At 40.2% G+C, this 72,089-nt stretch overlaps 1 protein-coding gene across 1 annotated transcript; it reads left to right on the top strand.

Moving 5' to 3' along the window:
- Positions 1 to 30,273: 30,273 nt before the first annotated feature.
- NDNF (neuron derived neurotrophic factor) lies at positions 30,274 to 68,508 on the top strand. Its single transcript, XM_058549764.1, has 4 exons — positions 30,274 to 30,700; positions 58,394 to 58,582; positions 64,795 to 64,919; positions 66,623 to 68,508. The coding sequence occupies exons 2-4, from the start codon at positions 58,395 to 58,397 to the stop codon at positions 68,014 to 68,016; spliced, it is 1,707 nt and encodes a 568-aa protein (XP_058405747.1). The 5' UTR covers positions 30,274 to 30,700; position 58,394; the 3' UTR covers positions 68,017 to 68,508.
- Positions 68,509 to 72,089: the final 3,581 nt, after the last annotated feature.

The following is a 72,089-nucleotide window of genomic DNA, read 5'->3' as shown; positions in this document are numbered from 1 at the left end:
ACCACTATGGCTTTGTAATGAATTGGCATCAGATCACTGAACTTCTGGCACTGATTGAAGACAAGGAGAAAAGTTACTTTACAGATGCCAAACATATGGCAAGAATTCTTGCTTGGCAAACTGAAGAGCCAGTGTTAGTGTAGATAATAGATATTCTGAAAAGTAAGCTGTTTTGCGTTGATACAATAAACAAATCTCTTTAGAGAATCCCTTCAAAGCAACAAAAATTATGAAGCCAGCCAGGTGGACTCTGCAAATCTCCCTCACTGTGTCATTTCCAGCCTCCAGGACCCTCATCCTGCAGCTTTTTTCAGGGTTCTATCCCATTGGCTCCACAGCACTTTTCAAAACATTATTTGGTCTAAAAGAGAGAAAAATATTCATGAATGATTTTCTCAGACTCTCCTTGTGAAAACAGTACCACAATAACGACTATCCAGTTTTGTTTTGTTTTTTTGAGGAAGATCGGCCCTGCGCTAGCATCTGTTGCCCATCTTCCTCTTTTTCTTTTTTTCCCTACAGCCCCAGTACATAGTTGTGTATCATAGTTGTAGAGTTGTAGCTCTATGTGGGACACCGCCTCAGCATAGCTTGATGAGTGGTGACTAGGTTCACACCCAGGACCTGAACCGGCAAACCCCCGGCCACTGCCCAAGCGGAGCACACAAATGTAACCACTAAGCCACCGGCCAGCCCTATGACTATCCAGTTTTGAATCTGATCTTTTCCTTGGACTCACTTATGATGAGCACACTTTCTGAAGGCCAAGAAGTAGGGGATAAACGATAGGAACCAGGTCATCTTCCATAGTGGAGAAGACCAAATGCTGACAAGCGATGAGACCATAAGGGTGCTGAGCACACCAAGTGCTTAAAAGAACACAAGCTGCTTGACCAACATGGGCTAGGGTTAGTTGTTCCCTATTGGTCCATCTGGGATTCGTGGTTACCTGGCTGTACCCCCTATGCAGAGCAGAGAATGGCAACCATGAAAATACTGACACCATGTGAAGAGGGCTAATTGAGGTGCTTTGTGTGTACAGTTAAATCACACTCTACATTGGTTTTGGCATTTTGCATTTATATGGGCGCATTCAAGACACTCACACCACACAAGCACAGCATGTAACAAGAAGGGGAACAAACATGTTTTTTTCCAGTATGACAGAGCCATAACTAAAGGGTGCTGCACAGGCTGTGTCACATTGATCTCAGCTAGTCTTTATTTCACCATCTGGCTCCTTTTCTAGGGCTCCCTCAAAAGGGATATCCCTAACTAACCCATCAGGGCCCTCTCTCCCATACATCAGTCCACGTAGAAACAACAAAGGACGTCAATTGTGCCGATTTTCTGTGTAAGGCCCCATACCAGGCTTGTTAGCAGAAGCCTCCTCCTTCACCCAGCCTGGCTGGCCTCCCCTTCGCAGTCAGGAGTCTTCATTTAAGTCTCTTTTAATGAGAGGACTGAACGCGAACTCAATAGTTTCAACCTTCCTCTTAAAGGAACTGGGCTCCACCCTCCACCACAGCAACTTCCAAGAGCATTCCTAATAAGACTCGGTAATGCTTGCCTATGATACTTATTCAGTGCCCACACGTTTTTATTTTCAGAACCAACAGTGCCACTCTTCAGAATAACAGTGTTATGTTAAACTTATCCCACTTGACATAGGACCCCATCACCTACAGCTTTCCCAAATTAGCTTGTAGATTGAAGGTTACATATTAACAGACTAATTTATATGGGAAATATATACTAATGAGAAGCTTGGTCACTCACAGATAATTGTTGGAAACCCCTTCACCAATTTGAGCTTATTCCATAGTAGTTCTGAACCACTTATCATTTCATTGGGTGAAACCTGTTTACTAAGGAGATGTGTTCAGCAGTCAAAGAAAGAAGGACAAAATACAAAAGCTGTCTCTGCTTCCAATTATTTCAGCGATTTATTTGGGGCCAAATGAGCCACTTAATCTAGGAGTACTTAAATAATGCACTGTATTATGGGTGAGCTGTAGCTTGCTGAATCTCAGTGGTGGCTCTTTTGATTTAAGATCTGCACGAGCTCCCAGACACACTTGTGGACATCACTAGGAATCTATTCGATGACACTCTCTTTGTGTCTGTTTCTAACCGACGGTGTTCTTCAAATAGGCAGTGGCATGTTCAAAGATATACGGAGCACAAATTTTGCTCTGATTCATGATTGGAGCAAATATGTGCCCTCAAATTTACCTTTAGGGAATCTTTTTATTATTTAACAGAACATTCAAAATTTTGTCTATATTATTCACATCCTCCACTTACTTGGCATGACTCTGTCAGCCTTACCTAATATTATAATCAACTCTCTTCCACAGAGGTAAAATCTGTGAAGTGCTCCTATGCTGCACATGTCACTTGGTGTATGAAATCTTTGGTAAGCAGGCTGGGCAAGATTGGCGCTCTCTCTTTGTGGCAGAGCGAGAGGTGCACACATTTACTCAAGTGTTGTCTTAACTCAGCAGCTTTATCACAATCCTTTGTGAACTGTCCCAGAGATGTGACTTTTGCCATCTACACCCTGATTTCCTCATTGTAAGAAATGACATTATTAATGTTTATGAACAGTGGTTCTCAAAGTGTGGTCCGCAGGCCAGCATCATGGGAGTCAGAAGGGAACTTGTTAGAAACGCAAATTCTCAGGTCACATCACAACAGCTGCATCAGAAACTCCAGGAGTGAGAGCCTGCGATCTGTTTTAACCATCCCTCCGGGGGCCTTGGTGCGTGCTGAGCTCTCACGTGCGAGAAGCATAGCAGACAGCAGATTAATTGTATAACACAGAGAAGAATCTCTCTTACGCTGCTGAACATCTTAACACGGCAGTGTATGGAAGATCTTAAATCAACTCTTGTAAGCCTTTTGTCTTTACTACAGAAATGTTGAAATTTCAACATTTTCTTGTTCATACCCAATCCATTTTAACACATTAATCATATTCTCTGAAACTGAAGGCCCTGTTGAAAAGAAGGGGATGAACAATCCTAGGCAGTGGAAACACCACAGATGTGTGCAGCGAGCACAGTTCCCACGAAATCTGTGTGCCTCCTTTAAATTTCTTTAGAATAAGAATCTTCATCTGTAGGATTTTCCTTTTCTTCATTACTGAAGCTTACTCAGAATGTTCTTATTTTGCCCTAGGACTCTAGCCTTCGAATAGGCTTTCTTCTCAAGCAAAGGTTTTTTTTAATCCTCTCAGGTCAACTCTAAATACAGCCACTCTAATCATCTTTTCTGGTGGTATTTATTGATTTGACATGTCAGTAATTTCCTTTAATCTTTTCACATTAATCCCCAAGTTCACATCCTGAGCCCTCACGTCCTCCAGTCGTCTTCACCAGGCTTTTTGGTCCTGGGTGGTCTTCTCTTTCTTCGTTCATTGTCTTCCACCCAAGTCCTTATTTTATTAGTGTCCTTCCATCGGTCCTTCGAGTCCCTTATCTTTGCCTTTTTCTGGCATCTATTTACTATCCGATGGTATCACCTGGCCTGTAAGTAGATAAGCTGAGGTGCTGTCCACAGTGACAGGATGGATCCAAGGCAGGATGAGATGAGGACAGTCCCCTTTGGGCAAAACATTTTAATAAAGAATCTATCTATGGAGGAGGGTCAAGGTTGCTGAGTGTAAGAGACCCCAGTCAAAGCCAGGTTGGCCAGCATGGAGCCATATCTTCATCATCACTTGTGTGTTCTGGGCATTGTGAGCCATCTCCAATTCCATCTCACACACCCTGCTTTCTCTGTCTCTTCCAGTCTCTGGCATACCCCACGTCTTTGTGCAAGTTTCAAAAAAGTGATCCCTCTGGACAGATCAATGATAAAAAGACACACTCACAGGGACAGACATTTTATAAAGGGGCCCCTCAGGGTGGACAAAACACAGACAGGTGGCCCTTCCGTTTGGCTGATGTAGAGCTCAGGGCTTAACAAGTGCAGTAGGGGCTGGATTTCAAGGCCATTCCCAGTCACAGCCCATCTCAGCGCCTTCACTTCATTCTAAAGCGACACAACCTGACCCATGGCGCTGCTTGTCTTTTCCATTTCGTACTGCTCTGTCTAAAGCATTGGTTCTCAAAGAATGATTCTTGGACCAGTAGGACCATCACCTAGAAACATGTTAGAAACACAAATTCTTGAACCCTACAGCAGACCTCCTGCCTCAGCAAGCAGCAGTCTGTGTTTAAACAAGCCCTCCAGATGATTCTGATGCACACTAAGGTTTGGAAACACTAGAACGCCTGACACATAATATAGGTACTTAGTAAATGTTTTTTGGTTGAATGAATAAATTAGTTTCTCCATCAAAATTAAGCTCAAGCCTCCTCCCCTTGAGAACAGCCTCCCCCAGCCTCCACCTCGTTGGCTCTGCCCCTCTGTGTTCTCACAGGCTCTGCATCACTGTGCAATGGGATTGAATGCACTGCAGGAAATCACTGACCTACTGGGTTCTTTCCATGACTTAAACTGGTGCTCCTTGAGGGCAGGAACTGTGTTTACCAGACTTCATTTTTGTATCCCTCAGCACAGCACTTGGTCCAAAGCAGGGACTCAATTCACATGGAAGGAAGCAAAGGAGGAAGATGCACACAAGCAAATAGGCCAAGAATAAAGTAGTCACCAGGCCGGGAATTGGTATCTCCCCATGGGGCCTTGGGCTAGAAGTCTTCTTTGTGTAGAATTTCAGTCAATTCAAAAACCCTTGCTCAAAAGATCTTTCCTTATTGTGCCTGAAATAATGTGCCATATCCTCTTGACTGTTTTGCTTACTCATAGTTGAGTAGTAAAATGTATTTATTAAAATATTTAAGCCACTTGTGATTTGTCAAGAGTAGCATTTGTTTCCATTTCTAGGTCTACATGGAAACAGGATCAGGGAATGAATACGGCTGGCCCCTCAAGATGCTGATCCAGTCAGCAGCAAGAGGCTAAGGATATGAGAAGTTGGCCTTATGTGGGTGAAGCTCCAGGTGAGAGAAGGTATGACAACTGTAGAAGATGGTCCCAGCACCTTCCTGTCTAGGCAACTGCTTCTCCAGTCCCCCAAAGGCCATTTGTATCAGGGTTATACTCCTTGAGTGTCCTTTGGCACAGCATAGGAAAGACTAGCTCTTACATCTATAAAACTACTCTACCATAGAACAAGAATATCTCAGTAAATAAGTTTCATATGATATTTCAGTCTGCTAGGGCTGCCATAACAAAACACCACAGACTGGGTGGCTTAAACATCAGAAATTAATTTTTTCATAGTTCTAGAGGTTGGAAGTCCAAGATCAATGTATCGGCAGGGTTGGTTTCTCCCCCCTGGCTTGCAGATTGCCACCTTCTCACTGTGTCCTCACATGATCTTTCCTCTGAACATGAGCATCCCTGATGTTTCTTTGTGTATCTGAATTTTCTCTTCTTATAATATTGGATAGGGGCCCACCATAACAGCTTCATTTTATTTATTTATTTATTTTTGTGAGGAAGATCAGCCTGGAGCTAACATCTGATACCAATCCTCCTCTTTTTTTCTTTTTTTTCACTGAGGAAGACTGGCCCTGGGCTAACATCCGTGCCCATCTTCCTCTACTTTATATGGGACGCTGCCACAGCATGGCTCAACAAGCAGTGTGTCGGTGTGTGACCGGGGTCTGAACCTGCGAACCCCGGGCCGCCGAAGCGGAGCACACGCACTTAACCGCTGGCGCCACTGGGCCGGCCCCCACCTTCATTTTAAAGTAATCAGCTCTTTAAAGGTTTTATCTCCAAATACAGTCATATTTGGAGGCACTGGAGGTTAGGGCTTCAACATATGAATTTGGAAGGGACATAATTCAGCTCACAACATATGGGAAAGCAAAGGAACATGTCTCCTGTTCCCAGGATGAGTTGGGAGCAGGTTCAGCCTTTAAAGAGGATCTTAACAGGCAAGTAAATGCACTTTCTCAGGTGGGCTGAGGCGCTGTTTGTCTACTCTTACTTCCTTGATTATCTGTACCCAGACTTGGCTGAATCCCTGGATCCCAACTCAGTTCCAGAAATGTTCAGGATCTCTCCTCCGACGTTTCTGGATGTGCAAGCCCACAGTTAACTCCCCTCCACTGCTCCTGATTTTATCCAGAATCTTTGACCATTCCTCAAATCTCTCTCATGTTTGGAAAGGCCTTCTTTTTATTTTTCTTTCTTTTTTTTTTTATGGTAAAATATACATCACATAAAATTTACCACTTGAACCATTTTTAAGTGTTCATTTCAGTGTCATTAAGTACAATCACAATGTTTTGTAAACATCATCACTATCTATTTCCAGAATTTTTCATCATCCCAAACTGTACTCATTAAACAATAACTTCCTATTTGTCCCCCAAACCCCAGTCCCTGATAAGCTTCATTCTAGTTTTAGTATTTCTGAATTGTACCCCATATAAGTGGAGTAATAAAATATTTGTCCTTTTGTGTCTGGCTTACTTCACTTAATGTTTTCAAGGTTCATCCCTTTTGTAACAAGTTTCGGAACTTCACTCCTTTTAAAGGCTGAATAATATCCATTGTGTGTATAGACCACGTTTTGTTTATCCACTCACCTGTTGACGGACACTTGGATTGCTTCTACCTTTTGGCTATTGTGAATAATGCTGCTGTGAACAGTAAAGCTTTCACTGTATAGGGCAATGCAGTGGTTTCAAACTGCTTTCCATGATGGTTCATTTGCTTTATATACCAGCATTTCATTTGAGGGTTAAAATAATAGGTTTACTGGTAAAGCAGAACAAGCCAAGGCTTTGGAGTCAGATAGTAAATGGCATTTCTGCCTTCTATGGGCAAGTCATTTAACTCTTGTGGGCCTCAATTTCTTCATCTGTTAAATGGGTCAAAGTAATAATTTCTGTTGCACAGATTGTTGTAAGGATGAACGAGACAACACATGTAAAGCACTAGAATAACGTTCGGCACAGAGTTAGACAACAGTAACTGGTAGCCTTTAGTATTATTTCCAAATGGCCACCTGATCCAGCCCCTACACTTTTAATCTCACCAAGCCGCTTTCTCCATCCTCTTGTCACGTGTCTGGGCTTTGTTCTACTTTTTCCTCTAATCACTCTTAAGAGTTTTATTTCAATCACTTGCATAGATCACAACACCACTCCCCAATTTTCCAACCTGTTTAACATTTTATTATCAAAAGGTCTATTCTATCAACTTTACCTTCAGGTCTCATTTATAACTTCTACTATGGAGAAAGATCATTAGAGAATATAGTTTTAGAGATTCAAGATCATTCACACTTGAATTATTTTGCAGCCCATATATAAAAAACTATTTAAGTCAACTTCCACCTCAGTGACAGGGCAAGGATGATTAACCTTGTAGGTCTAGATAGAAGACCTTCAAGGATCGTATCACTGAGCTACTGTTTTATAACTGCAAAGTGGCATTTTGTCACCCCACAAATATATAGGAATCCCTGAGGGATACTAGCTCGTACACCTAAATCCAAGAACAACATGGGGAAGCCCTAGGATTGGTTCTGATGTATGCAAAAGAGGTACAGAGACTCTACTTAACCACGATGGCCCGGTGGTCGCTTTGTCTGCTCTGGGTCGAGCCAGGCACAGTGGAGTAACATAAGGGGTGAAAGAGACCCAGAAACGTCCTACCTCAACCCAAAGACCCTTGCGCCTGGAAACACAATCTGCACATTTTAAAAGATTTACTCAGAGCTTAACTATTTTAATTTTAAACCAAACTAAAAGTAAATGATAATACAAGAAACCATTTTGGTCTTTTTCATTTTTTTAATTTTTTTTTTAAGCACTTCTCGTCTGCTTTTTTTTTTTTTTTTTGGGGGGAAGCTTGCCCCTGCACTAACATCTGTGGCCAACCTTCCTCTTTTTCTTTCTTTTTTTCTCCCCAAAGCCCCAGTACATAGTTGTGTATCATAGTTGCAGAGTTGTAGGTAGCTCTCCTATGTGGGACACCGCCTCAGCATGGCTTGATGAGTGGTGACTAGGTCCCGCCCAGGATCCGAACTGGCAAACCCGGGCCACCGGGGAAGCGGAGGGCGAGAACTTAAGCACTATGCCACCCGACTGGCCCTATTTTGGTCTTCTGAAATAAAATTAGTTATAGGTCTACTTGACCCAGAGCCATTCATAGAAGACTTGGTTCATGAACAGCAGGATGTCAGTGGCAAGAGCTGTGACTTCAGGCTTTGTATTCCAAGTTTAGAAGTTTACTCTGGAGGCCTCAGTCGGCTTTTAGAGATAATGTAATTAGAATTAAGGCTCTGCCAAATCAACTAAAAAATCCAGCCATGCTAATATTTTGAAATCATCCAGATGATTAATATTTGAATGAAACATGGAATAGATTGGCTATTTCGCTGTTGGGTTAGAACTTAGAGCCGTCGTCTGAGGTCAAGTTTCCCCATCTCCAATAGCTCACTGCAGAGGACCCCTGATGCTGACAGGCGCCCCTCTTGTGCTGCATGACTAAAGCGACTGCCAGTGTCACAGTCGCTAGAATGTAGTTGTTCAAGTCCAACAAACACGGTTGCTTAAATGAATAAATGGATGAATGAACAATCTCTATTACTCTATATTTTTGGAAACATTTGTACCAGATCTTTTTTTTTTTAAATCAAGTTGTACTTTGTTTCTCCTCACAGTCGCTCCAATGTTATCTAGCTTGATTCTCTATGTTGATTAAATTAGCCAAATTTTTACTAAATTTTAGTGTGTTCTTAAACATAGAAAAGTGTTTTATTTAGGGGTAGATATTTTTGTTTGTTTTCCAACTTAATCATTTGGTTTCTAGCTTGTTAGTTGTGAATTTAATATTTTAAACAAATTATCTCTGCTATTATCCTTGTTATTTTCCTTTAATGCTAATTTCATTAAGAGAAAAACATTTTCTCTGACATTTGGAATTAAAGGTTTGTTTCTAAGTAAAATGTCCACTAGATGGAACTATTGTTTCAAAAGAACAAGGGCGATGTCTTGGAAAGGACCCATTTCTAAAACCTTCCCACTGAAAGTTACATTATGAAAACTGATAGATAATGCCTTTACTTTCTTTTTTTTATTAACCTTTTTCTTTTAACAAAAATGCCATTGGCATTTTAAATGAATGCCATTTGATAGTTTATATTCTGAAAACCTTTGTATCTCTAAGATTTTATTTAGTTAAGATGCCTCAATGCTGAGTTCTCTTTTTAAAACTTTTTTCCCATATACTTCACAGGTTTAATGACAATCAATGAAATTATCTTAGTTATAAAATGTGCCTTAAAATCAGAGTCCTGGGAACTTGTTTAATGAGTCAGAAATAAAAAACACAATTCATAGAGGTTAAATAAAGACCCTGAAGCTAACGTACTTAACAAAAAGATAAAACCTCAAATGTGGAAACACACACACAAAGATGAAATGTGAGTACCATTAGGCATGTCTGTCAAGTTCTCAAAGAAACAATATCATTGTGTATTCACACATTCTTGTCCAATACACACAACTGTATTTAAAGTGCATATTTTACTATTTGCTAATGCAAATAGCATAGTAAAGCTGCAAATTACATTCCATTCCTGTTGCAGTTGCTGACATGAATGTAAAAATTCTCTTTATCAACTGAAATTTGTCATGGTTTGCCATTAGTTTGGCATACTATAAGGCAGCTTCTAAAGCAATTTTTTCTTCTTACTATAATGTTTATGACTAATATTTTTAAAGTATTTAGTTACTATCTTGTGGCATATTATGTTTTATAATTAAACAGGCTTTGGAATCAAGTATCAATTTATTGTCTTTAGAAAGTACAGTTCTGAGGAAGCAAAGGTATAATGCAATATAAAAGCATTTTCATTGGTGGCTTCAAACCTCCAGTTGAATGACAAGCTTCCTCCACATGTCATCCCACAGTGTATGCTTTCAACAATTGATAAAGAGAAATCAATCAGCCCCTCGGCAAACTCTTTGAGGTAATAATTGGAAATGTACAAGAGTACATATTTAAGAAAGCAAGTCTGAGTCACCATGCTGTCATTGAACACAATACGGTTCCTTTTTTCTCTATAAAAGTTGAGGAGAGGTTTTTTTTCAAATTAAATTGAAATAGTTATAATACTTTCTTAAAGGTTTTTTTCAAAGCCCTCACAATTGAAAAACATTTTTTAAAGCTTTGAGAGGTAAATGTTCTTCTCTACATCATTTGCTTAACAGTAAAATTTAGCAAATAAATTAAGGTTCTCAAAAACTAACATAGTAACTTTATATTCTTCCTTTAAATCATTTGTCAAAATGAAGTTTCAAACATTAGGTTTTGATTTAATATTATGTCGTACATACAAATACAAAAGGAGTTCGCACTCTGTAAATTTTACTTATAAAATCTTAGTACTTTGAAACATCTAGAAGCTCACGTTCCGGTCCTGAAGCTGGACAACTAAACCAGTCTCCTACGGGATTGCAGGCCAGTTTGTTACGTAAATGACTGCACGCTGTTGATGTTTGGCATCAGAGGTAGAGGTGGAGCCGAAGTGAGCCTCCTTGTCTTATTTCAGGGGTAAACGCAAAACAGTGGAAGCCCTCCAGCCCAGTGTTAGGATGATGGCGTTTTCCTTTGCTCATCCATCCAATTACCCCTTCATTCATTAATCAAGATTTATCAAATTCCTAACATATCTTCTTTAGTATTCAATGTTTCCCATGTCTTTATTTTTAGTACGCTGTCATACCTTTCTAATTTGATTCCCGAATGTTCTGCTTTTTAAACACTAAAAAAAAATTCTTCTGTAACTTCCCACTACTTACTGAAAACAAGTGGGGCTCCAAACTCCTTGGTCTGAAATGCGTGGCTTTCCTCAATACAGCTGCAACTTATATTTTGAGATTTATCGCCTATTATTCCACATAGCCTACATTTCATCCAGATCTTATCTACTCACCATTCCCTAAACACCACCTTCACTTTATTGACATTTTCCCTTTGCTTAAACTATTCTCTTGCTATATAATGGTCTACACCTCTGAGTTCCTCACATACTTCAAGACACAACTCCTTTATGAGATCTGACTCCATCCCAAAACAGAAACAAGCTTTCCAGTCGCTAAGCTACCATTCATTGCCTTTTATTTCTAAGTCTCTTACGTCATGTATCCCTTTCTACGTAATAACAGAATTATTTGCGTATGTTTTATCTCCCCCTTCCAAACTGAGAAAGGATTGGGATCCTGACATATTCATCTTTGCATCTTGAAAGGTCTTATCACACTATCTCCCATTATTCAACCTGTGACCATCTGGACCATCACCACTCCTTCCTCCTGTTACTTGGAGGGATTGCCTCTTCCTGGTAAAGTCTAAGGCTTCCACCAGTACACTGCATGGATCTCCTGCCACTGGCTCTTCTCTTCTCCTTCTTTATTGGCTTTTTCCCATCAGCATGTAAACATGTTTAAGTCTCTCCTAAAGCCTTCTTTTCAACCTGATACACTCTTTCAACTAGCAGTCTCTCTCTCTTCTCCTGTTAACAGCCAGACTTCTTGAAAGGGTTTTCTACATATGCTGTCACCACTTCCACAGCTCTCACTCACTTCTGAACCCTATGTGATCTGGCTTCCATCCCCATCACTCAAGAGAAACTGTTCCCACAAGGGACATCAATGACCTTCTGATTGCTAAATCCAATGGGGACCTCTTAAACTTTTCTTTGGCCTCTGTTTATCACCTAACACTGATAACCTTTCTTTCCTCTTTCAAGCGCCCTCTTCCCTTGAACTTTTGTGACACTTTATGTTCCTGGATTTCCTCCTGTGTCTCAACCCATCTCTTAAAATATGGACTCTGGTCAGGGTTCTGTCCATGACCTCCTTCCCTTCTAAGTCTATGCACTTTCTCTGAATGGTCATCTAATCCACAGCCTCAGATGCCATTAGACTGGCGACTTTTGTACCTTTGTTTTATCTCTAGCCTAGACTTCTCTTCTGAACTTTATATCTACATACTAGTGCCTGCTAGACTTTTCTGTTTGGATAGTCCATATGCACTCAAAGACATGTCCCAAGACAAACTCATCACATTTTCTCCCTTCACTCAAATCTGTTGCTTATTTTTTTGTTCCTCATCACATTGAAATGCAGTACCATTCATCAAGTGTCCCCAGTCAGAAACCAGAGTTTCTTCCCTGCATTGTCCCAATCTCTTATTCCATATATTCAGTCAAACACAGTCCTCCTAATTCTACCAACTACAAAGCTCTTGAATAGCTCTTCTCCACTCTCTCTCTCAATACTGTGGTTAAGACCACTATAATTTCTCATCTGGAGTTCTGCCATGGCTTTCTAACTTGTCAGTCCACCTCCAGTCTTGGTTTCTGGCAATCCATTTTCCACAATGAAGGTTGAGTAAACTTGACAAATACAAATCTGATAAACCCCTGGTTAAACACATCAATCACTCTAATGACTCATAGGACAAAGTCTGACTTCCTTAAGATAGTTTATAATAGTGTGCATAATCTGATTGCTGCTCACTACTCTGGCCTCATCCATGGCCTTGCCCTCTTTGAACCTGACATTCTGGCTCTTCTAACGACTTTGAGTTCCTTCGACATACCATGCTCTCTCACCTTGAACTCTTTACACATGCTATTCCCTGTGTCTCAGTCACCCTTATTGTCAGCTCTCATTCTTTTTGCGAGATTAACTCCTTCTCATGTACCATGTCTCTCAGCTTACATATATCTCTTCTTCCAGAAAATCCCCACTAACCTACCACACCTGGGTCATGTATTTGTCCTATGTAACCCCAGTGGCATCTTACACTATAGATCATGTATTAATGAATTGTTCTTGCATGTTTATGTGCCTGTCTGCTCATGAATTGGTGTAGAGGGACTGTGTCTATTTTGTGCACAGCCATACCCACAGTGCCTAATACAGTGCCTGGCACATAGCAGTGATCAATACATGTTGAAGAGATCATAGGTGCTCAATAATGTATGTAATATGTGATGAACTTTAAAAAGTAATCAAACCTACCACATTGGGGAGAAAAAAGCCTTCTGTGATTGGTTAGATAAGTTTGTTTTGTTTTTGCCATGTGACTAACTAGAAGATAACAATGACTTCATCTAAGCAAGTCAATTACATGGTCATACACATAAGCCATATCATGAAATAGTAGGACAATTCTACCAAATTGTATTTTCACAGCTACATAGATGGGCAAGTCTACACAGATTGCCACATCATGGCATTCGGTCATCCTGTGGTAATCAACACTGACCTTTAAGAGGATGAGAATAAAGGACTTGGCCAGGGGAAAATCTGTACATTCCATGAGTTTAAACCCAGCCTGTGTATATACTTGCACATTGTAAAATTTATATTGAGGAAGCAGTTTATCACAGATTATACTGAACTACTGGAGAAATCACTACTTTGTGATGAACAATTCTAGTCATTCACAAATTGCAGTGAATTCTTCAGCTAAGTTTATAGATTCACATCAACTGTAGCATTTTTAACTGTCTCAATGGTTAACTGCATAGAAGAAATAAATAAATAAGCAGTATGCTTTAATCCTAGAAAATGTTCAGTACCTAACTGGTAATAGCTGGACAAGGAGGGTTTTTCAGTTCCCTCATCATATAGATGAGGAAAAAGGAGTCCTGAGAGGTTGGATTTCATTGTTGAGGTCACCCCACCACCTGGAGGCACATCTCCCATCTTGTTAGTAGGACACAGTAGAACCCATTTGTCATGCCGTCCTGCCCAGCGCTCTTTCCATCACACTGTCGTCGCTGACCACCCTCAGCTCCCTTCATTCACAGCCCGTGTGAACACCCTCAGCCTGGCTCAGAATTTCTAAGCCTTGCAATATTGAGAACATATTTCAATGAAATACGTTGTGTAGCTAGGATTGTAAAACGTTTTTAATGAGATCTTATCTGGAACCACAACATAAAAAACAGATGAAATTAATGGATGGGCTTTTCAGGCAATTTAAATCTTCATTGTTTGTGGAACCCTGAAGCTTTTCACAGGTCCAAAATATCTGGGGGCAGAGTTGGAAAACAACTCTGGACGGAAGGGAGTGAATATTTGGCAGCAGGAGTTCTGGATTCCTCCACTTCCCTTGGATTGGGAGAGAGCTGGCTGACACGGCAAAGCATGACTTGGGCCTTCCTGTATCTTAATGGTATTGAGGTTTTCTTTTTACCATAATCAAGCACCAAATAATTACTACAATAAGATAATAATATAACTCAGAGCTCAGCCAAGACAAAATGATAGAAAATTGCGGGAGAGGGCTCTCATGCTCTCTTTCCTTCTTTGTCACCTTACATGCCTTCAATCAACAATTTTTTAAATTTTTATTTATTTATTTTTTGTACTATTTTCTCCTGAGGGTCTTTGGTCACCAGCACCTCTGTTAGTGCTCCTGCATCTTGGAGACCTGGCCCGGAGGAGCCAATAGACAAATTTTTTTTTAATTAATATAGTTTATGTTAACAAACAGACACTGGCCAATCATTAAAACATTCACACGTTCCATCTGCAGTGTTTTACTTTCCTCCCATTCGTGAATCCAAGTCTACTCCATATGTTGAGTTCCTAGTAATTCTTCAATGCCGATTTCACATCCTAGCTCTTTCGTGGAGCCAGTTCTAGCTCATCCAAAGGAGGCCGACATTGCTTCCTTCTTTAAACCCTTATGGTATTTTGCTCAGACTTCTTTTATAACACTTGGGTTCACTGGTTTTACAGTTTTCATAGTACTTTTCTCCTCTCTGCCTCACCATTCGCTCCTCTCCACACCCCACAATGCACACTTCTATTTTTGAGACAGTTGCTTTCTCACTTACCTATGTGCCCACCAGAGCAAACAGTCCAGTGCCTTGAGAAAAGAATGGGCTTTGGGAAAGACGAATTGAAGACAAATTCTAGCCTTATGATTTTTTTTAACCTAACGTGTTGCTTATGTAACCTTTCTGCATTTCAATTTCCCTGTCCACAGGGGAGAATACCTGTTTATAATATTTCGGTTAAGATTGCAAATAATACATATAAGGTCCTCAGTAAAGGAGGGCTATCATTACTTAATGAATTGTTTGTTTAATTCATATAGCAGAGAGCTTTGGTCTGCTTTTGGGCTGCAGGTTACTGTGGCTGCAGTAACAGTCTTTCCACCAGGCATAGATACTACAGGCGTAGGTACACAGCCCAGAGCTTGGCTGTAAACTCCATCTTGTACAGGCAGATTTTTCTTTCTACCCAATCTCTTTTGTGGTCCTCAGCACAGCTACGGCAGTGCGACACGACGGAAAGAACAATTTGGAGCAAGAAAACCTTGTTTTTAACGTAAGTTTTCATTGATTGTATGATACTGAGGAAGTCAGACATTTGTATCCTCAGGTATTTCACGCAAAAATGAGAAGACTCCTGCCATATTTGCTTCACAGGCTTTTTGCAAGAAACAGAGAGAATTATGGAAGAGAGAGTCACCTGGAAACTGTAAAGGGCAATACAACGATGAATTAAACATTTAGTTGTTTTATTTTTATTCTGAATAGGTAATATATAAAATTTGTACATAATTCAAAAAATATAAATGGCTATACAGGAAAGGCAAGCCCTTCTCCCACTCCTGTCCCCCAGCCACTCAGATGTCCTCACTACAGACAACAGATGTTATCATTTTTTTGTTTATCCTTCCATAGATGTTATATTTATATGCAATTTACTATGTAACTTTTAATAAAACTTTCCAGCTGTCCCCCACACCTTCCTCCAGCCTAAGGTTCCACTTAACACCTCTGAAGCCAGCAATACCCGGGGCTGACACCCACAGTTGGCCTACTTGCACTGTTAATGTATTTAGTATTAAGAGTCACTCAGGTGCTGAGAAAGATTCTGTCATAAGTCTGAAAAAGCCATCATTCTCAGCAAACAATCCCCCCAGGGAGCAGAGGGCCCAGCGAAGCCCAAAGTTGCTACATCTTCTGCTCAGAACCATAAGAACTAAATGGTCCCTATTCTCACACATTCCAACTGAAGCTGCAATCCATGGAAAATCAATGTTTTACTTTTTTCTTTGACATGACCTTGCTTAACTTAGATGTGTATAACATGATTTATTTGGATTTTCCCCTGTATTTCTTTGAAACAACTCTACCTGAAGCAACCCTAAATTTTGGCTGAGTTATTTGTGTGATATTTACATCCTATCATATTCACAAGACTATTGTACCGATTAACCAAAAGTGTCAATATTATCCAAAGCAATGAAGCTCTTCCAAAGCAAGAAAGCTCTTCCAAATCTTTAAGTGAAAAGTCTACATTATGTTAAGTATGTGGTTTTAATATTAGAGAGATTCTAATCTTAAATGACTTCAAATGAGTGTTGTAAACCTTGAAACTTCTTAAAGATTATATTCTTTAAAGACTTCCGGTAGGTACATCCTGAACCTCTGAGATTGCACTTAAGTTGATCAAGATTAACATTATGCTGTTATTTGACCATCTATGTTACTCTTTAGTCACTTTATTAAGGAAATTTCTTCAATAAGAATGGAGCCCACGTCAAATTTGAATTTCCTTTCATACAGGAAACAATATGTGCCCGTCAGGGTCCAGTCAGAAGACAGAAACGCTATCTGTTCTTCAAAGAGAGAGAAGTCAATTTAACCAGGTGTGGAAGAATTCACAAGGGCTCATTAAGGGCAAAAAGGGAACACCAAGGTCTCACAGAAACAGCAAGCGAGAAAGCCGTGGGTTCCCCAGGCACAGAGAAGAGGTGGGATTGTTGAAACCCAGGCGCCCGGGGTTGGAAGCATGGAGGAGCCCGGCGGGCCCGACACTCCAGTCTCTGAGGATGAGGCACGATTAGGCTCACGTGGCTGAGCTGTGAAAGAGGGCCTCTTGGCCTGCGACTCGGACCTCTAAAGACAGGATGCTGGTGTCCCCAAGGAGGAGTGAGGAGGCTGGCTCTGCAGGCTGGGAAAGCTGTGAACTGGAGCCAACCGCCGCCCCTGCACAATACTGCCACTGCCAACGAAGAAGCAGTGCGGGGTGAGGCAGGAACAGATGGGGAAAGAGCATCGGGAATAGAACAGGAAGCTCTGAGGAAGGAAGTGCTCCCTCTCCCTCCTCTAGCCTTGCATTCTCCCCCCATCACATCACTGGCAGAGCCTAACCTGGAGCAGCTGGCAAAGCAGAAATGGGTTTCTCTGGGTCCCAGGCTCAACATCACAATGCAGGAGAGGGAGAAAGAAGTGGGTACAAAACGGAGTGAAAAGAGCTTAACACCAGGCACAAAACGATATAGATATATATATATATAATATATATAACACATTTATATATTCAAAGGGGAACCTCATACACGTTTAGACTTCAAAAAAAAGGAATCATTCCCAATGAGGTAAAAAATAAAAGTCCTCATCGTTTTAGGAAGACCTGTGAAACACTGGCCACTAGAATTTATAAATTATTCTCTTCTATACTTTTGAGGTAACAATAATATACTAGAAGTGTTCAATAAAACTCTATAATATTACTCTTAGTTAAGAATTAAGTAGAATATAAATCCTTTCTCCATCTTCACTCTGAAGTAGAACTATTCCTCCACCTTAAATGAATATTTGTCTCTTGAGATGTTTGAATTAGGCGTTTCATCCACTGAGAGATGTCGTATAAAAACGAGACAATTTGTGTTTACTTCAGGTTAAAATAAAGTTGGCCTTTAATTTGGTTCTTCCCACTCATATTATAAAAACGATTTTCTAGTTCACTTGAACAAAGATAATACAAGAAACCGAAAACAGACCTGGCGGTGTGAGTGTTAATGCGAGTATGTGTACTTATGTCAAGAAGAATCTACGAGAATCAGCATCCCAAAATAAAAGTGCCCATTAGAATAAAACTGTCCATAGATTACTCTTCTACCTGACCTACTTTAGTAAATCTCAGCCCCAAAGATGCTGTATCTTCAAAAGAACATGAAAATGACATTGCAAATTAATATCACCTCTTTTGAATTATGTTGATGACTCTTTGTCGAGTTTTTGAGCCTATGATTACACGAGTTGAGGTGGACTAAAAATGGCCACAAATTCTTTACAGTTCATCTCATCAAGATGTGGAATCTACTTTCTCAATTCTTGAATCTGGGCTGGCTTTGTGAGCTGCTTTGATCAATAGAAAGAGGCAGAAGTGACAGGGTGCAACCTCCATGTCACGCCTCAAGGGGCCATTTCCTCATCTCTGCCCCCTTTGTCCAGGCTTGCCCTAGTCCAGGTCTCGGGGTTCACTGCCCAGTGCTCTCCTGTATTTCCTACCTTTCCAGGATCTTTCAGGAGCTTCTCACCACTGTGGATCAGACAAGATCCCTCCTCCCTTCCTCATAGCCTTAGGACTATCTCACTTCCCATGCATGCAAAGCAGCAATGGCATGAAATATTATTTTACGTGGTTCCATAGCAAATGTTTTATTTATTTTAATGCACGTGAGAAAAAAAACACAAAACCAGCACACGAAACAGATATTACTGTTTAGGTTGTTAATTTCCCTTTTTTTTTTTTTTGGTGAGGAAGATCAGCCCTGAGCTAACATCTGCCAATCCTCCTCTTTTTTTGCTGAGGAAGACTGGCCCTGGGCTAACATCCATGCCCATCTTCCTCTACTTTATATGGGATGCCGCCACAACATGGCTTGCCAAGCAGTGCATCGGTGCGTGCCCGGGATCCGAACCGGCAAACCCCGGGCCGCTGCAGTGAGCGTGAGCACTTAACCGCTTGCGCCACAGGGCTGGCCCCAATTAATTTCCTTTTTAAATAAGCTATTTAGTTAAAAAGAAGGTCTACAGTTTAAACAAATCAACTAAGCAATAGTAGAGGCAGTGTTTAAATATGGAAAACTTTTGGGAAATTCTGCTTTAAGGCATATTGACTCAAATTCCACTTGGTGCAAATACACAATCCAATTTACTTTCTCTCGTTTTAGCAAGAGGACCACTCTGACCTCAAGATCCTCCCTGCTTCAGCTTTCTATTGTCTCTCCTTTCACTCAAATTGCTCATGAAAATCAAGCAACTCTTTGAAGCTTTTCTAACTGGTAGTGAGATGGAAATTCTTGAAATATTACTCTGCCTTCCTATTAATGTCATTGTCCCCACTCCATTTCGTTTTCTCTCACACAAATATTGGCTTTATGGCGTTACCTCCAGATTTGGCACTTAAGTCATATATCATTCCTTTTCTCCTGGACTTCGTGACTCCTCTAATGTACTTGCTCCTCTTTATTTTCCTGACTTCTTCACTTCTCAGACCCTCTGCCTCCTCCACGCCCTCTACTGACTATCCTCAACCCTGCCTTTATTTTCTCATCGTTCTCTATTTTAAGTTCTGAACCACCATCTCTTCTTCTCCTCACTCTTTTCTCACCTCTTTATCTCCTATCTCCCATGGCCCTTATTCTTCATTTTATTGTTTCTTCCCCTACTTGTGTCTTGCTGGACTTGCCTGGAAATACAGAGGAAGAGCAAAGAGGAGGTTTGTAAATGCGTTTGCTCATGTAAAGGTGAAGACTGTCAAAGATCTTAGCACTTTTCAAGTCCTTTCTGCTCTGGATTCTGCTTGATATGTATCACTTATTCCCTTAAGAACATTCTCACTCAAAATAAGTTAGAAAAATTCTGGTCTAGAGTTGATTGGATATAAGATTATGTTTAGCTCTTGAATGAGACTCTGTGTTGAACACAAATTACGTATTCTTCATAGGCCAGTGTGCAATTTCCCACATAGATAAGGCTTTGACAAGTTTTTTAAAAATCAGAATGATTTTCCTAGGTTTTGACAGATGTACAAACGAGTTCTTTGGAGTTTGGTGTTTCCAATGACCTCTGAGTGTCCAGCCTATCTGAATTTTCATGATGCTGTTCTCTTCCAATTGCAGAAAAATGTGCAACCGCTAAATTTGCAGTTTCTTCACAATAGGAATTCCCTCAGATTTTGACTGAGTAGTTTAAGGTTTGAGCTTGGAAGTGACAGAATACCACTATGATTATCACACTAGTAGAAATTTATGGACTTAGAAATACAGAAATAAAAGTCTAGGAAGACAAAAGAGAAAAATTCAAGGTTCTATATTGGTTATAGGTTATGGAGAGAAAATGACATATAAGGATTAATCTGAAGGAATGGAGAGGATTTAGACTAGATAGTCTAAGCTGACACTGGCAAAAATCAAATTTTTCCTTTATAACCTGAAAACCAAGAGTTTTCAGAGTCACAGCAGACTGTATTAGAACGGAAGCTGTTTTTCCAAAATAACTTCAGTGATTCAATTACAATTTGTTATCCAGAAAAAATGGCTTTACCCCTTTTAAATGACCAAAATAATGCAATTCTTTTCTTCAACAGAGCATAATGAGAGTTGAGAAGTTATGCTCAGAAAATGAGAATAACCTCTGTTTCTCATTACTTTGCACATACAGATTGTGAATTTTATAGGATGGTGATTTATATTTGATCTAGTAGAATCTGATTTGGCACAATGAAGTAAATATTAATACATTTCTTTCCTAGATGTGGTGTTTAAAAGTAGAAATGTGACAAAATCCAGTGTTAACTTCTCTAATCCAATAAGGAATTTAATATATTTGAGTCTGAGAACACACATTGAGAAGCTTAACAGAATTTTAAAATAATGCTATTCTATTCAAGAAAAGTTTTATTTTATCAAAGGGAAATTTTTTATATGCCAAACTACTGGGAAATAGTTAAAAACGGATGTTGATAAGACTGTACTTGGCTTATTCTTTAATTCTTTAGTTCATTCTTCGCATTTTGAGGGACTGCCTTGAATCCATTCCAAAAGGGGAGGAGAGAATGTCATAGCAAAAAGCACCACCTGGGTTCAAATTTCTTCTTGGCAAGAAATACGACAAGTTCTGACGGCCTCAGTCACCACATCTCTAAAATGGGAATCATAACAATATCTATTGAAGGTGGCTCTTGTGGGACTAGTGAGCAGTAACAGTAGCAGGCACATAGAAACCACTGAATTAATAACAGGGATAAACAGTCAAAATGTTAGTGTAGCGATGCCTTTTTTTTTAAATAATTAAGCTCTAAGGTTAACAAGTTCCTTATAATGGAAACTGGTTGAATCAAAGGCATATATAATCATATGTCTACTTTTTATGATCTGCACATGTTAAGATTTTTAAATTATGTTAGCCTCCTTATCCACCCTTTTTTCATACACAATCTAGTTTGTCAAGTACCATTACCGTGACCCACACTGTGTCAACAGGATGAAATTTAAATAGTTTTCCAGTAAAAGACTCAGGCAGCTAAGTCAATTTGAACTACCCCACCTCCCTCTGGTTTAATCTTCCAGACTTGTGACCTGAGAGGTTTGTGACTAGAATTAATGAATTGGTACACTTTTGTGTGGTTACATTTGCTCTTATAGAGTGCCAACGAGCCACCACAAAATCAAATTTTGTGGTAAAATCTTCTTTTTAATATTGTTCTTTACCATGACAGCACCAAAAAGAGAAAAATGAATCTTTGAAAACAGTTGATAGAGAGGCTCCAAGTAATACATCCGACAGCCTGGCGAGTTGACTAAGAGCAGAAGCTTTAGAGTCAGACAGAGTGAGTCTCGGACCAGCCTGGCCACTCGTGTCCCTAAACCTCAGCTTCCTCGTCTGTGAAATGTGGGAGATTATGTGGTTTTCACTGTATATTTTAAGGCATAAACTATATCAGATTTGTAAAAGGAAGAGTATTAGATACAGGACATTTTGTAAACATGAAATTACTCCTTTTGTTCACCCTAATGAACAGGTTCTGAGTGATTCCATGCATTTCATTTTTTCACTTTACAAATGACTTTCTGATTAGGTAGGGGCAAATGTTTTGTGCATTTTAAGGCAAATTGAATCCAGGGAATAAGAACTGGCAATTATTTAGTCCCTATTGATCTATCAGGCACTATATTATTCCAAACAGTTTAATTCTGACAATTACCCTATCAGGGAAATTTTTATTATTCCCATTTTACAGATGAGAAAACAGAGCTTCAGAGGGATTAAATAACTTTCCAAGTTTGCACTGTCCCAAAGTTATTAAGTGGCAATGCAGGAAGCTGTATACAAGACCTCTGATTCAGAAGCCTGTGTTCTTTCCACTCAATCTGATGCCATTCAGCTTCACAACATCTGAAAAATAACCAGCCTTGTGTCTGTGTGGCCTTAAGGCAGTATGATATCACTGGCACATAACTACCAGGAACTTGGGCCAAATTACCGTCATGAAAGAGTTTTCCTTTTAGTAGTGCCTAAACCAGCCATGGGATGTAGAAAATAAAGCAATTTTTAAATGATCCTAAATTATAGGAACATATTAATCACATAATCTGAGACTCCCTGTTATATTTAAGAATACGTCACCATCCCTGTTTCTTTCAGCCCTTTTTATTCTCTAGACTGGCCCAATGTTTTTCTCATCTCTTTGTGCGCACATAGCATCAATACTCTCATAACATCACTGCTAGCTTAGGCTTGCATTGTCTGTCATTGTCACATATGGTGCAGGGTACAGAAAACAGCAATGCCATCAGTGGATTCTTTCTTCCAGAACACTGGAGGCTCTCAGGAAATGTTTTCTGGATTCACATTAAAAAATACTTTAGTTTTTCCATCATGTAACTGATAAAGTATAATATAGTCATTAGTTAAAATGTCCACAGGAAATGCAATGAATGAGCAGATATATACTTTGAAGTGAAATAGGGGATTTTATGTAAGAGGAACTCACTTATTATAATCAAGAGAATGCCTCTTCCTCAAACCAGAAGCGTCCTTCTTAAGTGTGGCAAATGGTGCTTGCTTTAATGTTTTATTTATTTAGGTTTGCCCATTGCAAAGAGGATGAAACCCAGACTTCTTCTTCTAACACGGTCGCTCCAATCTGTCCAACCTATACATCCAATTTCTTTTTCTATGTTAATTCCGTTAGCAAAATCCACCCAAGCCAAACTATTCTACTCACTGTCTCTTAATGCAACTTGGTATTTCCTTCCTCTGAACCTTTCCCAATGGCATTTCTGTGGCTTTGATGTTCTCATCCTCTTCTCTATCAATTCAAACCCTTCCCAATGGTGAATACGTTATATCCTATAATTTTCACTACTCCCGTGGCAGTCATCACTTGGTGTCTGATGTTGTGACCAGTATTTGAAAGCCAACCAACTTGTCACTGTTGTGCTGTATGCTCTCTGAGGGCAGAGCAACATCTGTCTTTTTAATAACACATCCTCAGGATCTGGCAGGTAAATATTTATTGAATGTCTGAAGGAAGGAAAGAAAATATGTCTGAACTCTTCTTGCACAGTTTTCCTGGGCAAATACTATGCTTTAAATTTGTTTGTATCTCTTTTAGCACTGAGCTCAGTGCCTTACACTTTCCCAATGGCATTTCTGTGGCTTTGATGTTCTCATCCTTTCCCTCATGGGAAAGTAAGAATAAAAAAATGTTTTTCAACGTACTAAACTAATCTTTGGAAATCTATGCATTTTGTGTTTGAGGTTTTTTTTTTTTTTTTTGTGAGGAGATCAGCCCTGAGCTAACATCCGCCAATCCTCCTCCTTTTTTGCTGAGGAAGACGGCCCTGGGCTAACATCGGTGCCTATCTTCCTCCACTTTATATGGGACGCCGCCACAGCATGGCTTACCAAGCAGTGCATCGGTGCGCGCCCGGGATCCGAACCAGCGAACCCCGGGCCGCCGCAGCGGAGCGCGCACACTTAACCGCTTGCGCCACCGGGCCGGCCCCCTGTGTTTGAGGTTTTTAATAAGGTTTTTAATCTTTTTTTAATCCAATGATACTTTTGTAAGATAATAGTAATTCTGATCTAGATTAAATGTATTTAAAGGTACTATAATGATTTTAAAATATCTCATTCTATTATTCTATTTCTCAAATAAACTAAACTCAAAGAAAATATGTTTATCTTGTCTACACCTTTAAAATTAGGCAATTTTCTATAGCAATGGTTTCCTTGTTACATTCCCTAAATATGTCATAGTCTATGCTGTTCCTTCTTCCTTCAAACCCTCATGGACTCCACATCCTCATCCTTCAACCCAAGATGAATGATCCATCCTTTAGGTCTCTATTTAGATGTTACTTTCTCCAAGAATCCTTCCGTGATGCCCCACTCCCTCCCTTCTCAGGGATGTGCACACTACTCCATTATTCCCTTATTATATCACATGGTAATTACCTAATTCTCCACTAGACTACAGCTTCCTAAGAGCAAAGATCCTGTTTATTCTTTTACTCCCAGCAGCTGGCATAGTGCCTGATATAGTAGGTGGTCAACAAATATTTATTAAGTGAAAAAATGCCCTCAAGAAAGATGAAAGGTGAGCAAGGGTTAATGTCTCACTTCACACTGGTTCAAGGTATAAGAGTCATCAGATAGAGGTAATCATTAATTTCGAAGGCACTTCAGAGAACTACTTCAAGAATTGTGCAACAACCCTTGCCATGGAAAGGGTGAGGTGGGGAAGAGATTGAAACCGAGCTAACAGATGAAAGAATGCCCAGTACTGATTCAACGGTATGGCCAGGAGTATGATGCTGTTTTATCCAAGCTTCAGGATTTGTCTGATGGTTTCCACCAGGTCTTTGTCCCAGCACCCAGAGGACAGATGTCAACTACAACAGAATTAAGTATATATAGGTATAGGAGGGTCTATTTACATTCGTGTAAAATGAGAAATATATTGTACAAATACAAGTAACATGGCAGACGATCTGGAGGCAGAATACTATGATAAGTTGGACGATCTTTTAATGTATTTTCATGATTGGGCCTATTCCATACGACAGTGGTTCTCAGGAACCCTTTACAATCTTAAAATTATTGAGGATCCCAAAGAGGTTTTGTTTATGCGGGTCATTTCTATCAATCAATATTCATTATATCAGGAATTAAAACAGAAATTTTAAAAATATTTATTAATTCATTTAAAAATAACTATGGTATATCTACTATGTATTAACATAACATCGTTTTTCTGAAAATAACTATATTTTCCAAAGAAAATAATTTAGTGAGAAAAGTGGCATTGTTTTGCATTTTTGCAAGTCTCCTTAATGTCTGGTTTAGTAAAACATAGCTGGATTCTCATATCACCTCTGTATTCAATCTGTTGCAATATGTTGTTTTGTTTGAAGGAAATGAGTAACAACCAGTTTCATGCAGATATGTAATTAGAAAATGAGGCAGCATTTTAATAACCTTTTCAAATAATTCTGGATATTTTTCTTTGATGCTACACCAAAACTCAACAAATGGTAGTTTCCTAAACTTTATTATTGCAATATGGAATATGAAACCATATCAGTGAACTTTTCATACTTTATTATATTAAAATTCATTGGTCTATCTTGTACTTTGAAAGGATCTATATAACTAATGTATGATTTCATAACATTATGCATTATTGGTCATTTGGAAAATACTGGTTCACTGAGTTATATAGATCTTTCAAATGTCAAAACATTTCATTGCACAATATCAAAAAACCACATAATTAAAAAGATCACAATCTTATTAGAAAAGACTTCATGTATTCAGACGCTGTCAAGCTCATAGTGGCAGATACAAGTTTTCTAAATTCTCTATTTTTTACTTGAAAGCTCCAATTTTTCATTGAGAATAAATACTGCCAGTTATTTACCTTGAAGTGACAGGTTCATTTCATTTGTCTTAAAAAATGTCTGCCAAATATCCAAGTGTGAATAGCCATAGTTTGTCAGTTGTTCTTTCAAGTAAAAATAAGTTTCATAAAAAACCAGCTACTTTAGCTCACAACTCAGTTACAAAAGTGCTGTGATTCAGGACAAACACTTTGGAAGGCAGCAGAAGAGTTGTGTGTATGCTTCCCGTTTCGCCACACAGATTATTAAAAAGACAGGGGCAAGCAGGGGCCAGCCCCGTGGCATAGCGGTTAAGTTTGCACACTCCGCTTCGGCGGATCCTGGGCGTGGACCTATGCACTGCTTATCAAGCCATGCTGACAGGCAGTGTCCCACAGAGAGCAACCAGAAGGATGTACAACTATGACATACAACTATCTGCTGGGGCTTTGCGGACGAAAAAAGGGGGCAGACTGGCAACAGATGTTAGCTCAGGGCCGATCTTCCACACACACACAAAAAACGCCATGGAGCTTTAAAAAAAAAAGGCACACAAATTCAGCATGAGCAAAAGAACTCAAGCTTAAAAAATAAAAAGACAAGGGCAAGGGTTGAAATTTAATAAAGTGAATAATTTTTACTGTTTCATCAAAGACGTCCTTAAGTGAAACTGACATTGGTGGCAGTGGAGATTACAATACCTACTAGCACAGTGGTAACACTGCCTTGATTCATGCTAATGTGCTAAGTTTTACCCACCATTGCTTTTGTACTATTAGTGCAGACGTCAACACAGTAAACAAGGCAAATTACCAACTCAGAATTAATATGATAGTAGCTTTGGCCTTGCAGACCTCTCCTGAAAGGGACTCCTGAACCAGCTAAGGGTCTAGGGGTCTACGGACCACACTTTCAGGACTGCTGCCTTAAGACACAGGCTTGAACTCGGACTTCTCTTAAACAGACTCAAATTACACTCTTAATTTTATAATCTTTTTGGAATTCTCTTTTTATTTTTCCCCAATTGGCTGAATAGTTATGAACTTCATAGTTTAAAAGTACATTGAGATATAAATAATTAAATATCTGCCAGACACTTGAACATGGTATACTACCTAATCCTCACAAAACATCTGTAAAGCAGCAATAATTTGTTCCATTTTTACATTGGAAAAAAATATATTAAAAAACTCCGTGAGACTAACCTATTTGTCCCATAGCAAATAATTATCAGAGTCTAGAATTAAACACAAGTCTGGCTGACTAAATAATGCGTGTTCTCTCTAATATGGCACATCACCCAAGTCTCTCAAAACACAGTGAAGATATTTACATATATAAATATAAATATACACAATGCCATTGGTTTGACCAATGGCATATTTTTTGAGAAGACAGGTATATTGGTATATGCCAATCTTGATGTTCAAAACAGGAATATTTTGGGGAACTTTCATAAAAATATTCTTCTCAAAGTTCTCATGGAACTTTTTGCATGGCCTCAGTCTGTCATTAATTGGCTGAATTAATGACAAGTCACTTTAATGTCTTTTGGGCTCAGTTTCTACCCAAGGGTAACTTTAAAGCACTCTCTTAATCCCCGGTTTATTGGAACTCCCACCAACTCTGTAAGACTCCCGGCGGAGACACTGTTGCCATCATGTACGAGCAGGGAACTGACCCCCAGAGAACTTCATAGGCTTCTCAGCCTCTCCCTCTCTACCTGCTTTTCCCTCAGCAGTTAAGACCAGGTGTCTCGACAAGAAAACCAACACAAGTACAACTACCACAAAAACACTTAACTCATAACTCTCTCTCCTTCCCCTCAGGGCCAAAGTGCTAGGTAAACAAGGTTACGTTCTCTGTCTCTGTGATCCCACCTTCTCTACCTGCTATTATCTGGATCCTTTGGGCACACACAACGTAAACCACAGGTGCTTCGGTCAAGATCACTGAGATATTTTGTAAAGAGAAGCAGTTTTCCAGTGTGGTGGTCTTGATATCTCTGGCACCTTCTACCATTGTCACCTGTCCCTTCCTCCTGGGCTTCATCAACCCTGCTCTCTCCTTAGTCTCCTCCTCCCTCTCTGGTCTCCATCTCTTTCCCTTGCAGGCTCCTCTTCCTCCATCCACCCCTAGAACGTTGGTGTTCTGCCATGTTCCATCCTGAGTCTTCCCTTCCTGCCTGCCTTCCTCCTCTCCCCGTTTTCAAGACATGTCTGAATGCTGAGAACTCCTGATGGATCTTCTCCTAGGAACTCTCCTTCCGACTGCCTACACCATGCTGCACTCAGATATCCCGTATGCACCCCGACTCAACAAGTTGAAAACAGAACTCATTACATTCCTCCTACAACTGCTCTCCTCTACAAGCGATTTCTCTTGGCAATGGCACCATCACCTGCCTTCTTGACCCAGCCAGAAACCTGGGAGTCAGTCTAGACTGCTCGTCCTCTCCATTACCTCCACATCCAATCAATCACTAGGCCCTGTCTATTCTATTTCCTCAATATCTCTAGAGCTGTCCCGACCTCCCAGCTGGCACTTTCACTGCCTTAGTTCAGACCTAATTTTTGCCTCTGGAAATAAGCTCCTCACTGTTATGTCTCTCTGATTTGTCTTCCACAATGATACCAGAGGTAACTTTCTAAAACTTATATCTGATGACATTTAAAAACCTTAAAATCTGTCCTTCCTTAAAACCCTTAATAGTTCCCCAACCATGTACCACCTTCAGCAAAGTTCTGGCTCTTTGGCCCGTAGAGCCTGGTGTGGCCTGGCCTTGCTTACTTCAGTTGCAATCCAGCCACAACTAACTTCTCTCCTTTCCCAGGACATGCCAAAGTGTACTTGGACACTTTCCTAACCTTTTCCCTTGCTTCTCTCTGGTTGTGGAATGCCCTTCCCTCCTCATCCTTGTTTGCCTGGCATTCTCTTCCTCATCCTTCAGAACTCTACACTAAAATCTCTACCAAGATTACCTTCTAAAGGGGAGTTAGCTGTTTCCTTTCCATGCTCCTACAGGAACAGGTACAAACATTTATTACAGCGCTAATGACATTTTCATTTATGCCTCTGTCTCCTCACCAGGCTGTGAGCTCCTTAAAGGCCAGCACTGTTTTACCTTGAAATTTCAGCACCCCGACGTACATGGTACACAGTAGGCACTTAATAAATGTTTGTTAACGAAAGCCAGCATGACCTCCTCTGGGTCATATCCCATAAGTACAAACTTCTCCACATCTTATGGGTGGGGATCCAGAGATCCCCTTTTCTCACCCCATTGTCTCATCTGCAAAATATAAGTTTGCACAGTGTCTCAAAGTCTCTGTCAGCATTTAAAAATTCTGGGGCTTTCACAAAACGATTTCGTGGAGTATAAACAGTTTCATAAACCCACCTACTGCAATATTCTCCTCTAGGAGCCACGAAACTTCAGGAGCCGCATCGGTCCGCCCTCTGCGACCAGGTATTTAACAAAAAGACCACAGTTTTTAATATGACCTCGGTAAGGTTGATTTTCATCTTATTTATCTTCATTTCTCTGTGGCGACGAGAAGCATTTTTCGTGCTTTCAATATTGACACTATATCTTAATTAACTATGTTCTGAGAACATAAAATTTGAGAGTCTAAAAACCAGGTTTGCTGGAAACTAGGCTCTCGGTTGTGAAAATGAGATCACTAGATTACTCAGTGTGTTTTTTCCCCTCGTTTTCCCGTGCCCAGGCCAGGTTGCTAATTAGGTAACTTCTTATCATAATTACCTAGTCAGCCTTAATGGCTTCACACTCTGCTCCGTCTCTCACTGGTCCTGTAGGGCCGCTTTTCAATTGTTAAAACAGCTGCTGAGTTTCAAACCCGAGGAGCCTCGGTGTGCGCCGAGGGGGACGCGCTCCCGAGCGAGGCTGCGGTAGGCAGGCGGTCGGGTGAAAAGTGGGACATGAATGCACAGTTTGCACGCTCTGCTTTCCGCCTCCAATCTTCTTGATTTAGCTCGTCTCCCCACCCCGCCCCCAAACCAACCCCAGAGTTCCCCCTCACTGTGCACCCGGGTCTCCCTGACGGTGCGATGGTCCCGCGTACGCGTCTCCCTGGGTTTTGTGGCTTTGAGGGGTTTTAAGAGGTCTCCCTCTCCTTCCCCGCGTCTGGCGGGGAGGTGAGGACCGCAGTATGGCCCCCGCGATGCCGCCCTGTTTGGGGAGCGCTGGGTCGCCGGGTATGTGGAGTGTGTGTGTGTGTGTGTGTGTGTGTCTGTGTGTCTGTGTGTATGCGCGCGCGCGGTGGCGCGCAGCGGGAGTGAGGGAGGGAGGAACCGAGGGGGAGGCAGCGGGCAGAGGAGGGAGGGGGCGGGCGGGCAGCGGTGGGGCGGGCGGGGGAGCGGCTCCGGGCTTCAGCAGTGACACTCGGGAGCGAACACACACTCCCCGCTCGGAGCCGCGAGAGAGCGGAGCGAAGCGACCGCGCGCCCGCCGCCGCCGCCCCGTGCGCCCGGCTGTCCCCCGCCGCGCTCCAGCCCGGCGCCCGTGCCCCGAGCGGCCGCCCGCCGAGCCGCGCCGGCCCCGCTCGGCGCTGCAGCATCCTCCCGCCGCCCGGCCCCCGCGCGCTCGCCGCCTTTTAAAGGACCTCCCGCCGCTGCCCCGCGCCGCCCCGGGATCCCCCAGCCCCGCGCTTCTCTCCGCGCCACTTCGCAGCAACTTCGGCGCCCTGGCGCCGCCAGCCCTCGCTCGCCTTTGAAGTTTGCAGCGCCGACCACAAAGTTGGGACACTTCGGCCGATTTAGTTTTCTCTTTTATCTGCCTCCTCCTCCGCCCAACGGTCCCTTCGGTTCCTGAGTAGTGGTGCTTAGCATCTTGGCCGGAGCCGGGGACTTAGACCGTTTCGCACGCCACATCTCGGGGAGGGAGGTTTCCTCTTCCCCCCAGGAGAAACAAACATTTTTTTTTAAGGTAAGTAGCGAAAGGAAAGCAACCTCCCGACGCCTTCGTCCGCCACCCCGAGACCTGGCACAGGGAGCCTTCTCACCCGAGGGCTCCTCTGCGATGGGGGTGGAGGCGCGCGTCCTCTAACTTGAAGGGGCCCAGCGAGGTTCTCGGTCACGGTTGGGCGAGGGCGCCCTGTCCCGAGGAGCTGAGGGCGCAAGGGGCGTGCAGCAAGTCTCCCTTGGTTTTCCAGGCTGGCTTCGTGGCTGGGCGGCCCGAGCGGAGTTAGGAGGAGGGGTGAGACAGTGCCCAGGCCGGGCATACTGGGGTCCGGGGAGCCGCAGAGCCTCTATCCCCGGCTTGGCCTGGACACTTACTTTGCTCGCCTGCCGGGAGGTCTGCTGCCTCTCTCCCCGTGTTCATGCCCTCAGCCCGCCGCTGGAGAAAGTCTGCGGGGCTGGGGGCTTGCAGGGCGCGTCTGCGAGTGGGGCGAAGAGCGGGGGTCTAGGCAGCGCGCGGGGCTCGCTCGCGGGCAGGGCGGGCGCAGGTTCTGGACGGGCGCCCCGGGCGCTGGGATGTCGGTCCGCCTCGCCCGGCCGACCTCCCACAGCTCTGGCTCTTCATTTGTCCTCCTGCGCGACAGGCGAGCATCGTTAGAGAAACTTCCTCGAGCAGAGCAGGGTGGCCTGGGACCGGATCCTACTTTTGCCGGGAAGGCAGAGTAGCCATCAAGGGGACACTTCCTCTCGCCCCAGACGGAGCGACCGTGCCCTAGCCCCGTGTGTGCGCGAGTCGGGGTTCGCTCTGGTCCGCGCTGCCTTCAGTACTGAGCTCAGAGCCGGGGCGGCCCCGGGAATCCGAACGAGTGGTTCCGAGTCCCAGTTGCTCTCTTGGGACGCTTCGCAAACTGCTGAACTTGGGGTGCGGTTTCGTTTCATTGTGCGCCCTTCGTGCCCTCTCCTCTCTGCACCTCTGCCCGAGGCCGAGACGGGAGGATTCCACGCAGCTCTCCGCACGGGCTCCGCGCGGGTCGCCGAGGCCCTCGGAGTTTCCCGCGGGCACCTCTGCGCTGGCGCTGAGCTGTCCTTCAGACCAGGTCCCCTTCGGGGCGCTGTCCATCTCCTGCTCTGGGCACAAGTAGCTCCCTGAAACCAAGCCCTTGAGCGGGAAATGAACCTGAGCAAATGTTTCTGGGTTTGATTTTTTTTTTTTTTCTTTTTATAGACAGAGTTCTTTTTAGCAACTTAGTTGGGTTGGTAAATTTGTTTACTTCTCATCTTTCGATCCCGCTAAATCACAAAAAAGAATTTATGTTTTCATTTAGTTGCTGATCTCTGCAAACACTCTACCCCCCCAAACCACCACCGCCCCCGCCCCCCCCCGGCTTTCTGCCCCCCCCCCCCCGCCTCGTTTTCTGAACTCTTTTTCTTTTCTGAAGGAGGGAATCTCCGCACCTCCTCCTCTCCTCCTCCCACCCGGTCCCTGAGCGCCTGTGAGAACCAGGGGAGTCGTCAATGGAAATAAATAGGACCCCGCTCCATTCTCCGCCCCCTTCAAACAAGTAAAATCCTCCCTGGGCTCACAGAAGTAGAGATAAAACATCCCTCCGGAGGGAGCGGTGGTGAGGGTTTGGTGGGATTGAATTGTTTTATTATCCTGAAAGATGTGATGGATGGATGAGAGAGCAAATATGCGTACAGAGCAAAGGGTACTGAGGGCGATCGGTATTTATTATTATTCATTATTGTTTATTAAGAGTGATAATAAGGCCGTAACCCTAGCTGCAGATTGTGTTGAAATTTGGTTTTGATTTTATGTCAGTCTCTTATTACAGTGGTTTCGGAAAGTGAAAACACCAAAAGGGTATTAATTCTTCACACTCATTCTGCATATGGGATTAATCACATGTCAAAACGATACTGTCATTTTACCCAAGTTTTAACCCATGAACTTGTAGAAGGTTGCAGTCTTATGAAATGTCCTCATTTGCCTCAATCTGTCTTAAAGTTCAAAAAACTTGGCAACATAATTAATTATGGTCCCAATTCCCATTTTCAATCTAAACCTATATTCAGGATTATATTAAAATATCCCGTCACTTATCCTTTAAAAGTGACTCTGATGAGTTTAAATTCTGAGGGGGAGGGGTCAGCTGGGAATGAGGGGCTCAGAAGTTAGAGAAATTAGTACTATTTCAGATTCTTCTTAAAAATCCTTTACTTCTTCCTTTAAAGAAAGAAATCACAAGTGCTTTCTCTGCACAATTCTTAACTTTAGTGAATGTCCTTAATCTTTACCATACTCTCAAACATAACAGCTTAGAGCTTTGTCTATATTGTTGTTTTCATTTCTATGTCAGAACGTTTTATCCATTAAACCTGTATGGCAAAGTTGCAGGCTCGGAGTGGCAGTAACACTCTGTTTTAATTAGTAACTATCACAAAAAAGAAGCTAGAACTCTGTAATGGACCTAAATTGCTATGGATTATGTGTGGTTTAAATTACGCATTTATTTCAGCCGAATTGAAACCATAAATATAAAACATCTTTTAATCGCTTGCAGATCAGCTTTTATCTCTCAAGATGTAACAAAATGTATAATTGAAGAATATCCTTCTAAGAATGAGGGAAGCCCCCACCCTGAGTTGATTTGTCCCGGGTCTACTGAACATTCATGTGGTGAAGTAGGTGTGTTAGAGAGGAAAAAGTACCGTCATAACCTTAGCGATGCTGCGTTCCAAGTAGCCTCGGCGCGTCAGTCTTCAGATAACTGCATGCAGCGACGTTTTCAATTGGCTTCATGAACCTGGCAATTCAGATTTTCATTTTCTCACTTCTGACCAGTCTCCGTGTGTTAGGGGAAAAAATGTGTTGTGAAACTCTAACAAATTATTTGAAATGAAGAGGGAAAGGTGGAAATAAAATGTATCTGTCTGTTGTTAGATTCTTATGTTCATTTCTATAGTAGTTCTATTCAGTCTCTCTAGAGGTCAGAATTTTTTGTTTTAAAACTGACGGTGTTTTTTTTGTCATTATTGTTAGGACAGAACTTATTTTTCATTTTACTATGATGGATGAGTAGATATTGGAAATGGAAAAATTATGCCTGAATTAACAGCATAGGAGTAGGGTGAGTTCCACATAATTTGCACTGATTAAAATTATTTTAATCTCTCTTCCTTAGTTTTCCCAGTGACAAGGTGGTGGTTTCTAGTGACCAGGCAGTGCGCTCTCACACTCTTTTTTTGCTCGGTGTCGTCTTGTCAGGTCTTGCTTTGGAGAGCCAGGCACCCAGAGCAGCAGCCTGGTAATGAATGAACCTTCCCAGGGTCAGTTGCCATCAGCCGGTCACCAGGAAGAAAGCATATCCCATAATCATCTGTATTGGGTCCAAGGCAAGCATAATCTACAAATATCATTCAGTTTATTCATTTGACTTTGAAACAGTTTCTAAAACCTCTAAATATATATTTTGGACCAATTATTCTGAAGAACATAATGTATTCTTCCCCTGTTGGTTCACAATCATTTAGCAGAAGTAACAGCTAAACAAAGTTATAGTTGAAGAGTAAATCACACCAAATCTTTGCTTTGAAAACTGATTTCAAAGTTCACGTCCTCCAGTATTTAAATACTCCTTTTAAAAATACTCTTCAATTTATACCCTGAAGTTAGGCTAAATTCTGTTTCATTTTTCCACTATGTTACAAATGCAAATTGACATCCATAATGCATGCAGTCATGCTTCCACATGTTAATTTCCACCTAGGAAGAAAAGTGAATACTTTGCTATTGTTGTTGTTAAAAAAGAATCACATAGTATGATATGGAAAAACAAAACTGCTAATATTTTATTGCATCATATAGTGCTTGTTGACTATAAATTCAGCTATGTTTCTGGGAAAAACCACACCATATTAGTGTGAGTCTGTGTTTGTTTGGGTGTGAGTATAGATTCCTGTGTCTCTTACACTTCTGAGATGACACTGGCATTTGCTGTTCTGTAGCCCACTGGTGTCCAAGCCAGTGCCAAACGCAGGTGCATTCTCAGCTGCTTACTTCCTAAACACACTTCCTAAACCCGAAGATGCTATATCCACACCTTCCCTCTTGCTTTTGGTATTTTACTAAAAGCTGCAAACCAACAAACTCATGCATTTTAGTTGTTTGAAATATATGGAAAATATGAAATACATGATATTAATTTACCCAAAATAAAAAAGTATTGCTTGTTTTGCATTTAAAAATTAAGAGAAAGGTATTTGATCAGTGAGGAATAAAAGCAAACTAGCAATATGTTTCTGCAGACTTTTCCCTTTGGGATGAAGAGACAGATTTGACCACAGAACAGCTGGATATTGGGTCCTGTTACAATGTCAACTTTTTTAAGAACTCACTGAACTAGATTTGATTTAAACTCTGCTTTAAAGTCCACAGACCTGAAGCTTATAAGTATAGAAACTTCCAATATTACATGTCAGTATTCCTTCAATAATTTCCGGATCTGTTGGAAACTGATTTCTTTTAGAAAGTTGGTGAATAGTTTTTGGTTTTCGTTTGTTAATTTCTTCCTGTAGCAAATTGAACATGACACATATTTAATGTTTCGTATATTTCTCTAAAGTATTTATTTTTGGTTTCACTTGTGAAAACTCTGAATCTTTTCTTTAAAAAAGAAAAATATAGCAGAAAGTATATAACTTATCAAATGTCTCTTAATTATTCTTTTGAAAAAATTTGCTGCCTTTTATATAGGTATGAAAGAAAAAACGTTTTTAGAAATAATGGGGTTATATAAATTTTGGAAGGAACTCAATAAAAACTTGATTACGCACAACTGGAAATCAACTCATTTGAGTGGAACTCTTAGACACTGCCTCTGCAGTACGGAGATTTTAAATATAATAACCAAATAACAAAAATCGAGTTAGCAACATATACTCATATCTGTTTTCTAATTGGAATGATTTCAGCCAATATCCCAAATGGTTGTGACTGTGAAGTAGATGGCGGCTCTATAAATTTCTGTCTCTTAGTGTTTCTTCTCCCTAACGTGAAATCAAGGTAAACACCCTCTTCATCCAGCTGTGTGCTCAGAGAGCATCTCTTCCACAATCTAAAGACATAGCCAAAGATATGGACTATATTCAAATGGGCGTTTTATCAGCAGCTAAAAATCATCATAACTACATCTTCTTCTCTGAGGCAATGTCCTTATACACACAGATCTAGATAAAATATGAGACGGGTCTAAAAAAAGTAGTAAACGCTGAACTCATAATTAGAAAGATTTGTAATGTGTGATGTCTTGTTTTTGAAATCAACATGACTATATCTTAAGTTATAATATAGAAACTATGAACGAGTATTTGTGTACAAAGATAGATAACACCATGCCTGGATAGTAGACTGACAAAATGAAGGGCAACATTGTGGTACTTACTTGAAAATATTATGTTTAAAAGAGAAAAGCTAGTGTAAAAAGCCTTGATTTATTTAGGATTAGTTTCTCCAACTTAGGTGCTACATGTGTGTTTCCTACAAATGTCTGGCATTTGCTGTTCTGTAGCCCTAACACCTGTAGGCATCTAACACCTGATGTAGCACCTACATTTCTCCAACTTAGGTGCTACATCAGGTGTTAGATGCCTCCTGGAGTATAGATGGTTACAATTTATAGCACATTGTAGTGAAAAATAAACCATACCCATCCATATGAACCTAGGAGATGTCTTTGATTACACTCTTTTATTCAGGTCATATGTACTCTAAGCGCATAGGCATTGCCAAGTGTAACATTATGCATTTTATTCTAGTAATAAAATGTGTTTCTGATTAAATTACCAGTCATACAAAAAAAAAAAAACACACACACACAAACATAAATGTACTTGATCCATTTTAGTTATCTTGTTTAAAATACATTTAAAAAAATAATAAATACATTTTTACCTGTAAGTATACACTAGATTTAAAGCTAAATATTAATCTGTTGATAGCACTCAATAAATGTTGTAATTTCATATTAAATTACAGCATTCACTAAAATTCACTGATATTATCAAAAGCTTCAAATTGGGGTTGATTCAGAAGTAACTGAATCCTGTAATGGATGAGATATTTGTTTCCAGCTGTGGTGACAGAGATCAGAAACAGGAGTGCTAGCTGAAGCACCTGGTCAGCTGAGAAAAGACAGCGATCATTTATCTCTTTGTCTCCCCAAGTTTCAGATATCTCAGTTCTAGGGCTGATCCTTCAAAGTTTGCTAAAATGTGCTATGAAAATATATTACTGTTTTGTGAAAAAATAAAACTGCCTCCTAAGTGGGAGATAAAAATTTAACACTCTAATGATGGCAGTGGGAAGATTAGATGAACCCACAGGCAGGCCTGCTGAGAGATGGCCTGAGAGGTATGGGGAAGCCACTCTACCTCCACATGTTACCAAGGCCTCTCGTGATGCTAGAACACTACCCGCAAGAAGATGATTCTTCATCTTGAGAGTAACTTTGCTTTTCAGTGTCCCCTATAAATATGAAAATATACCCCCGGGATGGGAAACAGGGTAAGCTGGTATCAGCTAATATCTTTCAAAGATGTTAATAGCTAGATAAAGCCAGAGTGGAATGAGTGTAGCTTAAGACAGAATTTAGAGAGGGGTGATCTATATCTTTGGTTCTCTTAGCCTCTCCTTCTTTGGGCAGCCTACCTTTAGTATATACCTGCTCTTTATTGTCTTCCTCTGGTAATTGATTCTCAGTTTCCTATACACTGCTATAATTGTACCGGGGCCAGCTTCATGGGCTGCACTTAGAAGGGCCCTGTGCTTAGTTGAATGCTCTGCTGTTGCCATCTTGAAATTCTTAATTTTTGAACAAGAGGTCTTGCACTGGACCTCATAAATTTTCATCTTACTCTGGGCCCCACAAATTACGTCCCTTGGTGTGAATGTAAGATGTAGAATCTTGATGTCGAGGAATTAGAAAGGACATTTGAGATTACCTTTGCAAAGTTAGGTCCAGTGAGTATTTGTCTTTAAAAACTTGTCTTTTAAGTGAAATGAAAGATGCAGGATACTCTTTTAAACAATTGACGTGGAAGTTTCCCATTATCTCTAAAATCATACTGAACAGGTTCTCAGCTTCTGATAATGTCAATCAGGTAAAGCAGAGGTCTCTAAAAGGGAGTGTCCTCTTTGCCTGATTATGGTGCACAAGATGTCTCATTATTGTGAAAGGAGAAAATATCAGGAGGTCTGTTTACATTTACTCTTATGTATAAAGAAGGAAAATAAGCTTTCTTAATATATCTATTGACAAATGCACTCAACTCAGCATATCAGATGGTCATTGAACAGTAAAAAATGGCATAGGTGACAGCTTCTATGAAGTAAAAATAATACAAAGTGAAAACAATGACATTCTAATCAGCTCTGACAAGAAGTCAGCCCTGCCCACAAATTAACCAGAAAAAGATTTGAAATATACAATTTCATCCACTATAACTAACTATGATACTCGTTCCAGTATAGAGTGCCTTAAGTTATTTTACATATGTGAAATATATGTATTTTAATCACAACTCTAAGAGATTTGGAGACAACACGTTACAGAGCCAGAAGTCTTGAAAGGAGGTAAACAGGAAGCTGAAAGAGCCCTCAAATAAATTAGTCACCATTATCTTCAAGAGTATTCTTAGTTATTTTCATAAACATTGCATAATTCCTCTGCTACCAATAAACAGATACTATATTCTATTATGTTCGAAAATTTCAGTATTCTACGAGTTAAAAAAATGTTATCCAACCTTTTTAATGCTCTCAGGAAAATGTATATTGTGTTACACTTTGAAATTTTTTATTTGAAATTTTGTTTTTCAATAAGGTTGTCAATTATTAACTTATGTTAAAGTTGTATGCTTTGAATTTCACAATGGAAATGGAAATGATTCTATTTATTATTAATATTAAACTTTGTATAACCCTTAATTCTTCACAAGATACTAACATATCCATTATTTTCCTTAATCATCACAGGAACCCAGTGAGGAAGATATTATATCTTCCTACTCCTAAGAAATCTGAGACTCTGTTTCAGTTCAGAGACTTACTAAACTCACAAACTTTTAAAACAAAGTGATAACTCTTTTCGTTTTCGAAGCAAAATTGATGGACATATCTAAAAATTTTAAATTGAGATTAATTGCCAAATTAATTTCCAAGGACACAGTTTGCTTAGAACTTTTTTACAAGTTAATGATTCAAAAGTGGATTTAGTCTAAATCCACAAGACCTTAATTGTAGGCTGCTTATGTGCTACAAGTTTGTTTGTTTTGGTAATAGTTAACTTATTAGGGAATTTTTTAGGGGAAAATGATTACACTTTTCCACTTTTAAATCAGTATTTAAGGTCATGCCTAAACAACTTGTCTTTGAGAGTAAAAATATTCTGGTTCAAAATAAGGCAAAAGGCTAGCAGTGATAAATAGATAAATGATGTTCCCACACCTCTCCTTCCAGAAGGTTAAAGGCTTTTTTAATAAGGAAAATTGTTGAAAGTGAAATGAAGTATCAATTTCTGAATAAATGTAAGTTCTGGTATAAACTTCCCCGAACCTCCACATCCCCAACCTCCATTTGCACAAATTCACCCCAATCACAAACGGCAACTAGTTTATCACTTTGCTTTATTAAGTAAGTGTACATATAGCCATGGAATCAACTCTTGAAGGCAAATTTCTTTTCCTTTCTTTAGCCCTCCTCTTAATTAGTCCAGCTGACCAGCATTTCAAACCTGGGTGTTAAAATGCCCTAAGATACACTATTTGTTGAGTCTGATGTGTGTGTGTGTGTGTGTGCGTAATAGACAAAGCCTTTAACATACTTTGGAGATAAGTTGTCTGGAAAAGGAAATAATGAAACATTTTCTTCAGTAAGTAGAGTCTAATAAGAAAATTGAGGATTAGAAAAATGGGTTATAAGTTTATTAGAGACACATAACCCTTGATATTGAAACATACTCCAATTGTGTATGGTAGGTACAACACTGGAAAATCAGTATGCTGCATAATCCCTTTTTAAATTAGTAGTAATTAATAGTAATTCAGCTCTACATTTATTCCATTATTCCATTAATAATCTGGCATTTTTGAGAGGTAAGATTTGAAGTTAGATCAGTTCTAAGATTTTTTAAATAAATGATTTCCAAAAAATTGGATGAAATTGTACATTTCAATGGAAAAATGAACGCTATTATACATATATGATAAGATATTCCAAATATTATGATAGTTTAAAACCCTTTAAGACACAATGAGGACTTTTCAGTTCAGACAGTGAAAGTATTTATGTATACACAGCCATATTAACACTTCAGCCACCAAATTGAGCCTATAATTTAAAAATGTCTCTATGGTTAAAGTTTATTCACACCTACAAACCAGTGACAACAAAGAGGCAGTTTTGAAACATCTTTTTTTTCTTGGCAAACTCTATCTTGTGTAATGTCCACTGAACATTTTGACCCCCAACTTTCACTGGCTGCAGGCTCTCCTTGCTGCTTCCCTTAGAAAACAATTTAAAAAGAAGAAAAAACACACCTAACTGCATATCTTACTTCTTTGAGGGAAAAGGGATGAAATAATTTTGGGTCTGAATTCCCATATTAGGTCAGTATTTCATGGTTGTCATCTCTCTAATTATTGTAGGCTTATATGCTTGTATTATTTCATCATAATTTGCTATAAACTCTTCATTAAAAGTGACTGTGGGGTCTGTCCACATCGTCTGCCTTTTGAGTGTCCTGTTCCTTAATCATCTCTTAATCCAGAAATAATAATGCAGAACATCCCAGGAACGGAGCCTAATCCTCCACTCTCTAATCTCGACACGCGTACCTTCCATCCACTGCTGGATCTTGCGCCTAAAAACCCTGAGCAGACTCACCTCTGAACCAGTTCTAATCCAGCTTTGCTTATTAAACAATATTGATGGCATCAGCTCTGGTGTATCAAGGCTAACAAAAAGAATATTAAGAGTTTCCTACTGTTTCTGTGATTATTTTTAAAAACCCAACATCTTGGCCTTTCCTCTGTGTTTCTAGTCAGTCTCTATTTAAATAGGAACGTAACATTGTACCTGATAGATTAGGGAAATAAAGATAGAATAATCTGATGCTGCAACTCCTTCTCATAAGAGCAAGTCAAAACATGTCTTTTGCTGTTGAATAATATTTTGCATCTCCTTTAAGAAGCTGGCTTATACTATTTGTAGATAAACAGAATCTTTTTTTAATTTTAAAAGAGCGTTCACATCCACTACTTTTGATCTCATAACAATCCTAGGAATAATCATCTCCATTTTGTAGATGAAGAAACTGAGACTCAAAGAGATTAAGAGACTTGCTCAAAGTACAAAAGCCAATCGTGGTTTACTCAGAACTACCTCAGCCTAAATCTTCTTGCTCTAAGTCCAGTGAGCGTTTGCTATTTTACTCCGGCAGCCTTTTAACTGTCCCAAAACTTGAATGAATGAATGAATACACACATACATACATAAAAATTACGTGACAGTGAGGGGTAGAAAAGAGTAAAGAACAGGCCAAAAATTAAATTCAAGTATTTGTAAGAAAATCTAATCTTGAATTGACAGGAACCCAAGATGTGGAAAGAGCTCACCTCAGACATTGAGACATGAGATAGAAGAGAGATTGAGATTGAGAAAGAAAAGGGAAGTGATATACGAACTATCATTTCTACTAGGTTCTTTCAACAACCAGATTGTCAAGAACCAGTGTCCTTGGAGAATATTATCTCATCTCTCCAGACATGACTCCTCTAAGTTTATAGTTTGTTTTTGGCCTTGGATTTTATAAGAGGGATGATAGAAGTAGTACAGATTTGAAAACTGTTACTTTAACATTTCTTTTTACAAAAATGAGACAATTTCATACTTGTGCACCCTTCTTTTTTTCTTCTTTTTGGAAATGAGAATGATTTGAGATTTAGCTATTTTTTTTTTTCCTGAGGAGGATTTGCCCGGAGCTAACATCTGTTGCCAATCTTCGTCTTTTTAACTTGAGGAAGAATAGACCTGAGCTAACATCTGTGGCTGATTTCTTCCTCTATTTTGTATGTGGGTCACCGCCACAGCATGGCTGACAAATGGTGTAGGGCTGCACCTGGGATCCAAACCCACAAACCTGGGCCCCTGAAGCAGAGCGTGCAGAACTTTAACCACTTGGCCACGGGGCTGGCCCCAGGATTTAGCTATTTTAACTATTTTAAGGCCCCTGGTGCATCTACCTCTCTCATCTATCTTTGGATTATTTTATCCCAATTATAGTTGTTTTTAAATTACTATTTTGGTTTCATCCTGTGCTTTGGCACTGGAGGCCATCTCAAATCCTCTTTGAGAACAGAGTTTAATGCTGTCATACAAAACACAAAATGACTGCCGGGGGAGGGGAAGGAGGTGAAGCTTCGGGACCATCAGATATTTAGGTAAATGTGGGATTGGGCGCATGGAATCAAAGGCCACTTCTTTAGTCTATGGTATTTATTATTCTATGGTAATAATAAATGACTTCCTCTTTTTTTTTTTTTTTTGGCTGAGGAAGATTGGCCCTGAACTAAGATCCGTGCCCATCTTCCTCTACTTTATGTGAGATGCCGCCACAGCATGGTTTGACAAGCGGTGGGTCGGTGTGCGCCAGGATCCGAGCATGCGAACCCCGGGCTGCTGAAGCTGAGCGCACACACTTAAATGCTTGCGCCACAGGGACGGCCCCCATAAATGACTTCTTCTTGATAGCATCTTACTTATTAGTACTGTATTTGCAAATTAAGTAAATGAACAAATTAAAAACTTTGGTGTAATTTGAATCATGTCACAGTCTCCTAATGGTCCACTAGTCCATTATTGGGCTTTAAGATAAACATAGACATACTCCCCAGAGGGAATAAACCTGCATTGCATTTTTTTTTTTTTATGTAAAGAAAGTACAGGAAAGAGAAAGCTGTGAAATCATGTGGATATAACAACAATTCTCAAAGTAAAAGGAAGAAAGGATATGGACAATCTCTGTTTCATCCATGCTTCTCCCTAAGTAGATGTTTAAAATATTAAACTTTGGTAATGAATGAAAATTAGAAATCAGAAAGTTGGAACAATGAAAATCCTAGAGATGGAAATGGGAGTGCTGCTATTACGAGGTGATGGGTCCTAGGATGGGAAGAGGCAGAGGGACTCAGTGCAGTCCGCAGACTATTGGCATCTGCATCTCCCGGACCTCGTGAGGAAGGACGAGTCTCAAGGCCCACTCCAGACCCATCAAATCAGCATCTGCATTTCAGCAGGAGAGCTGGGTGATTCGTGTGCACGTTATGTTTGAGAAGCACTGGTCTATACCATTCCTGTTCTCAGATCAGAATGTATTCCAACCAAACCAGATTTCACACGTTTTCAGAGGAAAGAGGCCCTCCTGAGAATTGCACAATGTTGTTCTTACCACAACATTTTTGGGTTCTAAAGGACAGAAAAGATGCGTCCTTATACCAGGCCCCTGGGCCATCAAGCACACACCGTCTGTCTGTGGCAGCCATGCCAACAGATGTCCATGATGTCCACCTCGAAAGATTAGAGATCTACTGCCCAACTTTTTAGGTCTAACACAATAACCTATTATAAGTTTAGCACCTCTCAAATTATCAAAAGCATCTATCACTTATTTCCAATTTAGTTTATATTATCTCTTATGAAACAAATTCCATAGATCAGCAACAATAGCCAACTTTATTATTTTCATTTTCATTCGTTCATTACACACCCGCAAAATGTCATGAGCATCAGCGTGGTGTTGGGCTCTGTGGTCAGCATTATAATTGTTGTAGAGATAAAGAAGATGTCCTTTCTATCCCGGAGATCTCAAGAATATGTACAAACAGAATTTACAGTGGTCTTCAATAGAAGTATGAGCATAGAAAAGTGCACAACTAAATTTTCTTGTAGTCGTTGATGCTTGAGTCTTGAAGAGTAAGTAGGAGTTTGCCACCCAGAGAAGCGACAAAGGCATCCTGGCAAAGGCATCCTAGCAAGGAGGTGGCCCGTGCCAAGGCCTGGGGCCCGTGCTGGGAGTGTGAAGCCAAGTGCGGGGAGTTGTAGGCAATGGGTTTGGTAGCGTGAGTAGCGGCTGGAGGGTAAAGGACCTCGTGTGCCATGGGCTTCATCCTCTAGTTCTTGGAAAGCCACTGGACTTTTATTTTTAGCAAAAGAGTGAAACCAATTTTTGTCCGTAAAGGTAACAATGTCTGTTCTGTGCAAAATGATTGAGGAGAGATGTAGGAAATGGATGTGAGCCGTTAGGGGAGATGCAGTAGTACATGGATAATTTAAGGCATTGGCAGTTTGGGTTGAGAAGACAGAACAAATCTGAGAGAGTATGCAGCAGGTTGATTGGCAGGATTCGATGCTTACTAGGACACGAGGATTGGAAAATCGGGTAACACTGAGGTGCCTAGTAACTGGCAGGACTGTGCCGCTGAGGGTATGCTAGCATGTGCTGATTTTCATGCAGCATCTCAGGTAACCCTTCAGCAGCCTTGCCAGGAACTTCTGTTCCATTTCAGTCAACAGACATGGAAACCAAGGCTCAGAGTGGTTACGTTTGCTTAATCTGCCCTTAGTCACAGTGATACAGAGGAATTCTGGCAGAGGAAGGAATGGGGCCCAGATTCAAATTTCAGCCTGACTCCTGAGCCTGGCTTGGAGAGGCCCATGCTGAGCCACTTCACACCGTTGAGGGTTGCATCACAGGGAAAATGGGTCTGGAGCTAATGACTGGCCTTGATGCTTTGGAAAACAACCACCTCTGACTTCCTTGCATAGTCCAGAAATTTCAGGGATTTTTTCTAATGGAAGAGATTTCCAATTACCTTATTCTCTGCTATAAGCTTCTTGAAAGCAATAGAATTAAGCATATATTTATTTAGTGCCTGCTTTGTGCAAGAACCAAAAAAGTCTACGTAGGGGATATAAAGATGAGTAAAAAGCAATTTTTGTCTAAGGGGCACTTACTTGAATAAACTTATATTATGTAAACCTCATGAAGAGCTTTTTTTTTTTTCAGGGACAGGGAAAAATATAAAAATAGCTATCATTCAGGTGAGCTAAGGAAGTACCATAAGAATCAATGTGTCTGGTTTCACCGGAGGATTGTGATTATGCCATATCAGCCCCTGAGGTCCCCCGGGGACTGGCAATAGGCCCTTAATAAACATGCGCTCCCTTCCTGCCAGTGTACGGAGAGAGCTCAGATGACAGCCATCGAAGTAAACACCACACCGCTCCAATCCTATTAAGAATCTCCCCGGAGATTTTATAGCACTCTTTTTTTGGTATCTCACTCTGGAAAGTCAGGAAGCTTCCTTCCTCTGTCAGAACACCTCCTGCTCTTTAAACTGCTCTTGTCAGTTTAATGGCTTTGTCAGATAAGTCTTTATTTTACTGAGCTCCAATCTCCTTCTCTATAATGCTTTGCCAGCCACTGGGACTCGCTGGGCTAGCCAGAGCGCTGCTAATCCCCCTTTCATCTGATAATGGACCTTAAAACATCTGGTGTCACCGCCCATCCCAGCACCCCTAGGTTTGACACTGGTCAGTCGTCCCTCACCTGATGTGAGGGTCCCAGCCTCAGTGAGTCAGTGCCTTCTTCTGGTCCCCGGGGCTTCCCATTGTGTCCCTCTTGGTGGCTGAGGGTTACAGCTAAGGCACAGATGAGGCAGATTCCCGGCTGTGAAGCCCAGTGGACCAAATAGGTCCTTCCCATCAGTCTTCCCCAGTTTCCTCATCTGTGAAAAGTCCTTTCCAGTCCCAACACTCTGATGGCTTACTCCTCTCCATTCAAGTTCTCACTGAAACATCACTTCCTCAGAGCAGCCTTCCTTGACCACTCAGCCTAGAAGGCCTCCTTCCCCCAACCTGCCCCCTGCCATAGGCCCCTCCAGCCTCCTCGCCAGTTTCATTTTCTTCATAGTGCTACCACCTTCTGGAATCATCATATGTAGTCATTTACTTCTTCATCATCTCTCTTACCCACCACAGTGTAAGCTCTGCCAGCATGAGAAGGTCACACGTCTTGTCCATTGCTATATTCCTAGGATCTCAGGCAGTGCCTGGCACAGGGGAAGTGCCCAATAAATATTTGTTGAATCAGTCTGTGATCTCCAAAATTCCATCATGCCTGCTGTTTTCAAAAAGTGTCTGTTGTCCCTGCCTTGTTGATGGGCATCACCTTTTATTACATCACTAGAGGCTGGGTTATAAAAGATTTCTTTGATCAAAACTTTAGGGAAGATGCAGCCCATGTGTTTAACAGACATAGTTGGCAGAATTACCAAAGCGATTTTTAAAACCAGGTTTGTCGTAAGAACCGGAATATCTTTGAACTTGAATAATTTAAATACCTGGTTTTGTTAGTGTGGTGATTAGAACTAAAAGAGCCTTTTGAATTCTGAAGATCCTTTGAGAAAGTAGTACGTATTATGTGAGCTGGATGGAAAGTATATAAAAATTAAAGGTTATTGCTGATGGATGAGTGACGAGATTGATTGCTTTTTAGAATCTTTTGTTCCTGCTCCAGTGTTTTGTTTTAGTCTTAGTTTTATCCTTGCTGTTACTAACAAGCAAAACCAGTAGTGATCTCACTTCAGAAGACAGAATGATTATTCAGTTTGGTCCATCGGTCCATCAGTATTTAGTGAACACTTAATATGCGTTTTACAAAATGTCTGAAAAGATTACTGATTTTTCTCATTTAGAGTATTTGACCTCAAAGCATGGTGTCTGTCCTGTGACCCCGCCAGTCACCTCTTTGCTTTCTGCAGCTTGCTTTTTCCTGTGCGTCACTGAGCTCACCTCCAGCCCCTTCCTTGTCCGCGCTGTGTAGTCCACCTGATTCTCATATTGTCCTACTGCCTTTAGGATTCCTCTCTCAATGGTGCTGCTTCCAGAAAGTGCTGGCAGCATCAGTTATATGACACTGGGCAGGTGTGGGTTCACAGGAAGTTCCACAAGTTTTATTCAGCCTATCTATTTGGACACAGCTTATGAAGAAGTCTGGTCTCTTAGGCCAAATTACAATGTTTTCTTGTCAGATTTTCTTCAACACTTCCATTTCTGTCTCTCTTCGCTTCCTGCTCACTTATCAGGAACAGCCCCTTAGTAGAACTAAAACATGGCCTCGGACTTCTTCCTCCTCTGGGTACTTTTGACACGTTAGTCGGCCTCAAATATTATGCATCCCTTCACTTGAAATATAAGTCAAATAAACAACTTGTGGCGTGTGTGCGTGTGCGTGTGTGTGTATACAATAAGTGTTTGTCCTTCCCCGATGTCTCCCCCACCTTCCCTGTGTCCAGCAGATCCCATTTCCCACCGTGACAATTGAAATCAATACTTTTGTTACTTCTACCCACACATCTTGCACTTGCCCCTTAGCCTGTGCTCCGTTATGTTTCCTTAACATGAAGGAAACACCTTCTTCTTTTCTAATAACTTGTCTAATACAAGAATTAGCTTTTAAAAACTGCATCTAAGATGGCCAGCAATTCCTAAGTTATTTGATGCCACCTGGAAATTCTGCTTGATAATTTCATTTCTTTCTGATTTCTTCCATCTTCCTGTTACTTATGTGTTATCATTTTATCGTGCCTCTGTTCTTATACTCAAGGACTGTAGGAACACAGGTTCCTCTCTTTTCCTCACTTCCTACCTCTGACCCACCTGCACGTTCTGGTGGCCCTGTGTGTAAAACATATCCCAGGTCTCTCCGTTCCTCTCCATCTCTTCCATGAAGTCTAAGCCATCACCACGTCTACCACGGACAACTGCAGTAGCCTTCCTCTGATCTTTTTGCTTTTACAAAGATGAGATCATTTTTTGTTTCTATAATTATCCCTTCTCTAAAATCCATTTTATGCACAATAGACAGAGTTATTCCTAAAAACATGGATCAAATCCTAGGCCTGGTCTGCTTATAGGACTTTACATCACACTCAGAATAGAATCCGAGCTCCTTAATGTGGTTTGCAGAGCTCTATGTGATCTGCCCTTTGCTTTCACTCTCCCCTTTACCCACTCTGTTCCACCCTAATATCCTTTCCTTTCATCAATACCGCAAGCTTAGTGCCACTTTAGGGCCTCTGCATCAGCGGTTTCTCTGCTGGAATACTCTTTCTCCTGACATTTGTTTCACTGGCTTCCTCTTGTTCATATCTCAGAGTAATGTAATGTCTTCCAAAAAACCTTCTCTAAATATTCCAGCTAAAGTGGAATAATTAGTGGCTATCACACACTTTCACACAGGCCTATTTTAATTCTCTGTATAACAATGAATACCCCACCAGTCATGTTTTCTTATTTCTGTATCTGTGTGTGCACTATCCCCCTCACTAGAACATGGCTTCATGAGATCACCACTGTCTCTAGAAGGTGCCTTGCATGTATCAAGGCTCCATTACATATATGTTGAGTAAAAAAATAGTGACTGTACTGACATTATTGGGCTCTGTTGCCTGAGAAAATAAGTTTTGCTTTTATGAGTAGATTATAAATAACTAGGATATTTCATTTGAGCCCTCATATCACCCAGTTCAGTTTCGAGTATGGAAGGAGTGTTTGGAAAATTCTTACTCTCTTGATTTTTAGCTCTTTTGACTATATTTAGTTTTTCATATCTTAAGAAATCTATGGAGTATCTTACTGAAAAGTTCCCTTCTTGCCTAAAATAACTATAAAAATATCAAGTCTATAATTGAGGTACTATAGTCTTAACCTCCATTAAGTCTACAACTCCCCTCTAGTGTCTTAATGATTATTTCCAAGGGAATTAGAATTGGGTTTACTTGCTAATAGAAATTAACATTAATAGTCTTCTGTGCTGTTACCATAGTTGTAGCAAACCCTCTCCCACGGTTAACCTACAATAGTAACTATTAAATACATGAAATGGGTAGACACGTTTCCATAAAAGTAGGTTGGTTTTTCTTCACTTGTATCCTTAGCCTCTTCTTTCTTGTCTTAGAATTAGATACAGAGGAGCCCAAATTGCAGTGTGTATCCTTGAGAGCTGAGTTTCTGTCTTAGCTGCCAGCTTTCATAAGAGATATGATAAGCTAACCCTAGACTCTCGGGGGTTCACAGAGAGGGTACCATGGACAACACCTGGGCCAACAAGCCATCAACATGGATGGTGCTCCTGCCTACAGTGGAGGTGTCTCGACTCTCTGTCTGTGATCCTTCCACTGAACCTGCTTCCTAACCTTGAGGGCAGCAGGGGAGGGAAATTCTGTGCGGAAAAGAGAAATAGTGCAAATAGTGATCTTTGAAAAAGTAGCCTGTCTTGAGGAAAGACTTGAACTTGCCTCCATACTCTTTCCCTGTGGTCTTACCATGTGTTATGAAACTTTAGGGGCCCTCTTAGAATTCTTCCCAGGGATTTCAGCAGTTGCTAGGAAACCGGCTGTAAACCATTAGGCAATTATCTTTTAGCTTTCTAAGTTTTATAAAGGTAGATTTTGCTTCTACAAACCTTCACAATTAGTTCCCCACTGATCTCTCTTTATCCCTATGTAACAATATTTTCTTCCTCCCTATTCACTAAACCGTACCTACCTCGAGGAGAGAGGATGTCGTGTATTGCTGGCACATCATTCAGTGTCTGGCACACAGAAGGTGCTCAATGGACATTTTTTTAACTCCCACTGATGCACTTCTACTTCTGTGCCTCAGCTCCATGACCTCCCCGCCTCCATCTCCCTTCCCCAAATCTAGTTCTTTCTTCTCTCCTTATCCTACTTCCTCTCTGAGTACTGCTCTGTCTTCACCAACTCTTGGTGATTCTTCACACCAACTCTGTTCCACACTTATTATCCCGAGCCACCCTTTTCCTCCTGGTGTGTTACCTTATATTGCAGGGTACTTTTGTGCATGATTAATGTCCACTCAACTCGATTGTAAACAGCAGAACAGAATGGGTCCACGTTAAATATCTTTGTACTTGGAGTGTATTTTTAGGATGTTACACACAGCAGGAGTTCGGTATTTGTTGACCATGACAATTTGTGTCTTACCTTCTAGGCTGATATGTGCTGTTGCTAGATGTTCCTGGCATGCTGCCATGTCCCATCTTAGCTACATTTCAGTAGAGGATGGGGTGTGCAGTTTGTTAACTGCTTTGGGGGACATTGCACAGGAAGTCATTTTCATTTTGTTGCAGATCAACAGGAAATAAGGCTTAGTTGCCAAACTAAAGTAAGAAAAGCAACCAAGTATATTATTCCTCCCTCAGGGGCCTTCATTATTCCAGGAATCATTAGCTTCTCCTAAGATAGTGGAAGTTATCCCAGCTATCTCAGTTACACACACAGAGGAAACTTTGATAGGAGGAAGATATTCAGTATTTTGTTCCAGTTTTACTTTGCATTATCTTCTAAATTGCTTTTGAATTTATCATATCTTCTAATCACCTATTAGATGCATTTTAGGAGATCTACTCCATTCTTTACTGAAATGATCTGGCTTCCTGGATCAAAGACTTCTCCTATCTATAGTGCATTTATTTTGGCCATTTCTATTGTTTGTTATTCTTTTTATTGGCATTAATGATGATGGGAATACAGGGTTACTGACTTTAAGATCTGATCCTCTTTCAAGCTGTTCTTATTCTGTAGGCTTGGCCAACTTTTAAAATTAGAATGCCCTAGCCTTGGCCCCGCCATGAACTGCACACCATGAGGATCAGAGGGGAGGGGATGACAGAATGGAAACTTTATTCCAATCTTTGGCATGTTTTAATTTTACATGGCTTTTTCATACTAATTTAATTTCCTTCCAGAATGAAAGTTGGCAGTCATTTAGAGACGTGGTGGAGGAGGTTGGAATCATTGCAGCTGAAATGCATGCAAGGGTCCCTAATCCATAGATTATTGACATAATGAACTCTAAAACCCTTAATAATCATTCCACTGTGTAATGACAGCCTGCATTTAGAGAGCTTTACCCCTTGGATTCTGTGCCTACTCTGCCTGAGCTTTGTTGGGCTGTGGGAGTTAGCGTATCGCAGTGTACCCTACAGTTATTTCGGAATAAGAACGCACCTAGCACGTGCCAGCGACCGCTCCTTAGGGCAGACCAGGAGCCCTTTACTTCCCACTGCTTCATGTCACCCTTTTCCAATATGGAAACATACCAAACCACAATATGCTCTATTTCCCTCAAATTTTCAACCACAGCAGAGGGTATTTCTATATTTATAAGAATGACCAACTAATTTCAGTTAACATTTTCATTATTTGCAAAAGACAACAAAACAAAACAGCTTCTGGGAGTTCAGCTTTTTTATTGCTCAGTTTCTGCTTAAGGGAACCTACATGTCCAAGCTGGGCGTTTGTGACCGACATGGGGGCCATTCCCCCAACCAAGGCTGCCTTTTTTTCTTTACAGCTAGGTCAGATGCTTCAGATTTATTATCAGATGCGGCATGGATGATTCAACCAAAAACAAATGCCCTCGAGTGTAAAAATAGAAGTTAAAAGACTAAATATTTGCATTTGAAAAGAAAAAGAAAATAACAGAAATCTCTGTGGCGGACCATTCCTTGAAATGATCCTCCCTAAATTATAATCATGCACTTTCCACTCTCTGTAATTAAACGTTAGATTTCATTTATTCCAGATGCATTTGCCTCAAGTAAATTCAGAATGCCCGTCCTTCTTTTTGGTCATCGTAAATTTATTTCATGTTTGTGGCCTACACGGGATTGGGCACATTAGATACTTTTTAAGTGAATCTTAATAACGCTATGAGTTTTTTAAATTGTATCCTGTATATGGCAATTTATACTGATGAATCTGATCTTATTCAGATTTGTAACATCTAATGTCTCTAAGAGCTTGATGACATTTTTTTACAAATACATCCACATGTTTCTGCAAGGAACTTATGGGACCTGGGTGGTTGGTGGTAGAGGGATGGAGGAATTTGTTTTCATCATATTACTCACAGTAGGTAGAGCTGTGGGCTGCTGTTCTGAGGAATCTGGAGTGCTGAGAGAGGCCACAATGCCTTTAGTTTATTTGACACCTCTAGTCAGAGAGCCTTGGACAGTTAAACGAAAACCTGAAAGAACTTTTTGTTTATCAGATTTGCAAATTTCTTACATGAGTGAGATAACTAAACAGCAGTCTATAAATATTACAGGCAAGCTCATTAGTGGTTTAAATATTTTCATACTTTCAAGACAAGATTCTCAATTAGGACTTGTGGTTAAAGCCATTTAATATAATATATATTTTTCCCCCAAAGCCCCAGTAGATAATTGTATGTCATAGTTGCACATCCTTCTAGTTGCTGTTATGTGGGACGCGGCCTCAGCATGGCTGGAGAAGCGGTGCGTCGGTGCGCGCTCGGGATCCGAACCCTGGCCGCCAGCAGCAGAGCGCGCACACTTAACCACTAAGCCACGGGGCCAGCCCTAAAGCCATTTAATATATTTTTTAAAGTAGCAAAAAGTTAAACAGATTTATTTATAATCGTTGTTTACACAATTTCAATAAATTTTTGTTTTCACTAAATGAGCCAGTGGTTTAACCAAGATAGTAAATTGACTAACTGACCTTATGTAATTGAGGATAAATTTTGCAAAATGACAGTAGTGGAACTGCTGTAGACATCCTGGGGCAAGTTTTATTTGCTTTTAGGCATAATGTGTTTTTGTGGTGATGGAAGTCATCCTGGGTGTTTAGTTGATACATTGGTAAATTATTCAAGCTCCCTTTCATTTTTCTTTCTTTCTTTTTCTTTTTTTTGCTTACCATTGGACCATTTAACAATTTTCAAGCATTTCCAGAGTTTGTAGGAAAAGGATATACCAGGTCAGTTTGACCATTTACTTTACACCAAAGGCTTTGTAGAATAAAAAGTTCAAATCAATGCTGAAAATAAAGTCTTAGAACTATTTATATGTTCTCAGTTATTCATCATCTGCTCTGCTCCCTACCCCTGATGGAACAATAACAATGCTTCATTTTCCTTCATTGGCATTTTCTTTAAAACTGGTCTTCGGTTCATCCCACACAGTCCATCCTCCTCCACTTTCCTGTGTGGGTTGAGGGAGCAGAGAGCCCAGCAGAGAAGGTGAAGCAGACGAGTGGGATAAGCAGCCCCGGTCACCATAGTCCTAAAACGTTCAAAGAAAACTCCTCTCCACTCTTCCTGAGCCATAGTGTTTACCCGCTTATCAGAGAGGGAGTAGCAAATATAAAAATAAATTTTTCTGTGTAAAAGTTTCTTCTTTTAGAACCACTGCTCATTTACCTCTACTGTAACATCACCTAACTGAACTCATAATGCTTCTAAATAATTTGACCTTAAATATATGTACGTGTGTGTGTATGTATCACATCAACTAATTATATTTAAAGTTTTTTACTTTTCAGTGCCCACACCTCTCTCTGCCTTTGTAAGTACAGAACACATGGTTAATCTTTGGACAATTGTGTTTCAAAAACAATTTCTCTTTTTAATCTTGGACACATTGGCATTCTAAAGGGTAAAACTATCTCACATCACCAATAATCTAGATTATTAATCATTGAGATTAAAGATTGAGGTGTATCAAATCATTAGGTCCTTCTTCCTTTCTCTCTTTAGATTTGACAGGATCTCAAGGTGTATGCCAAATATGAAGAAGGCCTCTGACAACATGAACGATATCAGAGTTTTCTATTAGCATCTATATTCGTGATTCATCAGAACTTTTCAGCTGAAACCGTCAAAGTCAATCTTGTCAGTGATAGGATAACACCACCTTGTTTTTCTGGGCTGTGAATAATTGTGCAACCAAGGTGGTTGATCTGCCTAGCAAAACAAAAATGTTTGGAATCATCCAGCAACTTTTGACTTCTGTTGGAACTAGACCCTTGATTGTAGAAAGATAGCAAGATTTCTTGTACAGACACGTTTCCGACGTTATCCACCAGATGCCCATGACAACAGAAATACTGCTGAAAGAGAAATTCTGAGAATCGTTATTTAATTTAAACTTTGTCGAGATAAGCTCTGGATACCTAGACGTAACAAAAAGAGGTGAGAGGAAAATTTATGCCATTAGAGGGCACTTTTGTAATCTTAGAAGAAAAGTCTTTTCTTATAGACTGGCTCACCCAAGGCTTACTCTTAAGAAGAATGTATTTCAGTTATTTATTTAAGGTGGCTAATTCTTAAGCTGAATGCCTGAGAGACAACAGTTTTTTGGTAGGAGAAAAATCTATAAAACCTTAAAACTACCCTTTAAACAATATTTAAGTAAGGCTTTAAATTTGAATCAGTGAATATAAATTGTAAAAATATGCACAATATGTCTGCATAATAATTTTTTGATTAGCTATATTCAATGCTCCTTTTAAATACATTTTGTTAAAAAACTTCTGCCTGTAACCTGATCAAATTGAACAAAATGAACTGTCCCAAAGAACTGAGTACGTTTTTTGCCAACAATAGAGGAATGTTATTAAATAACATTTTGAAAACTATAATCCTACAGGATATAAAGTCATGTGTTTTGAGATCATGCTAATTTTTTTCAGTTTTATTGAGAAATAATTGACATACTTCACTGTATAAGTGTAAGGTTACAGCATGATAGCTTGATTTACACATATTGTGAAATGATTACCACAGTAGGTTCAGCTAACATCCATCTTCTCATATAGATACAATAAAAAGGAAAGAAAAAAGGGATCATACTCATTTTAAACACTTTTCTGAAAAGTATCTGTTTTGCTCATAGTTGATGTGGCAATTAAAATGGTTAGAATTGTTTCAGAAACAAAAAGTGTGATGTGATAGAATTTTAGCTGGGGAAATATGATTTTTTTTTTTTTTTTTTTTTTTTTTTTGTGAGGAGATCAGCCCTGTGCTAACATCCGCCAATCCTCCTCTTTTTTTGCTGAGGAAGACGGCCCTGGGCTAACATCTGTGCCCATCTTCCTCCGCTTTATATGGGACGCCGCCACAGCATGGCTTGCCAAGCAGTGTGTCGGTGCGCGCCAGGGATCCGAACCAGCGAACCCCGGGCCGCCGCAGCGGAGCGCGCGCACTTAACCACTTGCGCCACCGGGTCGGCCCCTATGATATTTTTTGTAAAGAAAGCAAAACATAATTTTGCTGAGTCTATTCCCTATTGGTGGTAATCTAAATAAAAATGTCTACCTGATCTAGTAAGGTAGATAAGCCAGTAAAGTAATTTAATAAGTAAAAGCTAGTGTCAAGAACTGTGAAGTTTAGGGTTTTACCCTACTTGCAAGCTAACTAGTGAGCCTGCCATAGTTTCATGGATGCTAGATGGCACGAGACCCCTGGGTCAGAGACAAAGGACTTTATTACTCAGAGCAATAACAGAATCCACAGTATCATCATTTTCTCCCACTGCCTCCCTGACCCCCAATTCCCATAGGATGATGCGAAGAGGACCGATGGCACCAGCCCATATGGTGGGGTTTATCACCAGAGAGGAGCCCTGAGCGTAAGGAACCCAGATCTTTTACAATGGGTAGTAATCATGCCTGCTTTTCACTCCAGAGGCTTTATCTTCCAAGGCTGTTCACTACACAAACATCCTTGAAAAGATAATCGGGAACAAAGGCAGGCAGTTCTTCTGCTCTCAAGATATGCAAAAACAAGTGCAGAGACCCATGGAGAATTGTCTCTCAACACTTACTCGGCATAATCCCATCATCTGAAGTTGTTCACTTGACTAAATATTAAATTTCTAAGTAGCTGATGTGGGGAATATATGATAATCATATTTACCACATTTTTACAGTCTCTCATGATAAATGGTTCATATTTCTCACACTATATTGTTTTCAGTGTATGATCTTACCTGTCCATGCCTCAGTGTGATCATTTTTGAAACGAAAAAAGCGATAATGCCTACATCATAGGGTTGTTGCTAGCATTGCGTGAGATGATATATATAAAGCACCTAGAAGAGTGCCTGGCGTGCAGCATGTACAGAACAAAATTTACTAATGTTGTTATTAACTCAAGATTCCTCTCTTATCATTAGCTGATTTCATAAAGAGAAAGTTCTTCCCACGGGCAGCTGAGGATGCTGGGAAAATTCCCACCAATCATAACTAGGTAGCTCTCTAACTCTTGGGCTGACCTAAATATCCCAAATTTCCCAGGGCATTGGGCAGCTCATCCTGCTCAATGGTACATGGTACTGTGCGACTGACAGCTTTCTGTGCAAACACGGGGCCTGATGGGGTGAGGCTGCCCGTGAGTGGTTCTAGGGCAAATACGTGCAGCATCTCGCTCAAGCGCTGCCGTGGCATGTCTGCTCTCAGTTCCTAATAAGTGTGGAAAGCCAAGTTCTAACCATTTCTAAAGAGACATATTTTATTGTCTGGTCTCTTCTGCTCTCAGGAGGCAAAGCTTCAGGGATGTTACTACAAAGTAAACTGAATATGTTTTGTTATGCTGAAATAATAAGTATTTTTTAACCGGGGCAGCATATCAAATTCCATTCAGATCTTCCATTTCTGTTAGCTACAGGAGGAAGGGCATCAGAGGGGAGGGATTCAGGGCTGTGAGTGGAGGTCCCATCCAGTTTAGTCCACCACGTTCCTATTTGTTTCAAATAGGTTCCCTGATTTTTGATTTTGATCCGTCCAGGCATCCTGTGTAGATGTGACGTTGTCTGCTGTTAGTAACTCACGTGAGCTCCTGCTGTTTCCCCAGCTTCCCTTGGATTTCACCTTGACAGTCGTCTGGATGTCTGAGGGACAGATTATTCAATGAACCTTGAGGAGGCCTCGTCTTCTTCCTAAACGGCTAGCTAGGTGGCAAGAGGAGTTTGGTATTCAGTCTCAGAATCATCACTCATTTTCAGAGTTGAGAGAGTTTTAGACATCATCTCTCCAAACCCTTCAGAAAATTGAGGTCCAGAGTGGTTAAGTCAATTGCCTAAGTTTACACATCTAATTAGGAACTGAAACTGAAAAGTCAAGGTTCTTAGCTCTCAGTGAAGTTTTCCTTCAATTACAATACAATTGAGAAATGAGGGTGGGAAATCCGAGCCTCCTGTGAGAAGTTATTAGGGCCTTCTTGAGAGAGAGTATAAAGGATAAACGTTTGGGCTCTGCAGTCAGATGCACGTGGATTTATATCCTTTCTCTGCTTATGTAAAAGGAGGTTTGTTCTTACATAAGAATCGTACCTACTTCACAATGTTCTTGTGAGGACTAAGTGCAATAATGCAGTTAGTGAAGTCAGCCCCATGGTTTGTACATAGGAACTCTCAATTACTGCAGATATTTTATATGGAAAACTGCAGAACACATGGCAGAGAAAACTGTCAAAAAAAAGAGAAGTTAAATGAACGTTTTGAGTAAGCTCACTGTGAAGAAACTGCTTCTCACACTCTCATAAAAAAGAAAAGCTTATTCTCTTCAAAAGATTTTCAGTTGTATGAATCTATCTTTGATAGAACTCAAAGAAAGATAAAATTAAAGTCAAATGATGGTTTAAGTAGAGGTGACCTCATAGCTATAGTAATGACTATTTAGAAATAAAACTGGCATTTACTTTATTTCAAATTATCACAAATATTTGCATTTGACTTTTTCACTATTTAAGGTACTTAAATGTAAAAACACTATATTTCCCTAATGCTTGAATTCCCTGATGTGTGTTGTCAAAGAGGTAAGGGAAACAACTCCTTACATCATTCTGTCTGTGAGGAAAAAAGGCACCAAGTCCTCAGAGGAAGCAAAGCCTTTCACTAATGCTTGACATGAAAAGATCTTGCCTACTTGAGGCTTCCTGTTGGGGATGCTGAGACAGGCAGAAGATGGTGTCCTTGCAACATCCCTCCAGCAAAGTGCAGTAGAGGACAATCCGTAATTATTTAGAGGATCTTTGATGAAAGTCAGTGATGAACATCAAAATGTAACTCAATGAAAATACTCTGTTGGAGTTGAAAATACATAACTCTGCTGGAGGTGAAGACAAATGACCTAACTATACAACTTTCCAATGGTCTTACTTGATCCAAGAGTGGGAATCCAAGCCCACTTTCTAATATGGTAAAAGTTTATATATAAATGTTGTGTTGAAGAGCCTGGTTATCTATAATAATTAGGCATTGGCGAACAACTCACCTTGTGATTTTGGACAAATTACTCAACCTATCAGAAAGTTAAATCTCTCTTTATAATCTCTAAAAATCTCTGCTTTATGAAAATCTGATTTTAGGAATAAGAATAATACTATACATGTATAATCCTTAGTCAAACTTCAAGGAAGAATAAACATAATTGTGCAGTGGTAATTTTCTGTCTCTCAGTGAGTGTCTGTGACATATGTTATGGTTCAAGCTTTGAGACCTTTGTATACAGATATCTACAATGACCGTATTGGCTTCTGCCATAATGAAGTGGGGATTTTCTCTGAATACCCAGGGAAATAATGCACCAAGAGTCCTTTGGTTTCAAAATCTTTTGAATATCTGAACTTCAAGACCATGTGCATGTATCTAAAATACATAATACAGCTCTACTTTCTGTCAAAACTAAAATAGTGTTAACCCTTTAGAAAGTTTGCAGCTTGCCCAGTGTCTGCCTGCAGAACTAACCTAAGCGTGCATTTCTGTTGCCCCAGGATGGTGCCTCTCCACTGGTGTCTGCTGTGGCTGCTGTTACCACTCAGCTCAAGGACTCAGAAGTTACCCACTAGAGATGAGGAACTTTTTCAGATGCAGATCCGGGACAAGGCATTTTTTCATGATTCGTCAGTAATTCCAGATGGAGCTGAAATTAGCAGTTATCTCTTTAGAGACACACCTAAAAGGTATTCTTCCTTTAGTACTTTATCAATAAGCTCATAAAAGATGCCTTTAAAAAAGAAAGTAATCTTTTAGACTTAGTTTAGAAAATGTGCAATCAGCCTCTGAATAGCATTGTCTATTTTCTCTATGTAAGAAAAAAAATGGTGGTGCAACTTCCAAACATAAAATTTGAGGCTCTTTGATTCTTGCCGATTTTGATCTCATTTTGGGTGGAGAGGGCAATCTTTGCATTTCTTACATTTTGGAATGATTGTTTTCTTCAGGACAGTAGGAAATTTCTAAGAAAGACTCTGTAAGATTAAAATGAAATTGAGTACATGTGATTCTTCAAGGGTTTGTGCTGTCTTATAAAAATAATATTTCTTTGACCAATAGGATCAGATTCTGAGAGAATCAAACCAAATAGTCATAAATATTGACACTGTTCATTTACCTTTACTCCAGCATCAACAAATTGGGCTCACATAATGCTTCTAAATATTTTGACCTTTAAAAATTACATACAAATCATATAAATAAATATATGTATATATAGCATATAAACTAATTGTATTACTTACTTTTCAATGCCCAAACCTCTCTCTACCATATTTTAAAAACAATTTCTCCTTTTAACCTGGGATACATTGGCATTCCAAAGGATAAAACCATGTCACATCATCAATAATCCATTTTCCAAAGATTGAGCTGTGTCAAGTCATTAGGTCATTTTTCTCCTGTCACTTCAGCTTTGATGGGCAGTACTAATGGAAGATAGTGCATCCCTTCTGCGTAATGGCCCAGTCTTCTTACCATCTGGTCAGTCTGAATGATAGCAGGTGATCAGTTTTCCTATTTTGACTGACATGACATATTGTTTGGGTATCATTTCAGCCCAACCTGAATGAAATTATTTGTTTGAATGAATGTAATAGATTAGGAACTGACTTATCAGTAATATATAAAATAATTATGAATCTTTCAATGACATTCAGTTTATAGCATTGACATAACTTATGTCAATGACAGTTCAGTTATGTCATTTCAGTGACATAAGAGTGAAGGCACAAAATGCAAGGATGATTCCATTGAAAGAACTCAGTGTCCTCGTACTCACTATGCTCACTCTGTGAAAACAGGAAAGGGCATAGGAGGCAGTCCTAATAATTCAAATGTCTTCAATATCAGCTGAATTCTTGCTGAACACATTTTGCTTTTCATATTATTTTCTCTCTTGAAATTTTTGAATGAATTGAAATTTTTCTTTAAAAATTACTGTGATTTCCCAAAAGCACTTGTGCACTGCTTTGCAGTGTATTTTTAAATACAGTATTCCACATCATGTAATCATATCATTGAATCAAATATTCTAGTCTCTTAAAAATTAAATAAGTTTTGGGGCTGGCCTGGTGGCGCAGTGGTTAAGTGTGTGTGCTCTGCTCCAGTGGCCCAGGGTTCGCCGGTTCAGATCCCAGGCATGCACCAATGAGCCTCCTGTCAAGCCACGCTGTAGCGGCGTCCCATATAAAGTAGAGGAAGATGGGCACGGATGTTAGCCCAGAGCCAATCTTCCTCCGCAAAAAAGAAGAGGATTGGCATGGGATGTTAGCTCACGGCTGATCTTCCTCACACACACAAAAAAAATAATAAATTTTAGTTCTAAAAGTTGTCTTAAAAATTACATTTTTTTCTTTGAAACCACGTGTTTTTATTACAAGACATTTGAAAACAGTCAGCACATACTCCTTTCCTTCCTCTGATTTTCTTTCGTTTGTTTGTTCATGCTTTCTTTTTTTCCACAAATAATGATTGAGGGCTTTGATATTTACATTTGGATGAAATGTTAAGTTACACTAGTTAAGTAAAGAATTGCAGCCACAATAGAAACATCATTTCTAGAGCTGAAATATGCAATGAGAGGCACACTTAGACATTGTTGATATTACAGCTGAAGATGAAATTCCAGATAAAGTTTGGCCACAGTCGATATCAAAGACAACAAATTCATTAATTATGCCTATGTTTATACGTAAATTCCAAAGTCTAAATAGTTCACAGAGTGTTTATCCTTCAGCTTTGGCATTATAATTTGGAGCATATTCATCTCATTTCTGCCTCCCTCACTAGCCAGTAAATACCTGCAGCACACAGCGCAGGCCCCATCATCTCTGACTGCTGCCCTCTCCACGAGTGCTCTGCGCATGGTAGACAATAAATGTTTGTCAGATCGTTAAACTTTGTTCAGATTATCTTTTATCCCTAATCATAAGTGCTTCCATATGAAAATGTTGACTTAGAGGAACGCCCTGCTGTTTTATGTGTATAATGATTACCTTGTGGAATGCAATGGTTTTATTTGTCATTGGTTACTTATGGCCTATATTTTAAGTTAATAAGACAGAGTTGCTTACTTTGGGAAATAAACTACTTTCTTGTTTGAAATGAGAATAGAAGGTGATAGATGAACTTGCACATTGATTTCTGCTTCAGCATTGGTTAGCTCTGCTACCCACATAAAAACCAAAAGCAAATAAAAACAAAAGTTTTGAATATTTTTTTGCTTACTTGAAGTCAAATAAATTATTTTGTCATACTCATTTCTTTGTGATTTAGATAGGCTCGGTTGTGTGTATGTGGTTAATATCTCCCATGCAACCTGGCCAAAGGAACAAAGTTTTACTCTCCAAAAAGTGGACTGAATTGAAAATTAAACCATCTGACACCTGTCTTTCGGATGCTTATGATACATGAAATTTCCATACAGTAAACAATTCAATCATCTAGTTATTTTGTCTGGATGATTGTCTAACTTTACTATTCTATGAACAAGTTGTTTTTGCTTTTATAGAGTCTTTATTTGTCCTCCCAGAGCCGTATCTCCACCCTCCATCTCCTCATTCATCTTTGAATAGTGAGGGGGGAAAGTACATATATTTCCATTTCGGATTCTGTATCTTCAGATAGAAACAGACTCTAGGTGTAAGTGTGCTCAGGCTAGAACAATAAGGTTGGTGTTAGAGTTCTTCAGTTTTATTCATTCATTTAGTAATTCAGTCATTAAAAAATGTTTACCAAGTACCTACTACATGCAAAAATCTGTGCTAAATGCTGGAACTACAAGGACATGGGAAAACGATCTCTAAGTGGGCCCTTGTGGGGAAAATGACATTAATCAAATAATAATATAAATATATAGTTACAAATTGCAATAAATGCCCAAAGTAAAAAGTATAGGTAACTCTGAGTGTGTGTAAGAGAACCTGATCCAGAATGAGGAGTCAGAAAAGGTATCCCTGCAGAAGTGACGTTTAAATATTAGTAAGGGCAAAGGGGTGTATTTCAGACAGAGAAAACAACATCTCAGTGGCTCTAAGACGGGGTAGGGTCTGGGAACTAGAGAAGCCCTTTGTGGTTTGAGCACAGAAAGCAAAAGGGACAGTGACATGACAGTGAGATAGGCAGGGGCCCCACCACTGAGGAAGTTTTAGACTCGGTGAACAATTAAGGACTTTCCCCAAAAACTAAAATCTAAACCTATTCATTAATGCATTCAACACATGTTTATTAAGAATTTTCTTAGTGTCTAAGTTTTCATCAATGAACCAAAAGCTCTGCCCTCTTGTAGCTTTCATTCTAGTTGGGGGAGATGAAAACGTAAAAACATAAACAAAGGAATATCTAGTATGTCAGGTAGTGATAAGTGCTTTGGAGAAAAATTAAGAGGGGTGAAAGAGAGCTTCCTGGGTAGGAAGGTGATCTTTGACATAAGCAGTGAGAGTAGGTCTGTGGCAAGACGGGGCTTGAGTAGAGAGCTGAGGAAGTGATGGGGCGAACAGGGTCACCTGGAGGATGAGCGCCTCAGGTGGAGGAACAGCAAGGGCACAGGCCCTGAGGCACCAGTGCGCCCTAGATGTTCCAAAGATGGCAAGGAGCTGCGTAAAGGAGGGAGAGAGCAGCAGGAGGCGAGTTTAGAGATTTGGTTGGGGACCGACATCATTGCAAGTTCTATGGCTCTTGCTCTGAATGAAAGGAGAAGCTCTTAGAGTGTTTGGAGCGGCAGGGAGTGTTCTGACTTGGGTATAAAAGGATCACATCACCTGGAAGGGGGTCCATAAATGAAGGGGGTCAAAGTGGAAACAAGGAGACCAGTCAGAAGGCGATGGCAATGCTCAGGCAAGAAAGAATGGTGGCTTGGATCAGGTGGCAACAGGGAAAGTGGAACAAAGTGACGGATTCTTGGGAGCCAAAGGTGGAGCCAAAAATATCTGCTGATTCAGTGTATGCGGAGTGGAAGAGAGAGAAAAAGTCAGGAATGACTCTAAAATGTTTGTCCTGAGCAACTGGAAGGTTGGGGTTGGCATTTACTGAGAAGAGACAGACAGCAGGAGAAGCTGATTTGGGGAAGAGAATCAGAACTTTGGATTAGATACCTTAAGTGTGAAATTCTCAATAATATCTAAGTGAAGATGGCAAGAAGATAGTCGTATCTAAAATTTAGGTAACAGTTCAGGCTGACAATTGAAATTTGGGAGTTGTTGACATACAAGAGGTTAAAGCCATGAGCCTGGGTGAGATCGCACAGGGAATGAGCATAGTTAGAGAAGAGATATGCGAGCACAGACCGTCCTTCACTCCGTGGGTTAGAGGTTGGGAGGTGAGAAGGAAGCGCAGAGGAGACTGATGGAGTAGAGGGCTATCGGGGGCAGTTTGGAGAGGCTGTTGGTGATGGATATGGAGAGGATGGAGAGGAAAGAGACACCCAGGAGGTACAATCTACAGGAGGTAAAACTTGCTTATTCTTTGCCGTGGAACCAGTGAGTAACTCTGGGCTCGCTAGACCTGACACCACTGTTTCCTCATTTGCAAGATTATAGGCTTTGAAAAATAATTAAATGAAACCATCTAAGTTATTCAGAATAAGAATATATAGCATTGTTACAGTGAGGCAATATTTTTATTCTCCTTAAAGTCTTTTGAGTCATCATAAAAAAAATCTGAAAGGATAGCATAGAGCAGAATGTTTTGATTTTTTGAAATTTGTTTTAAAAATCACCAGATAATTTAATTCAACATAAAATCTTGTAACCACAGACACTTTGGGACCAATTCAACTGACCCCATCTTATCAACAGAGTAATTGAGTGATTTTTCAGGAACTGAGATCCCTTGTCCAGTTCACCAGCCCATCAACTGGGCCTGCGCAAATGCCCGATAAGTGACCTTGTTGATGTCAAAGAGCTAAAGACTCCACCCTCAGATCATACTAACACCACCACTTTGTGAACATGCATCCTATGAAGAACAGAAGCTTGTCTATGCTTGCACAGATCATCAATTACCTCACTTCTCCTTACCTCCAATCATCTATCTCCACATTTCAGACCGCCCTGCCCTTCATCCCATAAATTTTGCCCCAAGCCCAGGGTGGGGAGACAGATCTGAGAGCATATGACTCTGTCTCCTTACAGATCAATTTAGCAATAAAGCTGATTTCTTTTCCCAAAAGCTGATGCTGTAATAATTGGGTTTTTTATGCACGTTGGGCAACAGAATCCCAATTTTGTGCAGTAACAATCTTAGTGACAGAGAAATGGGTCTTTCCACTGACTAACACAGTGATCTTCACTTTTTAAAAACGTTTCACAAATGGTGATTAAATACCTCTATCCAAAAAGATATGGAGTAGTAAAGCTGTGAATAAAGTCACTATGTAAAAACATGAATACAGGGTTATTTTGCCAGAGACCAACATGCATTTTAGAATTACAATGCTGTGAAAATGATCTTTTGAAATAGTTGGTGATGATGTTACAGTGCCCTCAGGGTAACTTACAAATTTGTCACCAAATTTATGGAAAACACAGCACCTGGAGGGCAACATAGATGGAAATTCCTCTTGGTTGTGACTTACTTTGCAGTGGCAGGGCCTATGGTAAATAACACCCCAAAACCAGTAAATGTTGATTCTTAACTCAAATAATACCCAAATAAGACGTTTTGGTTCAACGTCTTTATATTGTTTCACACTGTGTTGATGGTAAATCTGGTTGCATAATTACCTGGTTGGGCTATGGGACTTCCACAGATAATGCTGAAAGTATCGTGATTTGTGTCAAACAGCTAGTTTTATTCTCTGTTAAAGGAATAAAAATTAAACCAAGTGATTTTTCCAGTCAGTCATGATTGTAAGTGTTAGAATGAATTATCTCAGTCTGAGTGGTCCATGTTCCCACAGGTACTTCTTCATGGTTGAGGAAGACAATACTCCGTTATCAGTCACGGTGACTCCCTGCGATGCACCTTTAGAGTGGAAGCTGGGCCTCCAGGAGCTGCCCGAAGAGGCAAGCGGGGAAGGCTCAGGTAAGCAGGGTGACAGATGTGGCCCTGGACCTCTACATGGATGGCTAAAAGGCTCATGAAACATACAGCGCTCTGTTAGTAAGGAAAATCAGCATAGACGCATAGGTGAAGTGGGAATTTTGTGATGGAGATGAGGGAAATGGGGGATGGCATCAGATGACAGTGATCTTGGTAAAATAACAGGTTAGGAGAGACGGGTGTGGGGACTGAGGAGCAAGGAAAAGACAAGAGGTTTGGATTAGCTTCTCTGGCTGTGGTTTGCAGTCTTGCTTGAATATTGGAATCACCACTGGGGGCTTTAAATACTATCGATGTCTGCATTCTACCCTCAGAGGTTCTGATTTAATTGCCCTGAAGTGTAGTCTGGACATTGGGACTGTTAAAAGGTGCCCCCAGGAGATTCTGATATACAGCCAAGGTTACAAACCTCTCATCTCTGGGGAGTAAAGTGTGGAAACAGAGAGAAGCAAAGGGCATTCAGCACCACTAGAAGTCCAGGAGGAGAAGACAGTCAGTAGGAGGAGTGAGTTACACCTTTAAGAAGATGTAGGTGGTGGAAAGCAAATAACAAGCTACCAGGAAATGAGAAGAGTCTGTCTGAGGCCCTGGAGTGATGCTGCTCCCTTTAAGGGGCAAAGACATCATAGTTTAAAGGTGAAGGCTTGACCATGGGTGCCAAGCAAAGGGTGCTAGCAAGCTGTGATACTCACAGTGATGAAGGGAACCCTGTCATTAGGAAAACGTTGACAGTGCATAGGGGGAGTGATGAGACTGAGATGGAGAAGATGAATAGTCACATGATGATTGTGTTAATCTCGTGGTTTAGGAATATGAAATCCTATATACCTCACTCTCAATCTGCAGAGACAAGCTGGAAAAGGTTCATTCCCACTTTGGCTACCCAGTCCTCTCCAGGGCCTCTAACCTTAAACCTACACACAGATGTATGTGTGATATCTGATATGAACACTAACAGAAGATGGAAAAAATCAGTTTGGTTTCAATACTTCCCCTACATTACTCCTGGACACATGTTCTATACATTGAAAATTAGGTCTCTACTGGTGCTTTACATTCTATATATTAATGAGATTGCCCAGTCCTACTAGTAAAAGTGAAATCAGTGAAATGGCTGGCCAGTCAAAATGCAAACCGACAGAATCCTTTCGATAAGCAGATTGACAGTAGGGATTAATCTCTAAAAGGTTTGCAGTCATTGACCTAAAAATTCCACTAACTGGAGTCTGTCCTGAAGAAAGAACTTAAAATCAGAAAAGCCTTACACATATATAAGAGCATTATTTATAATGGTCAAAAAATTAACCAACAGTGTTATTTTTTATGATATAATATTGAAAGAGAAAAACAAGATTCAAACATGGAGGTTTGTCTAGGTACATATATGCATGATAATAAATGTTATTAAGTTACAGAGAAAAATAAGAGAATAATATCAATTGCATAAAAATATGTGAAAGAAAAGACTGGATGGAAATAACCCAAAATATTAATAAAGGACTGTCTCTGGATCTTGAATTAATGGACGATTTTTTATCTTGTTCTCCATTTCCCAATTTTCTACTAGGATCATTTGTTATTTTTATATGGAGAAAAACTAAGATAGTCTTAAAAACACAACTTAAGGTTGGCAAGCCACAGCATATGCCCTGACGTGTATCCTGTGCTTCTCTTGTGTCTTCTAGGTGATCCAGAGCCTCTGGAGCAGCAGAAGCAGCAGATCATTAATGAGGAAGGCACAGAGTTATTCTCCTACAAAGGCAACGATGTGGAGTGTTTTATATCTTCAAGTTCTCCATCTGGTTTATATCAGTTGGAGCTTCTTTCAACAGAGAAAGACACCCATTTCAAAGTCTATGCCACCACAACTCCAGAGTCTGATCAGCCCTACCCCGAGTTACCTTATGACCCAAGGGTAGACGTTACCTCCCTGGGCCGCACCACGGTCACTTTGGCCTGGAAACCGAGCCCCACAGCCTCTTTGCTGAAACAGCCCATTCAGTACTGTGTGGTCATCAACAAAGAGCACAATTTCAAAAGTCTCTGTGCAGTGGAAGCAAAACTGAGTGCGGATGATGCTTTTATGATGGCGCCCAAACCTGGTCTGGACTTCAGCCCCTTTGACTTTGCCCACTTTGGATTTCCTTCAGATAATTCTGGTAAAGAACGCAGCTTCTTAACAAAGCCTTCTCCAAAACTGGGCCGGCATGTCTACTCCAGGCCCAAGGTGGACATTCAGAAAATCTGCATAGGAAACAAGAACATCTTCACCGTCTCGGATCTGAAACCCGACACGCAGTACTACTTTGACGTCTTCGTGGCCAACAGCAACAGCAACATGAGTACTGCTTACGTAGGCACCTTTGCCAGGACCAAGGAAGAAGCGAAACAGAAGACAGTTGAGCTAAAAGATGGGAAAGTTACAGATGTCTTTGTTAAAAGGAAGGGAGCGAAGTTTCTACGGTTTGCTCCAGTCTCTTCTCACCAAAAAGTCACCTTCTTTATCCACTCTTGTCTGGACGCTGTCCAAATCCAAGTGAGAAGGGATGGGAAACTTCTTCTGTCTCAGAATGTGGAGGGCATTCGGCAGCTTCAGCTTAGAGGAAAACCTAAAGCAAAATATCTCATTCGACTGAAAGGAAACAAGAAAGGAGCATCTATGTTGAAAATCCTAGCCACCACAAGGCCTGGTAAGCAGTCTTTTCCCTCTCTCCCTGAAGACACGAGAATCAAAGCCTTCGACAAGCTCCGCACCTGTTCTTCGGCCACCGTGGCTTGGCTGGGCACTCAGGAAAGGAACAAGTTTTGCATCTACAAAAAGGAAGTGGATGAAAACTACAATGAAGACCAGAAGAGAAGAGAACAAAACCAGTGCCTGGGACCAGATATAAGGAAGAAATCAGAAAAGGTCCTCTGTAAATATTTCCACAGTCAAAACCTGCAAAAAGCAGTGACCACAGAAACAATTAAAGGTCTTCAGCCTGGAAAATCTTACCTGCTGGATGTTTATGTCATAGGACCTGGGGGGCACTCTGTGAAGTATCAGAGTAAAGTCGTGAAAACCAGGAAGTTCTGTTAGTTACCTTGTCTAGAGATATATTACGTAGAACTCCAGGAGGGACATTATATCACTTTAAGTGTAGACTGACTACTCCCACAGCTGAGAGAAGTTGTGACCCAAACTTGTACTGTGGAATGAAGGATATCAACTTGTGTATATTGGTGTTTATATAAGTAATTGTTGGAGGGACTTGTCCTAGTGTGCCCCCATGGTACCTAGTGTGCGTCTGATGGCCACTGATGTCAAAGATAGAGGACATCTTGAAGGAACTGCCATCCCTCGCTTTGACCACTGCATGAACCGCTTCTAAATTATTTTATTACCTAAAAATTTAAAATATTCTATTCATTGCACACATCCACAAATGCAAATCATTCCTCTCTATAGATGCTAGGATATATATAAATTATTTTATAAAGTCTTGTTTCAAATGTCAGTGTTTCTATGATTGTAAACTATTAAATTCTTTTCCTGTTGAAGTACAGATCTAATCTAAGTATATTAAGTGGACAGGCCTCTAGTCAGTTATATTGCTATTGTAAATTCTTATCTGTTGAGTAAAATGTTTAAATACTGTATGTATCTCATGTACAAAGTTGACATACATTATATTCATGTACATAAAATTAAAGATATTAGAGTATATAATGTTCTTTTTCCCAAGCAGCTACCTTGGTGTATTCAATTTCTATTCTGTCCCCAAAACTGTGTCTTTATGTAATTTGGCACCAGAATTGACCCTTTTTTAATAGTTATAAAGGGCATGCTGCATCTCTCTAAAGTTACTGTGGCATTAGAGACAGTTATTACAGTTTGTATTTTGACATTGGATAGGAGCTAGCTGTTGTGAGAGTTGAGAGAGCCGCGATGGACTTATTTCAAAAGAATAAGACAAACCAAACACCGTGGCTCAATAAGTATTCAACAAATCATCCTGAATGGCCTAAAATGTATTACCTTTATTTTAAAAATAAGCGTCTATTTTAAGTACAAAATTGGGATATTCCAAGTATTTTCCATCTGCTCGAATATTAGCAAAATGATTATTTTAATTTTTGGCTGAAGGAGCTTTAGCAGCCGTCAGTTAGGACTCTAATTAGCAGTGAGAAAACTACAGAGCTGCTGTTTTGTGACATTAACAGTCTGATCCTTTTAACTTTGATTTTTCATGAATTTTTAAAAAGTAATTTAGGTATAAGATATAAAATTTAGGCAAATAGAGATACCATTTGTCAAAGACTCCATACAAAAGGCCAGTTTTAGATAGTTTCATTCTTCGTAGGTTCTATACCTGAGGTGTCATGAGCACATTGGACCAGGATTCAGAGGAGTCTGGAATTTACAATCACCTAAGCTATCTGACTTCAAGAAAATATGTCACCTCCCATTGTCCCTCTTTCCCATTTATAAAATTAGGTGGTGATAGATTGGAATAAGATGACATTGTAGGATACCTTCTATCATAAGACATTGTCTTTTGTAGGATTCTATGATTCTGAATTACAAAGTGTTTCTGTAAATACAAGTGGAGACAGGTATAATCCCTTAACCTCTATATTGCCCTCCACATGCTGGCACCACCTGTCATGTGGTGGGCGTGCATGAGTCCCATTCCTGTGAAGTATAGAATCCCTGTGGCTAAGGTAGTATAAGAGGTGTCCTTATGAAAGGTGCTCTGCTCACCTTAGGAGAAAACATCTGTCTTGTAAAGGTATCATCCAACTCATCAGTGTTGAGATATCAAAACAAAATTTATCACATCTGCACAAAACAGTAATGACGCCTGAAATAATTTTTTAAAAGAAAAAAAACAACATGTACACAATGACCATGTAACCAACCAACTTGGAAGAACTTTAAAATTGACAACATCCCAGAGATGTTATATCCTAAGTTATAAATTGGTGCCTTTGGAAGGAGAATCCACTTTCTCATATTACTCACAAATACATTATTACAGAGCAATGTGCTAAATGGGACTACAGTGAATCAAAGAGTTATTGCAGCTTCTGAAAATGATGGACTTAACGCTCAGACACTGTTAAATGCCTGGGAAACCCTGGGAACCAGGCCAAGTCAATTTAACCAAGCTTTTACTTTTCAGCCAGCTGTGATGGTGGTTTCTACATAGTCTGGATAAATCTGAGAATTCTTTCACAGCCTCAGTGAAAATTGCCTTTTAAAAATTATAGGAACATTAAATATACGTTGTGAAACTTGTATCACTCATAAAGAAAGAGAAAAACCTATTAAAAATAAAGCTGTCTTATTTACTTATGTGTTTAGATTTTAGGAGCATTCAGGTGCACCGAGGACAAGAAAGAAAAACTTGTTCTTAATGAAGAGAAAGTAGCTAATATGAAAGCACCACCTTGTCGCCATTAAGCTCCAGGATAGCTGAGAACAGGGCACTTAGAATCCCAAGGACAGTCAGAGAATCACTGAGGAGGAAGGAATCTTTAAGGACATTTAGCTCAAGTTCACTATCTTTATTTTTCGGGTGCAAAAAGAAATTGAAAACCAGAAAAATAAAAAAAATGGACTCACAGTTGAAATAGATAATTAGTGGAATTGCCCAGATTCCAAAATTCGTACCAGAATGTAAATCACCCATTCCTGGGAGAAAAAAAGTCACTTGTGGATCATTTTCCAAAAGGAAATAAGCTTTTTGTCTTATTTCTGATTTCAAAGCAACCTATTCTTAAAAACGATTTCAGATTTCCACAAGAATGTGTGTATAACCTATACCTGACAACTTCAAACCTGTAGAAAAAAGATTTTTGTGGTTAATTTTAGAGACAAAGTATTCTAATCTAAGTTTGCATGCACACACAAACTTGAGGTTGTAAGATCATTAGTCAATTGTTTAAAGATAAGCCCTGTGTTTTTTAAATCTAAAACTATTCAGAATCTATAAAAAATTACAGCAGATGATTTTCTTGGTTAAATTACTTTATAATCAATGTCTAGATTAATTTTTTTAATGCACATTAAAGGATTAGTGCTGGAAAGGACATACGCATTCCTCATTTTCATCACTCAGAATACATTTGAAAAAATTATTGTTTTGGCATCCTGAAAAGCCAAATAAAGTGACTTCAATAAAAAAAAAAAAGTCACTTAGATGATCTTTAGAGTTTGAAATTGGCTTAATGGTTCTTAATAGTTTGGGAGGTGCAGACACCTTCAACGAAAACACATACACACACACGTTCAGTTTTGCACACAATTCAAGGGATTTGATGGACCTGAAACCAAAAAGGATCTCTTCCAATTTAGGGATCATCTAGTCCTACTACCTCATTTCACAGATGAGGACATTGAAGACCAGTTAAGACTAGAACCCAGATTCCTGTACTCCCAGTTTAACATGTACTCCAGGACTTCATTGTAAGCACTTCTTCACTCCAGAAAGCGTGCGGCGACTCACCCAGGGCGTACTTCTTTGTCTCTATTCGCTGGCTGGCCTCAAAGCAAAACACAACAAAAACTAGCGTCTCACTTGAAGAACAAGGTCATTTGGAGCATCTCCAGCCACTTCCTTCCCCCCTTTGATATGGCGTAATAGAGATAACATCGGCTGGGAACTTGCCCTTGGGTTCTCTCCCCGAAGTGACCGCTGCCAGACTCCAGCTGTCCACTCTTTGTAGGGTCCGCAGGACCTGGGAGGCATCAGGGCACACTCATCATTGTGTTTTCCCCAGAGAGTTTTGGCCATAAAAATATACAGTGGTTTGGGATTTGGGCCTTTGTTGTTGTTTTGAAAGTGGGAAGTGAGAGAGAGGAGAGCAGAGAGAGGAACTAGAGCATGAAGAAAAGTATAGTTTTATCTAATTTCTTTCCCTAAGGAGCCTGAGACATCAAGAGAAGTGAGAGATCTAATATAGTTTAATTTTATTAAGGTTTTGGATTCTGTCCTACACACAACCTTACACTGGAAAATTTGACCTAGATCTCCATCCACTCTATTAAAATTGTGTCCCACTGATAGACATTCCCATTCCTTAGGGATGGTTGATCATGTATCTGGGTAGATTTCCTTCATTTCTGTTTATTTATATTCCTCCTTCTCAACCTTTGAGAATAACTTA

The sequence above is a fragment of the Diceros bicornis genome, chromosome 11 (assembly GCF_020826845.1).
Source record: "Diceros bicornis minor isolate mBicDic1 chromosome 11, mDicBic1.mat.cur, whole genome shotgun sequence".
In the NCBI taxonomy this organism is placed as follows: domain Eukaryota; kingdom Metazoa; phylum Chordata; class Mammalia; order Perissodactyla; family Rhinocerotidae; genus Diceros; species Diceros bicornis.
The sequence above is the reverse complement of the archived record's forward strand: the minus strand, read 5'-3'. Positions and strand labels throughout refer to the sequence as shown.

Coding starts and splice junctions, on each gene's coding strand:
- NDNF (XM_058549764.1), top strand. CDS start 58,395: ATGGTGCCTCTCCACTGGTGTCTGCTGTGGCTGCTGTTACCACTCAGC. Junction 58,583..64,794: donor TTTAGAGACACACCTAAAAG/GTATTCTTCCTT, acceptor ATGTTCCCACAG/GTACTTCTTCATGGTTGAGG. Junction 64,920..66,622: donor GGCAAGCGGGGAAGGCTCAG/GTAAGCAGGGTG, acceptor TGTGTCTTCTAG/GTGATCCAGAGCCTCTGGAG.